The sequence below is a fragment of the Hemicordylus capensis genome, chromosome 3, assembly GCF_027244095.1.
Source record: "Hemicordylus capensis ecotype Gifberg chromosome 3, rHemCap1.1.pri, whole genome shotgun sequence".
NCBI classification, from domain to species: Eukaryota; Metazoa; Chordata; class Lepidosauria; order Squamata; family Cordylidae; genus Hemicordylus; species Hemicordylus capensis.
Window position 1 is genome coordinate 22,418,411 of NC_069659.1, and position 72,089 is coordinate 22,490,499.

A 72,089-nucleotide genomic window follows, 5' to 3' on the forward strand; every position below is an offset into this window, starting at 1 on the left:
CCAGCTCTCCCCTCCTTGTCAGTAGGCTGACTGGCTGCTCTGAGCCAGGGTATACAGTAATCACCTGAAGTGTTGATAAAAATATGCACGTCAGGCTGCATGTTCCTAGGACCCACAATGTAGGTGGGAGGCCGGAGAGCCCACCCCATGTTGCTTGATTTGTTTGATTAAAGTTGTGGCCTTTTATCTCCAACAAAAACCCAGCTTTACTCTCTCTCTTCTTCACTCACTTTACATTTCATCCCTCCTTTCTCCTCTCCACAACCATCCTTTCTTGAATGCCCCTTTTCCCCACCTTTCTAGTCTCCTTAGCAACTGCTGCCAGGAGCTCTCTCCACTCTTGACTCCTCCCTTCACAGCTTTCTGATGTATCTGCTACAGTAGCTCAGTGGTAGACCACCTGCTTTGCAAGCAGAAGAACTGAGGTTCAGTCCCTGACATTCCCAGGTAGGATTAGTGTAGGTAATACTGAGCTAGATGGACCAATGTCTGGACCCCATTAAAAGTAGTTTCACTTATAGGACAGAAATGGTATGTGAGAAAAATGCATCCAGTCCATATATCGGTGGTGGAGGTGGCTACCCTCCATCTTCTGCTAATTTCTCTTTGTGGGAAAAGTGTTTCTTCCACAGCAAAAAGATGGATGCAGGCCCTTTGTTTTTAAAATGCATTTCCAAAACATCCCCCAAAGACAAAATGAGGATGAAATGGGGCAAGTCGCATGTATCAGGAAACAAACAGCAGAAACTAATATCTGTCTTTGATAGCTGGTATCACTAGAGTGTATGCCGTTGCCTTTAAATATTAATCTACTTTCCTCTGGATATCCAAACTGGAGATCATGTTTGTATTTCACACACAGAGAGCAATAGGATCCTTCTGTCTTGTGTTTAAACTAGCATTTCACACCATTCCACCAATTGTCAAGAGAAAGCTATTGGTTTCATTGTTCCAAGTGGAGTTTCCTTTTCATCTATAATCTATATCTTCCTAGGTTTGCTTTGAAGTCATTTTTCTTGTCTTTTGCATTAGTGTCCATCACATGTCTTGTTGGCTCTGTAATGATTCTCAAATAGTAGATAGTGGGGCAGGCTTTATTAGTACCTAACTACCTGGACCCTGTTCTGGCTGTTGTTCATCAGGAACATCAATATAGGAATTACTTACATTGTTGCCTGAGGGCTGCAGAACTGAAGGGATGCACAATCAGATCTCTGCTATTGGCCAGAGCAAGGGTTCCCAAGGTTGGGTCCCCAGATGCTATTGGACCAACTCCTGTCATCTCCAGCGATAATGACCAAAGGCCATTGTGTCTGAAACTCAACCTTGGAAACCCCTATTCTACTCTGACTGACAGCAGCTTTCCAGGATCTCAGGCAAGAGATCTTTCAAAACATAAGGCTGGAGCGGGGGCCCCCATGCAGCATGTCGTCCAGGCCTCCACTCCAGACTTAGCACATTGGCCGACCTTGGACAACTAGTCTACCCACTGACCCCAATCAGTAGCCTAGCTCTCCCTGGAAAAACAGCCCTCCAAAATGGCACTCTAAACACTCGAAATGTTTCAAGTTTGTTTCATTGACAAAATGTTTAGAGCATTTTGCATTTCGTTTCATGTTCAAAACAAAATGCAAAATCTGTTTCATGTACACCCGTAGTGTGTGTGTGTTAAAAAAAAACACTTCCTATTTTCTATCTATCTATCTATCTAATTTGTATACCACCCCAAACTTTAGTCTCTGGGCAGTTTACAATAACATAAAACCAGTTAATATACAAAAACTTAAAAACAATTTAAAATGTATTTCTTCACAATACCACAGCAATATATGAAAGTGTGTTTCACTTTTGAACAAGCTGTTTGAATGAAATCTTCAGCAGCTAGTGAAGCTTCAAGGTGCATGAGTTGCATCTCAGTCCTCGCAGTTGTAGACAGATTTGACCCTTCTTGATCTGACTGGAGAAAGAAACCTTTGTAAGCACTTTCCTGCTTCTTAAGCAGAAATGGATTCTTCTTTTTTTTTTTTTAATGGCACTCTGGTTTCCAGAAGCTTTTCTGAATGGTGATTTACTCCAGCTTCCCTGTGCTTTCATATGAAGGAGGGATTCACAGGGACTACAGTACAGTGTCGTTCATACAGCCGTATTAAGCTTTTTAATATGGCATAATTAAAAGCTTTTTAAGTTCATATATATTAAGCTTTTTCTTTGACAATTTATCCTTAATGCACCATATAGGGATTCTTAAAAAGTTGCACTTTGGAGGAATGTTGAAAACACATCCCTGGAATTAGCAAATCTCTACCCCAGAGAATGAGCGATCCAGTTAATCCCAGGTGAGCCTCCTTGGAATCTTCATCTAGGAGGTACGTGAGTTGCCTTTTTGACTGCGGGATGAAGTTGCTTTTATTAGCCTCCAAATAGCTGCTGGGGTCTCCTCCTCCATCACCGGTGTTGTCCTCCCGCGCCTGCGAGCACAAGAAGCTCAAGCAGCAGAGCAGCAACATGGCACCAGCAGTGGGAGCGAATGGCAGACAGGAGCTGGAGCGAGCAGAGCAGCCAGAGGAGCAGTAGGGATGAGGAGGCAGCAGACTCCTCCTCCTCCTCCTCCTTGTGGAGCAGCCAGGATATGAGCCAATGTGAAGCTGAGTGAGCCAAGTGAGCCAACGTGCTCGGCCCCAGCTTGACTCTTCTGCTTCTTATTTATGCTAATATGTGCATTAAGGTGCTTTCTATACTCTCATCCTAACTGGTGCTTATTTAAGCCACTTCCCACTGCAGTAAAGCTTGCAGTCTGGAAAACCTCCAGCAGAATGCAGCAGCAACCATTTCCAGCTTAGATTCAGCACCCAGGTTTTACATTATAAGGCTGAAGTGAGACTCTAGTGTCTTACTTCCTATGCCTCCAGTGCTCTGTTTTTGTTGCAAGCCCAGTGGGCTCTCAGTGCTTTGAGGGCATCATCTTGGCTTCAGTACCAGCCTAATTGAGGATTCAGTCAGCTCACCCCAAGGGCCCATCCCTGTCCACCAGGTCTTATAAAGCCATAGCCTCAGAGCTTATTCTTCAGTCCCAGCAACTTATGTGTGGGGGCACTTTGTAAACTCTTGCTCCCTTTCTCTAATTGCTTCCAGATCCCGGGTGTGAACTGGTGTGATGTGTCCGGGCAGGGCAAGAAGGTAGTCAGGAATCAGAATTCTTGGTCAGGGTTCAAACCATGAGCAGGAGCTGGAGAGCTCTCAGGCTGAGTGCAGAACATACATGATTGAGAATAGGATATTGTTTCAGCAACAGCTCACCTAGACTGAGACCTTAAGTAGCTCTGGCCTAGGACTCCAGTCACAAGTTCCTCCTACCTTATAGAAGCTGCTAGGGCTTAAAGGGGAGGAGTAAAGGCTTTTATGGTGGCACAGGCTCCTATGGCAGGGTATCTCTTGACTGTAGTGGGTCAGCGCTCCAGGGAATCCTCAGAATCAAAGGGCAAGGGCAACAATGAATCCTCAGGATGTGACCAAGATGGTGGCTTCAAGGGGTCCTATAGGGAAGAATTAGAATCAGCCCCTTATTTAGCATAGAAACTGAATTTGATGAGATCAGAGCTCAAAGAGGAGATCTGGAGACAACTGCTTAAGGTCTAAAATAATTGAAGGTTTATTTTAAGAAGTTACAAACTTAGATAGAAAGTCTGCCCTGTACTAGCTACCTCATGGCGGAAGGCAGAAGAGGAAAGCAAAAAGAGAACAAAGTATAAGGGAGTGTCCTAAGAGTACCAACCAATCAGAAGAGATGTGGAGCAGAAACTGAAGGGTAAAGAGAGGGGGCAGTCCTATAGGAATTGTTGGTGAGGTGTATCTGCTGTATCTTAGTTTGAGCTGCCGGATTCTGCAGTCCAGGACTTTCAGCAGAATTATTAGAAGAACTCTCATTGTTCTGATTCTCATTAACTACAAGAAGACAGGTCTTCAGTTACAATTTAAGTAGGCAAGAGTGAAATATATATTTTATTTAGTCCTTGCCTTTGGCATGGACAAAGCCATTCTGTGTCACTGAACTCCCAAGTCTTAACGGGATGCTGTTTTGAGTCGTAAATCATTTTTATAAGGTCTCATCTTCTAGGGAATATTTGGCATACTTTTAAGTTCTCAATTGAGTTCAAAGTGTAAGAGAGAGCAATGTTCTTTCATCACCTTTTCCTGTGTTATTTTACTAGCACAGTTGTGCCAGTATAGTTAAGACGGGTCTAGAAATAGTTCGATAAAGTTGTCCCAGATTTCTGACCATTTAAGCAGTTTATTTACTTTTAGGAGGGCCCATTTTTCATGTGTCCCTAACTCAAGCAAATCATGCACCCATTCCTCACTCCTAGGAGGACAGGGAGATTTCCATTGCCATACTATTAATCTCTTGGCTACCAGTAAGCTTCTCCGTAACCATTTGTTTAGGACCCACTCTATCTTGACTTTCTTTTCCCACCTCCCGCCAGCCAGCACAGCGCACAAAGGCTGGCTAGGGGGAGGGAAGGTCGGGCTTGGGGTTCGGGGAAGGGATGGGGGGGAATGGGGAAAGATGTATGTAAAATACAAAATGTCAAAAAACATTAAATTTTAAAAAGATATGTCTTTTCAACATCCCGCCCTTATAAGCCCTGAACGTTCTATTGCTTATAAAGTCAAATGTATCCATCCAATCCCCCTGAAATAATTCACTCATCAACTGGGGGGCAAGAGACATCACTCTTCCAAATTTGCTGCAACTCCATTGCAAAATGTCTGAGATACAGCTGTTTAAGTTTTTAACTCCTAAAAAGAGGTTTCAAAGTTTTGGTGACTTTTTTTCACCACACAGTTAATGTATATTTTTAAAATTTTAATGTCTTTTTTGCATTCCCCCAAAATTCATGCCCATACAGGAATGGTGCCTTTTGCTGGTTTGAAAAACATCAATCTAGTATTTTTTAAGTAAATGTTGTTTGAAATCCTCACAACCACAGGAAAAATAACAACTAAGGGGAAGTTAGTTAAGAGCATAACTGAGTCTGCCCACTGAGAATTCTGAAGCCAAAGTTGGGAGGAGGGGCTAGTCCTGGCAATTTCTAGTGAGTGACTTCCTGTTTCTGAGCACAGGTGCCTGTTAAGGAGAGTCTTTGAGCACTCTGCCACTTTTATAGTTAAACATTCTCTCCTCCTTTTCCTTTCATGGGCATTTGTTTCCTCCCTCTGTCCCCTTTCTCTCATCCCAAACCAAAGTGTGGGGAGCAAAGTTCCTCAATAAAGCTTGGAATAAATTATTAGAAAGTAAGTCGATTGAGGAATAAATTATTAGAAAGTAAGTCCATTGATTCCACTGGAGCTTACTTCTGAGTAAATGCATATAGGAATCAAGATCAGCAGAGATCCTAGGTAAGAATGTGGATTCTCTTTTGTTTTCCTTCCTCCCAGCCCCTCAGCAAAACATAGAAGAGGGGAACCCTTCTGAGGTGAGAATCCCATTTATTTCTCTGGGGCTCACTTCTGAGTAACAATGTATAGTATTGGGACCAAGGACCTCAAGCTAGGAAGTTCCCAAGAAGGAACCTCAAGGAATTCTAAAAACCATTCCCACCCAGAAACCACCATTTTGATGTAGACCGCTCTTGAACATGGGGGTTCTGTATCAGCCAAACTGCCAATGAATATGGAAGCATCACTTGGCCACCCTTAAGAAATGAAGCCTCCATATCCATAGGTGGTTTGGCATAAATATAGAACCTCCATGTTCAAGGGTAGCCTACATCACAATAATTGTTTGTTGGGTGGGAATGGTTTGTGGATTTCTTTGCTGCCCTTCTTTGGAGCTTTCTGGAAACTGAGCATTGTGAGAAAGAAGATGCTAGGTTGGAGTACACATACCCTTTCCAGCAGCATTTTGATAACTGAACCTGCAGTTCTATAGTACATGCGCACCTAGAAGGAAGTAAACTCCGTTAAACTCAGTGGGACCTGCTTCCAAATAATGAGGGAACAGTTAATCAATCCCTGAAAAATAGTCTTGAGGGAGGGGAGAATAATGGAAAGGCCCCTTTAAAAATGAGAGTAGAAAACAATGTAAACATCTTGTGAGGTAAACCCACCAGCACCCAACCCAGTAGGGGTGTGCACGAACCAAAAAATGCAGCTCGATTTGAATTTGAACCAATTCAAACTGAACCACATTGCTCTGAACCTCATTGCTCTGAAGGGGAATCTTTAGTGGGAATCTGGTGAGGATTGCCCTTTACAAGTACAGGGGGTGGGGGACCCTTCCAAGCTCAAGGGGTGTTTGGGCAGGGGTGGCAAGAGAGTTAAAAAGCTGCTTACCTGTCTGGTGCAGCTGCCGGTACTGCCAGTTGCCCCTGTTCACCCCCCATGGCACAGCCCCAAGCGCTCCTCCCTCCTTTACCAAGCTGCTGGCTTGGTGGCGACTTGGTTCTGGCCTCCACACATGGTTCTGGCCTCTGCGCATTCAGACAGTACTGTACTAGATGGACTGAGGGTCTCGGACTCGGTACAAGAGAGCTTTCTATGTTCTTTCTATGTTCTTTCTATGTTCTAGGGAAGTAGAGCATAGCTTGGTCTCAGTTCTCCATGTTCTGTTGATGTCCTCTTTGGATTACTGCAAGAGTTCTCTAACCTTTTGATGTCCCTTAAAATAATATATAGGGCTGGTTCTCATGATCCGGCAATGTTAGTTATGCCGCTGAATGTTGCGTGACTGAGGGAGGAGGAGGGAATTGCCCACCCCATTCCCAGTCGTGTTACACTCCCTTCCTGATATGAATCACCAAAAGAGATCACAGCAGTTTAAGAAGAGTTTTTCGCAAGAAGTTGGTTTCAAGATGGATATCTCCATATGATTATGCTGTCTGGGAATGAGCCACTATGGGATGTGCAAAACTGGGATGTTCTATGGGAAGTTCAAAACTGAAAAGAAACATGTTAGACACAGTTATCTACACAGAAGATCTCTGCATTTGACTGGTGCTCTTCATTCTTCTGGCACTTAGCATAATGACAAATTTAGCCTCAGCAACAATAACACATTATTCCTTTTGTAATCTTTGTTCCATTCTGATCAAAATAATAGTGATTGACCAAACAATTACAGCAAATTTGATTGATTGTATGCTGGTGAGAAAGCAAAAACGGTAAGGCTAGTCCAGTGAAATGTAATGTGATTGGACACCAGAATTAATCAAACCAACCAGGAGTATTGATGAGAGCCAGTTCCTGGTTTGCTAATGTAGATGAGGGCAGCTGAAAAAAGATCAATATGAAAAAATGAAAAATCCAGCCATTTAAAATCATAAACATGTTCTATTTTTAGTGTTTCCCTAGGTGAAGGATTCATTTGGAGGAAAAAAATGCAACAATATTAAAACAGTTGAAGAGGGAGGAAGTGGGGCATAGAGTGGTCAACATGATGAGGAAGATTACTCAGAGTAGTCCCATTTAAATTAAAAGGACAGGTTAGGCAATGCCTAACTTCACTGGGACTACTTGGAGTAATCTGCCTCATCATGTTAGCTGCTGTTTTTAAAAGATGAACGGTATGTCATTGGGTATTTAAGAGAACGCCTTCTTCGTTATGTACCCCTCCGTCCACTGAGGTCACTTGAAGAGGTCTGTCTCCAGTTATCGCCAGCTCGTCTGGTGGCCACACGGAGACGGGCCTTCTCGATTGCTGCCCTGAGATTGTGGAATGCACTCCCTGCTGAGATGCGATTCTCCCCATCCCTGACTATTTTTAAAAAAAAAAAAATCTGAAGACCCACCTCTTCACCCAAGCCTTTTCAGCTTTTTAAATGTGTAGTTCTAATTTTATACTGTTTTAGGGCTTTTAGTTGTTTTATTGGTTTTACTGTGTTTTAATAGTTTGATTTTAATTGTTAATTTGTTTTAATTGTTTTTATCATGTTGTGAACCGCCTTGATCCATTTTGGAAGGGTGGTATATAAATCTAATAATAAATAAAACAAATAAAAAATGTCTCTAAAGGTAAAGTGTGAAGTGTGCCCTCAAGTCAGTGTAGACTCCTGGTGACCATAGAGCCCTGTGGTTGTCTTTGGTAGAATACAGGAGGGGTTGACCATTGCCTCCTCCCCCACAGCCTGCTAAAACTGTGGTAAAACTGTGTTCTACCTGGGTTTGGGAGTTGTGCATGCTCCCAATTTTCATTCATTCATTCATTCATTCATTCATTCATTCGATTTCTATACCGCCCATCCCAAAGTGGCTCAGGGTGGTTTACACAGAGAAATAAGTAAGTAAGTAAGTAAGTAAGATGGATCCCTGTCCCCAAAGGGCTCACAATCTAAAAACAAATTTTCAATTGTGTGGAAGCAAGGTAGGAGGAAGAGCTACCCAGGTGGCTCTTAATACCCTTGATATTAAGCCAGTAATATCAGTAGTTTCAACAAAGTGTACCTGTTTGCACTGCACTACCTCTATGCATCTCTGTGGGGCCAGAGAGTACACTATGGGGGAAATACTTCCATTGCAGCACAGTAGCTTTGTGGACTTTGGATTGGACTTGTTTTCAGTAGACCGACCAGCTTTTCATTTGTATATAATCCCCAGTTGAAATGTTTCCAAAGGAAGGCACTGGCTTTGTTTAATCAGCTATGGAACAGAGGAAATAAAACTGTTCGTATGGGGTATGAAGGAAAAGATTAAGTCTGTTGAGCTGCCCTGACAAAGCATGTTTTGTTCATGGTCTAAAAAGACAGATGTGTGCCACGAGGTTGTTCACCCAGCAGTCAGCCTTTGCTAGTTATTCCCTTGTTACATACTCAATGGATCAACTTAATGAGAGAAGGCAGAGTTCAGCATTTCAATAAACGCTTCCATGTGGCACATTTGAAACATGCCTTATTACCCATTTGAAATGCAATGGACTCATTTTCCCCCACACTGAACAGATTTCTTCCTCTTCCTTGGGTGTATTTTGAATGCAGTCTTAAACTGGGGACGCGGGAATTTAGAGTTTTTCAAACTGAAAAGCAGTGGAGTTCTTTCACTCTGCTGCTGGAGTTTGCAGCACTCCAGTCTTCTGCTTGGAACACAGATCAGGTAGCAGAAACAGGCCCTGCCGAGGCAGACCTAAGAACATAAGGACAGCCCTGCTGGATCAGGCCCAAGGCCCATCTAGTCCAGTATCCTGTTTTGCACAGTGGCCCACCAGATGCCGCTGGAAGCCACAGGCAGGAGTTGAGGGCATGCCCCCTCTCCTGCTGTTACTCCCCTGCAACTGGTACTCAGAGGCATCCTGCCTCTGAGGCTGGAGGTGGCCTTTAGCCCTCCGACTAGTAGCTGATGATAGACCTCTTCTCCATGAAGTTGCCTCCTGCTGCTAGCATCGTCATTGTCATCATCCTCTTCCTTATCAATCAATCAATCAATCTTTATTACAGCCATAGGCCATACAAAAGACATTAAAAGCATTAAAACAAAATATTATACATAGTGAACATAATAAAACAGTAGCTCCTATAAATTAGACCTTAAACAAGATCTTAATCTAATAGCAACATAAAAGAATTTCGCTACCACTTTAGTGGCCTCGTTATTTTGGTCCTCAAGGCAGAAGTTCAAATAAAAGGGGTCAGCTCTTCTTGGAAATTGCTCTAACAAAGGGGATATAAGTTCTTTCCTGGTATCACAGTAAATATCTTGTGGGAGGAGGCTAAGCCTGCTCTCCCCGCAGAACCGCCTCCGGCGCTTTACACTGATCGTGTGAAGCGCCTTAGAGGCTCATGGAGGTCTTTCCTTCTTCAGGCAATTATACAGAGAGTGAGGCTATACTCACGACTGGGCAGGCAGGTGGGAAGGCAGGGTGGAACATACTTTCCCCCCTTGACGATCACCGACGTCCTCTTTGGCACATGGCCGAACAGCCCTACGATCCCCACAGCGTAGATCTAAGGAGGCCGGGAATCCCACAGCGCATCATGCAGTGAGCGTGGTGCATTGAGGTAGTCCTCCAGGAGTCGTGCTCTCCTGGTGCCCAACTCTGTATGATCAGGCTGCATGGCCCTGTACCTGGGGTGAAGGGCATGCTTGCACTCTTTACCCTAGGTCTAAGCCTGGGTACAGAACCCAGACCTGCAAGGGAGGCAGCACCAGGATCGGGCTCAGTCCCGGCACTGTATACGAGCAGCCCTACCCAGGTAGAGCTTCCCTATGTGCCTAGCCTTGAAGAGTAGCAGGGAGGTCCATCAATCAGTTTACCCTCAAAGCTTTCCTGGAAGCCAGTTTCTCCATATAGCCCAAAATGAACCAAACTCAAGGTGCCAGATGGGCATCCATAAAGAGGGCTTTCCATAGCACAGCTCCCACAACTAGAAAGGACTGACCAAAATAACATTTCTGAATGAAAATGGAACAGTTTAAGGCATTGAGAGGAGAATTTCAATAGCTGACCTGGCAACAGTGATGTACTGCAAAATCATCCATCCCTCAAACATACCAAGCACCAGAGGCATAGCTGAAAAAGGGGCAGTCAAATGTCTCTGGGTCCTGTGGGGGGACAGGCACCACTGGTTGGGTGACAGCTTGCCCTTTGCCTCTCTAGAGAAGAAGGCGGGTGGGGCGGGGGGAAGCAGCAGGAGCCCATCTTTACTTTTTGTCTCAGGGACCACTACAAACTTGCAATGCCCCTGCGTAGATCAGCAGAAGTAGCAAGTTGTCTTCCAAGGAAATGTATCTACCACTCTGATCTTCTAATTTAGAAACTTGTGATAAGTTTATCCCAGGTGTTCCCAGAACAGAGTATGAAAACAAAGCTGTAGAATCTAAGGATGTACAAATCGATTCAAATTCTCATAGATTCAATTCAAATCTGGGCACCTTTTAAAAAACATTCAGCCCCCCTGATTGGTTAAAAAGGCACCCAAACAGGATCAAATTAATTCAAACTCTATTTGAATTCAATTCAGATTTTTGGGCCATATTTGAATCTGATTTGAATTTGAAATGAATTTTTGGAATTCAATTCAATTTTGAAACGAATCAAAAATTTTGTTTTGTGCACACCTCTAGTAGAATCCTTCTGGAATAATTCAGAACATTGTACATTCAATCTGTTGTTACCCAAATGATTAAAAAGCACACTTAGGCTGGATCGGATGATATGTTCTACCCAATCCTGCCCATTGCATGGAGAGCTGCTCCTCACCCTTCCAGCATGCTGCCCCCATCTTCAATGCCTCTGTATGTGCATGTAGTTTCAGAGCTGGTCTTGTGGTAGAAAGCATGAATTGTCCCCTTTGCTAAGCAAGGTCCACTTTGGTTTGTATTTGGATGGGAGACTGCATGTGAGCTCTGTAAGACATTCCCTTTAGGGGATGGGGCCGTCGTTCAATGGAAGAGCATCTGCACGCTTGCAGAAGGTGCCAGGTTCACTCCTTTGCAATTCCAGGTAGGACCTGAAATCTTGGAGAGCTGCTGCCAGTCAGTGTAGACAATACTGACCTAGATGGACCAATGGTCTGACTCAGTATATGGCAGCTTCCTATGTTCCTTTGCATGGTCATATTCAGATTACCTTTATTACGGCCTTAGACCAGAATTAACATAACAATAACAGTACCATCAGTCATCGTAAAACAAAATAAACATTCTAAAATGCTACCACTAAAAACCATAAAACTACTTCTAAGAGACTTTCCCAACACCAATACAGTCATGGAAGAGTTACCAAGGCACATCAAGCTCTTGTGGCTCTCCACATGGTGGGCCAGCTCGGAGGAAATGTATCATCTGATTCAGCCCTTGGTGATTTAAAAATGGTTTTCTGTCCATGATACAGCAGTGCCTCCATGCTGACAGATTTAATATTTAGCATCTCTTTTACTGTTCTTCAGTCAGGGACCTGATTAAGTGCAGCTCTGATCATGTGGGGAGCACATCTAAACACTGTAAATGGGCCCAACACAGTGATCATTTTCTGTACCAAACAAGGACAATTTGTCAAAGGCAGATGGTGACATGGATGTCCTTCCTCATACCACTATGAGGTCAAGGGACAAAGAACAATGGATTTTTCTGATTGTATACCATATTTGCCTAGCTCCTAAACAACAGTACAAGGCACTAGGGCTATATTTTGCCTTGAACTATGAAACAGAAATCTCTCTGGAAATCAATATGGAGTCTGCTTAAAAATCAATGGCTCCGGGCCAGGCATTAAATATCGTGGACCAGATGCACACATGGCTCAAGCTTTGAACTGGCGACACCAATTTATACTAGTGGAAAAGCTACCACTGCATTTTCCTAGTTTGCTTGTCATTTATTTAAGTGAACATTCCTCTGCTGTTGGGAGAACAGAAATAAAGGGACCCCAGAGGTGCCTTTAGACACCTGCAAACTGGTAATGTCTCAAAAGCCAGTGATACCTTTATTAGGACCAGTGTGGTGCTAATGGATCTATGTGACTACTTAACATTTTTGTTAAAATCTTGTGCAAAATAGCAATAAATAGAAAATATTTTTGTAAAGTTTTTTTTAAAAGCTTGATATGATAGAATGTGCATGGTTCTTCCATGTGTAAGTTTTTGAGTAAATATCATCTATACATATAAAACTGCTTTGGCCTCATGCACGCACTCACTCACTCACTCACTCACTCACATGAAACTCCCAGACCAAACCACAAAAGATAGAAACATGTCATTTTCACAGGTGGGTTGTAGGCCTCATCTAGATTGAAAAAAATAAAAATAAAAATAAATCTGGAAAAATTCATTACTTCTACCCCAAACCCTGGAAAAATTACTTTCCTAGAAAATCTGGAAAAACTCTTCCTTTGGAAAGCATAGAGAAAGCAGACTCATAGACTTAGGAAAAGCTTAGAGTCACAGAGGAATAAGAAGTTAATATGTTTGCAAACTGCAAGCCCTTGTGGGGGTGAGTGAGTGGGGAGTAATGGTCCTGGTAGGCACCACTAAATCCACCTCCTATTCCTTGGGGAGGAGCCCCTAGTTCTTTGGGAGTCTTGAGACCTGTGTGCTTCTGCAAGTCTCCTGCTGGTCCACTAGAGGTTCTTGCTTCTTCCTTCTTCCTTCGCAGCTCTTGTGGCAGTTATAGAATATGAAGCATCTGGCAGGGAAGCAGGTCCATTCTGGGATATCAGAATCCAGCCACCAAAAGCTCAGCATCACTTCTAGCCTGGCTATATTTATAGCTTGCTGGGCCAATCATGCTACACACTCCTCTGAGCAGTATGTTAGGATACCCTTGACCGTACATACTGTTGTGAAAGGGTGGAGCTTCATTATGAAGAGGGGTGGGGCTTTTGCAAAATTACAACAGACATTCTGGACTAGTCACAACAATGGAAGAAATGCCAGGATTGTATCCACACCAGTCTTTCTATAGATTACAACTTATTATTTTGCCAAACCATGACTGTAATAATAAATCATTTGTTCTTAGATACTGTTCCTCCTAGGGGTTTGTATGCTGCTGTATCTGCTGTGTATTGTTTTTGTGTTACTTTCCCCCCTTGTTTTACTTTCTCATTAAATCCCTTGTATGAATCGTCAGGCAGTATAGCCGAAAAGGGGACCTTCTGTGCACATTTCACACAAGTGGTGGTGACGATGATGATGATGGAGCAAGAGAAGGAAATAACTAAGGGGGTGGGGTTTGATTGCCGTCTTCAAATGTCTCATAAAAGAAGTGAAACTTGTTCTCTGTTGTTCCTGAGGACAGGACTGAAATTACAGAGGATGAATGAGGATTAAATAAATAAATCTAGGGGGACACATTGTTCCGAGTCCTCTTCAAGAAGTATACTCCCTCCCACCTTTTTTGAATGGGGAGCATCACAGTCAAAGTTATCTACTGAATCACATAATAGCATCCAAGAGATAAAAGACTTCTTTAGTCTGTCCTGTTGAATACAGGAATCACATTCACTGAATGCTTCATCTGAAAGGACTCCCCCCCCGCCCCACTTACTCCCATCTATGAATAGAAAGGAGGCTGAAATACTGAACTTGCTATGCTTCAGCTTTCTATGAAATGTTGCTGCAGTGCAGTTCTCCCCATCTCCTTTGGCTTCTCTTAAAGCATTCCCCCCTTTCTAAGGTTGCTTCAAGGTGCCACATAATAACAGCTCACAAAAGTTCCTCAGAATGTAAGATCTGAAAGCGGGATGGGGGGGGGACTTCCTGTGCATCATTAAGAAGGTAATGTTATTCCCTTTGGAAGAACCGATCATTAGCATAAAGCTCAGCCTGTCTTTGTCCCTGAGCTCTTTATCCTGCTGTCATGAAAATTTGTCTCCAAAGGTGATGCTGTGTTTGAATGTCCCTTGATGACTCCATACTTTTGGTATTCAGGCTGGGGCTCATGGAGCTGGCATCCTGACTAATGGAGCACTGGTGTACTGAGAGAAGCACCAGTGCTTCTGAAAAGTTCAATGGACTCTGCTCCATTGCTGGCTCAGTGGTAGGGGGTCAGAAGAAGTCCTGACTTGATGAGCTACTCTGAAGGGGAGGAGGAAGATGCCCTGGGGAAGAAGCCATTCCATAGCCCTGTCCTCCAGAAATTCCAGAACAGAATCGAAACCCCATTACACACTCTTTCTCAGGAGGACATGGTACCCCCCAAAGCCCCCAAACTCCAGAGACCCTGCACCACTGGATGCTTCAATTCCAGTCAATGATAGAAGCACCATCTGAGCCAGCCCCTCCCATGGATTCTGTGCCATTCCCTGGGGCTGAGGCCAGGGAAGCCTTTCTCAGGGGGCAGTCATCAGCACCTCTCGAACCCCCAGGCTCACCCCCTAGCCCCAGGAAAGGAGGCACCACTGTGCTAAGGAAGAAGCTCAGCACAGATGGTTGTGCACAACTGGCTGATCGTGGTTTACCCCCCGTCGGATCTACTCAGGAGGATCTACTCAGAATAAACCTACTCTGAAGACTCCTTGAGAGTAGGACCTGTTTGGGCTAGGCAAGAAGGCAGCTATGTAAACTGCCAGGTCAAAGTTGCACCTTGCTGGTTCAACAGCTCCGTTTTGAGAGACTTTTTGTCTGCATCCCTGCTACTTTGTCCTTTGAAACCTTGATCAGTCACACACAGACTCTGCTGCTTGGTTCCTGGTCTGCCCCCCACCCGAAACCTTTTGCCTTGCTACTACCTGCATACTAGTTGACTGCCCTGTTTGACATCTGATCAGATCCCTAGTTCCTTTGAGCTCAGCTGTAGGGGTGGCGGGCTGGCTTGATTTGAACTGTGGTTCGAATCAAACTGGCCCATTTCGGCCAGCCCGAATTCGAACTGGACCAGCCTTGGTTTTAAGAACTAGTTCGTGGGCTGATTCGGGGATACTTGTAAACAGAAATTCTTGAGGACTCCCTTTTACAAGTAAAGGGGGCATTCCTAATCCTAAAGGCCATGGGGGCGAGCAAAAGGGTCCTCCTTACCTTCTATTTTCAGGCAGTGGAGGCAGGGAGTCTCTAAAGTTGGTGCGGGGCAGCGGCGGCTCCTCCAAGACCCCCGTCAGCCTCATCCAGGCTGTCATTCAGGAGGCCAGTGGAGTGCCTGGAGGAGCTCCCACTGCTGCCCCTGCCAACTCTGATGTCTTTTGAGACTCTCTGCCACCACCACCTGAAAGTAGAAGGTAATAAAGACTGTTTTGCTCACCACCCCTTGCATCATTTAGGATTACAAGTATCCTTTACAAGTATTGCTGAACCAGCCTGTAAACCACTTAGGCCCAGTTCAATGGTTGAAGCAGACCAGACCCAGTTCAGCCGAGCCTGAAGCTGGACCAGGGTGGGTTGGTTTGAATCCAGTCCAGATTTGGACTAAACCAGCCAAACAGACAGCGCCTTGCCTGCTACCTACATGCCTGTTCTCTTCAGTTTGTTGCTGAGACCAAACCCTGCTACTTTTGGATGAGTCAACCTTGTTTCATCATCCAGTGCACAGCCAGACAGCCCCATGTTGCCTCACCTGAAGGGTGTGTGCACACTAGGGATGTGCGAGCTGGTTTGAATTCGGACTGGATTTACATTGAACAAGCCCAGTTTGAGGGCTCGATGTTGAGCTGGCCTCAAACTGAACATGCCACAGTTTGTTTTGAGATCGAGCTGGACTCCCCTGGATGGTTCAGGGATTCTAACTGTTAAACAATTTTAAAAATAACAAATGCACCATCTCTGGGGCTGTGTCATGGCTCAGACCTCTAACTCAGAAGAGTCAGAGCAGGAGGATTCGCCTGCTAGTGAGGGCTCAGAGGTACAGCAACAGGATTTGGCAGGGAGACCAGACTCTGGAGTTGAGGATTTGCAGCAGCTGCCAGACATGATTTCTGATGAGGAGGAGCCTGGGATTTCACCTGTCTTGAGAAGGCGTCTCAAGAGGCAAGCTCAGTGGGAGTCACGCAGGCGCAGGAGATCACAAGAGAGTGCTGACTCAGGGAAGCCTGATTGGTTGCTGGTTCTCTTGAGCCATATATATTTAGCAGTCTCTCAATTGCTCAAATGCTGTTTGCAACTTTCGCTGGCTGCAGACAGTGTGCTATTTGAATTCCAGACTTTTTCTGAGTTCCAGTTTGCCTTGTTTATGCTTTCCTGCTTTGTTCCGTTAATTCCTTGTTCTGGTGTCTTTCGCTCATTTCATTCCTTGCTTTGTGTTTTCTTTTCACTTATTACTCAGTTATTGTTAGAGGGGGGGTACCTAGTTCAGTTCAGGGGACTTAATTCCTTTACTCTTTTCTTTGTGAGCCTTTTCTTTTCCTTCTTGCAGTTTTGCTGCTGCTTTCTGTTATCTCACAGTAGGAGTGCTGAAGTGGGTTGTAAATCCTGTTGGGTTAGCCGAGCTAACAGATTTACGACAGGCTGCTGCTTTGGCCATAGGTGTGTGTGTGTCTCCAGAAGTCCCCCCTCCTCCTGTCAGCCTCTCCCAGTATCATAACAGCCTGGTTCTGGCAGGTTTTGGCCCATTTCGGGCCTCTGTGCAGTTGCAGCAGCCATTTTGGATGCCACTGCATATGTACAATGGATACCCACACAATGGACACCAGCACCTCCAGAGGTGGTGAGTTAGTTTACATTTTTTTAACACCCCCCCCCCCCACGAACTGGCTTGAACCCGAACTGAACAAGGGGGGATGTTCAGGGGTGTTTGGAGGTGCACAAAACCGAACATTCCCATTCCAGTGTCAGTCCGGTTCAGACTTGAACCAAACCAGGCAAACTGATTTTGTTCACACCCCTAGTCTATACTAGAATAGGACTTTGGGTTAATCTGACAACCTCCCTTTCCACAGGAAACACTCTATGCCTCTTGGGAATATGTCCTTGATGGTTGTGCAGCTTTCAGGGACATATTTTGGAGAGACACAGAGCACTTCCAGAGGACTCTCCGCCCCATGCACTAGCACTGGTGCAGCATTAGTCTGGAACTCTTCAGAAACATTACAGTGCTTCACTAGTTGGGATGTCGGCTACAATTATCATTAAAAAGGGAGACTCAGAAGATTGGGCTTTCACCCCATTTTGAATTAGTCTGACTAATGCTATCTTAAAATTAGCTGAATGTAAATAAAGACTTAAAATGCAATCCAGACTGCTTTAGATTGTTTAGCAGGATTTACATCGTCCGATGGTGTCCATAAATGCAGCCCTGGACATTTTTGGTTAAAGCTGAAGAAAATGGTTGAGTCGATGTTATAATGCCAATGAACAGTTTTCTTAAAAAAAAAAAAAAGACTACACAGGCACAGGAGTGCCTGTGTATTATGGGTGGAGAGGTAAAACAGCATTCTATCATGTTATTTCACCTGAGCCCCCACAACCATCTATGCCTTCTCAAGGCTTTCCCTTTGCACTATTTGCATGAGAAGGGGGCATTTTTACACTCAGAATCACCTGCAGAACAAGTGTGTCCATTTCCCCCCAAATCTGTGGGAAAATGGCTAAGTTACGAGGAGTTAAAGTTGAAAATGAAGACATGAAACCTCAAGACCATAGTTCAATCTTCCCCGCCCCCATCTTTATAATGGAATTTTTTTGTGTTCTACTAGGGAAACATAGACTGACTCATTTTCTTCAGGAAAAATCTCTTTTGACAGTCTGTCTTCCATACCACATGCTTTCATGGGTTAGTTGACACAAATATGGTGCATGGTGTATAAATATGGCAAGAGTGGGTGGGGAAGAGAGTAACAGTGTGGTAGGAGAAGAAGCAGCAGAAGTAAGGTGCCACTGTGGGGGCTTTGCAGGGGAACTTCGCTACAAAAATAAAGTGTGAAAGATTTCTGCGGTAGAATTTTTTTTTTAAACAAGGGGCCAATGTTCCTTTATTGAACACATGTCCCCTCTGACTGTGGCACTCTCTGTTTTAAAAAGCAAGGATATTCAATTAAAGAAAAACATTTGGTTTGCAGGAATATTATGGTTGTGGTAGCTCCAATCAAGCTCCAACAAGTTGTTCTAGTAAGAACTAATCTGCCTACTTTCCTATCATTACCCCTACAACTGGACTAAATTTGGTTCAAATCAGTTAGGTGGTCCACAAGTTAGACCTCTTGCACCTCAAACATTCATGCATTTGTCATCTTGGACTGGGGTGGATGACATCATTATAAACTACACCACTGAGGTGTCCCTGTGTGTTACTCACTACAACTGTACCAAATTGGTTTCAAATTGGATAGTTGGTCTACAAGTTAGCCGACTTGTACTTCAAACGTTCATGTGTCTGCCATCTTGAACTGGAGTGGAAGACATCATTACAAACTATGTGATTGAGGTGTCCCTACAGCTGTAGCAAATTTGGTTCAAATTGGTTAGATGGTTCACAAGTAAGCCCACTTGCACCTCAAAGGTTTACATATCCACCAACTTGAATTGGGGTGGATGACATCTTCAGTAACTATGCGATGGAGGTGTCCCTGTGTGTCACTCACTACAACTGTACCTAATTTGGTTCAAATGGGTTAGACAGTCCACAAGTTAGTCCACTTGCACCTCAAAGGTCCATGTGTCTGCCACCTTGGATTGGGGTAGATGACATCATCACAAACTATGCATTGTGGCTATGTGTCCCTACAGATGTAGCAAATATGGGTCAAATCAGTTAGGCAGATCACAAGTTAGCCCACTTGCACCTCAAAACCTTAAATGTCTGCCATCTTGAATTGGCGTGGATGACATCATCACAAACTACACCACTGAGGTGTCCGTATGTGTCCCTTCAACTGTATCTGATTTGGTTCATATTGGTCTGGGTCTTGCGAAGTTGAAGGGGGGCACACACACATGGATAGACACACACAGAGAGAATGCTGGGTGATCTCATAAGCCTACTGGAAAGTAGGCTAAAAGAGGAAATTCGATGGCACATGGTGTTCATGCCATGAGAGTATGAGAACTGATGTTCAGAAGTATTTAACTGAATATTGTAATACAGACATTCAACTGACAAAAGTTATCTTTTTTGTTGTTAACATTTTACTGTAATAAATTTCATACAAGCAATTCATGTATTATTATTGGTTTCACTTAACATATTCTTTATTTCAAACCCAGAATACCCACCCACCTGTGTATCAGATTTCTATATCAGTATAACAAGCATCCTCCCAACCACTCTAAAGCCCAAGCTGCTCTCCTTTTATCTTCTTGTTTTAAGATTATTTCACTACTTATCCACATTTATCCCTACATTTCATATGATGCTAGTAAGAGCTTGTTCAGTTCTGGAGGAAATAAATCTTGATAAAACAAAGATTCTCTTTATTTAGCAGGGGGAGAGTAACTGACCCTATCCACCCTCAGAACAGGACCTCCAGTGACTGTTGCTGATGTCTAACTTATGTTTCTTTTGGATTGTGAGCCTTTTGGGGACAGGGAGCCATCTTATTTCTTTATTATTTCTCTGTGTAAACTGCCCTGAGCAATTTTTGGAAGGGTGGTATAGAAATAAAAAATTAAATTACATTAAATTAAAAAAAAATTCACACAGCTTTCCTGTGAAACACCAAAGACTAGGCATTTATTGATGGCTTGCTAAAATAAAGTCATTTGAATTCTGCCTTATGCTCTCTGCTGACCAGAACTGACATTCAATGAGAGTACTATCTGACCCACATCCAGAAGTGGAACAGTGAGATTGCTGGAGTCATTAGGTTGTCTGACCATTTCTCCTTCCTGCTTATCTATATGAATGAGTAGCAGATGCTGTAAGGTAAGACACAAAACAGGCCAGAAAAGTGTCAGGGGTGTGTATAACACAGGAAAACCTGGTTCGGAGCAAGTTGAATTGGACTTGAACTGAGCTGCGCCCAGTCTGGGTTTGTGCATGTTGAGCCGGGCCCCAGACTGGCTCGAGTCCGAATGTTTTGGGTCCGGCTCAGGGTGTGTGTGAATTTTGTTTTTTAAAGAAGAACTTACCACTTCTGGTGGCCTTGCGGGGTTGACTGGCCATGCACATGGCTAGTGAGCATGCGTGGTGGCCTCCAAAATGGTTGTTGCCACCAGCACAGAAAGGGCTGAAAAGGCTCCAAAATGCTGCTTTTCTAAATTTTTAAGACCATGGGGAGGCCAGAGTGGGGAGGGGGAACCACTGGAGACCCACCATGGCAGCACTCCCCAAGGCCACTGGTGGTGGTAAGTTCTTAAAAAATATTCTTTTCCTCACGTAGAACCTCCAAACTGAGCTGGTCCGGGGGGCGGGGGGTTGGTTCAAGCTCGAGCAGAATCGTGCCTGGTTTGGCTCGAGAGCAAGCCCTTGAGCCAGGCCAGCTCGAACGCGAACCGGCTCGATAGTGAGCCAGTTCACATATACCTAAAGTGTGTCAAAGTTCCCTGTGGCAAGGTTTCTGCTCAACACTGCCCCTTGCAGTGACCTGCTGTACCGCAGGAGCTTTTGAGCTTCCAAGTTGGCTCGGCTTTCTGAGTCTTGGTGCTGGTTCTTCTGCCAACAGGAAGAGCATAAGAGTCTTCCTGTCTGAAGCTACCATTGACTTAGTATTAAGGTACCCTTCTTCTGGTATGGTGATTTGCCTGTCTGCATGGTTTGACCCTTAGCTTGCCTTTGGCTCCTGATTATCTGCCTGATCTTTTGGCTCTGTCCTGACTACTTACTTGGCTCGACCTTCAGCTTGTTCCTGACTCTTGGCTCTGCCTAGACCCTCTGGCTTCTGATCATCTACCTGGCTTTATTCCTGGCATGTCTCTGGTTCTCCTAGTCCTAACTTTGGACTTGCACCCCCTAGCAGGGGCGTATCGAGGCTGGAGCGGGCCCAGAGACAAAATTTTAAAATGGGCCCCTCGCTGATACACACACACTCACTTCAAATGTGACTTGCCTCTGGGGGGCCCCTCGATGGGGGGGGGGCCCAGGCAGCCATCTCCCCTTGCCTAATGGTAGTTACGCCCCTGCCCCCTAGTGATTGCTGCCCATGGCTCAGCTTCCTGACAACATATACAGTAATTATGAAGCTTTGAGACTGCCGGTGAGGAGAGAAGGCTCAAAGGTGATGCTACCCAGAACCATTCTAATTTCCTATCTAGTCCGCAAGAAATAAGTTTGGTTGGCCATAGGTTCATGGCAGGCAAAAAGTCCGTCTCCACACAACTCAGAAGAACTAACTTACAGAATTCATCCTAAGATGTGGGGATGGCAATTGAATTAGGAGGTTTTAAGATTAGACATATTCATGGAGGATATGTCTATCAACAGCTATTAGATGCAATAGCTAAACTGAACATCACTGTATGTCAATCCACAAAGTGAGCTGTGTAAAGGAGATCTTCAGAACTGAAACTGTTGGGAACAGACTGAAAAGGAAGTTAAACAGGAGTAAATGTGAATGTAGGATCTTATTATTTCAGACAGAAATCCAGAGTGGTCTGCTTTTGAGCCTCTTACATCACTCAGCCTGTCTTGCTTAGAGGTAAGCATTTGAAATGCTGCTAGTGATGAATCAGACTCTGCTTAGAAGTCTACCATGATGAAAAGAAAGAAACGTATGTTCTTCAAAAGCAAGCCCTTTTGTAAAAACCAGAATACCTGGGTTTAATGATGCAGAGATTAAGGATTGCAGTGGCAAAGAAGTCCCATTTGTCTGGGGATCGAGTTGACTTGCTGGCATTAAGGAAGCATGTTAAGAGTTGCTGAAATTAAGGTAATTGGGGAAAGCACTGTGGAAGATACTAAACTCTTTTATTTTATTCGGTGTCATCAAAACACTGCTTTAATTGGCGACCGTGCAGCTGAATTGAGCCAATAAAAAGTATCATTGATTATAACCTCTATACAGCTGTAATGGCGGCCATCTTTTTTATTGTATTGGCAGCCAAAATTGCATTTCCTCTTTGTCTCAGGTCACTTACCACCCAAATGAGCGTTTGTTAATGGAACCAGATCATTAGTGGCTGCTTTACTGGAGTTCTATGGCACCGCCTGAGTGCACTTTTGAAATGTATGCGGAATATTCAAGCTCAGCTCCTTTTGCCACCTGAGGATGAGCGTCTGTGAGTTTTGACGGATGGTTCTTTGTTCTGCAGCCTTGCAGGATGACTGAGCAGAAATTGCTGACCACTAACTAGGGCATCTAATTACCCCAAGAGAGAAGCTGATCATTATTGTTCTAGAAATGAGAAGGAAAGGCCACAGCGGGTCAAAAAGGCACCGCCTTGATGTTCATTATTTTCTGAGTCCTGTCTGATGTGTACGGATTCCTTTCTTTAGAGTCAAGGTATTGCTGCAGAAAAATAAGGAGGGGATGTATTATTCACACGGTGCGATGACCAGCTCTCTTGTAACTAAGGCTAGGTGCTGCATAGTGCCTATCTGTGTGTAAACCAAAGTTATTGCAATGACATGGGGCAAGTGTGGGATTAAAGGCTCAAACAAACAAACAAGCAGAACCCCCCCACCCCACCCCCAAGCATTCCCTGTAACAGGGATTCTCAGATGTTGATGACTACAACTCCCATAAGCCCCAGCCAAAGGCCATTGGAGATGCTGGGAGTTGTAGTCAACAACATCTGGGAATCTCTGTTACAGGGAACACTCCTCCCAGCAATCTGATGTCAGGCTGCATAACTTACGCAGGAACATAGGAAGCTGCCATATACTGAGTTAGACTACTGGTCCCTCTAGCTCAGGATGTCTGCATTGACTGGCAGTGGCTCTGCAAGGATTCAGGCAGGAGTCTCTCCTGGCCCTACCTGGAGATGCAGATAGTGAACCTGGGACCTTCATGAATGCAGCTGCTCTGCCACTGAGCTATGGTCCCATCCTAAGGGAAATATATTTCAGCAGATAGTGCTCACATGTAGTCACCCATCTAAATGTAAACCAGGGCAGACCCTGCTTAGCAAAGGGGACAATTCATGCTTGCTACCACAAGACCAGCTCTCCTCCCAGCCATGTGGAGTATTGAAGATCCAGAGAGAAGCTCTTTGGTCTTTGTGGAAGTTTCTTCTCAGGTCCCAACACATACCGATGTGTTTTAGGAGGTGGGGAGAGCTAGTCCCGTGGTCCTCCTGTGAATTGTCCCCTTTGCTAAGCAAGGTCTGCCTTGGTTTGCATTTGAATAGGTGACTAGATGTGAGTACTGTGTGCTGCAAGATTTTCCCCTTAGGGCCATAAATCTTAGGCCATAACTCAGTGGCAGAATATCTGCTTTGCATGTAGGAGGTCCTAGGTTCCATCCCTGGCATCTCCAGGTAAGGCTGGGAAATACTCCTGCCTGAAACCTTGAAGAAGCCACTGCCAGTCAGTGTAAACAATATGGAGCTAGGCTGACCAACGGTCTGATTCAGTAAAAGGCAGCTTCCTATGTTCCTAACAGATCATTGATCCAAAGGATGACTGAGCTATTTATTTTGTCACTATGACAAAAATGAACTCCCATCCACATCTCTCACTTATTAAAAATGATGTATTCATCATAACTAAGAAGAATTGTTGCTTTCCCCATACTTTCCAAGCAATCGGGGTTGCTTTGTTAGAAGCAATATCCTTTGTTGGGAAACAGGACTGAAGAGTTTCAGCATGTTTATAGAAACCTTTTCAGCAGCACATGCTGAAAAGGTGGATGGGAAGCTGCAGTCTTGTCTTCAAGAAATAATAGCAGAAAATACATGCAAATCCTTAAGTCTTACTGGCTGACATAAAGAGCAAGGAAGTACCAGTGCAGCGAGAGAGCAGCCTAACAGAACTTTCCAATTGGTACATCAGAGAACTTTCCAATTGGTACACCTTCTCTTTCTCCAGAAGCTCTCTGTTCCCCCCAATATGTCCCTGATGGTTGCACAACCCTTGGGGACACATTTTCAGGTGGCACAAAGGGCTTCCTGGGGAAGGGAAGGGAGTTTAAAAATTGCCATTTCCCTGGTGCTCCGGTGAAGTTAGTTGGGACATTCTGTTAGGCTGTTCTCACCACTGGTGTTTCCTTGCTCTGTAAGTCAGCCACTGTCCTTCTGTGTTTCCTCTCAGCTGTTTTCCAAATACAATCATTTTCAGCCAAAACTCACCTGTCTTTGAAGGCCAAGACATGTAGTTTATTAGGGCTAATTATTTTTTTATTTTATTTAACGTATTCATATACTGCCCAAAATGCAAGTCTCTGGGAGGTTTACAACAATACAATAAAAACAGCAAATAAAAAGTTTAAAACATTACAACAATTTTAAATCTAAAACAGCGTTAAAACTATTTAAAACCATCAAACTATTAAAACAGTGTCTAGTTAAAAGTATCTAATTATGCAACTGTTGTTTTCTGGCTCTTTAAGAGGCAAGCCCAAAGATGAAAAAGCCCATGTAAGAAAACTGGGGAAACAGTTTCAGTTTTGCAGCAGAAACCTCTGCAAGTGGTTAGGTCTACATGATCTTCTCTTGTGATCAGTCAGGAACAGCTTTTCCTTTCCCTCTAAAGAGTGAACTGGAAGTGAACCTGTCCTGTCCTGTCCATCAGACAGTGACCTCTAGCGATCAGTCACTCAGCACATGGTGACCGGGACATAGAGGGCCTGGTGACAGGAAGTGAAGGGGTTCTTTGTTGTCTCAGTTGAAGCCAGGCAGGAGGAGAGAGGATGGGCAGAAGGCTTAGTGCAGACAGCCATGGAGCTTTGGCTGGCTCATGATAACAAAAGTTAGCCTGAAGAGCTCTCCCATGGAAGGACATTTGCAGATCCTTGGGACGGGAGGCAGGATTGCAGGAAGCTTGAATTTTCTCATGGAATTTGGGGTGAGTTTCAAGGGGGAAGAAAGCCAGGGCTTCTGGGCTTCTGAAAGGTTTAGCCAGGGAATCGTGTGTTAGGTAGCTGGTGTCAGATTTCTTGATTTTAGTGCTTTGCAAGTCCTTACAACGTAATGTAATGTAATGTAAGAATGCTGAACCTGTGCCCTTTTTATGCATCCAGGGCACTGCAAAAGCCTCAGTAACCTTTAAAGGTGCTTTTAAAGGTTCCTGGCAACTGGAGGTGTTTTTTGAATTACCTTTGCAACTGGGTAACCATGATTTTAAAGTATACCACTCCAACTATCAACTGGAGTGCTTTTTGAAGTATTCTTGCAAGTACTGAGTGTCTCAGTTACCTGTAACCGAAGCTGCTAGAGCCTCAGACTGGAACAGTCTGAAGTCTTTTTTAAAAAATAAAGTTTTCTCTGTTTATTCTTTGTAATCTCACCTGCCTCTGAGTGGATTTTTAACTCAGGGAAAAGGGGTTTTACCCTGGTGCAGACACGCCTTAAGGTTAAGTGTTCAGCAACCTACCAAGTTTTCTCACCACACGTAGGCTGCACGTGGGAGGTTTTGTATTTTTCCATCGGTAAATGAGAAGGAAGAGAGTTCCCGGGACATTCACCCAAATCCAGGGAGGAGTTAAAGTCTATAATTAGAGTGACCAAATTTGTAGATGACACAAAACTATTTACCATAGTGAAATCCAAAACAGATTGGAGGAGCTTCAAAAGGATTTCTCCAAACTGGGGCAGTGGGAAACAAAATGGCATATGCAGTTCAAAGTTAGGAAGTTTAAAGTTATGCATATGGGGGGGGGGGACCCAGCTTCACATAAACACTGATAGGGTCTGAGCTGTCAGTGACTGACCAGGAGAGAGACCCTTGGGGTCATGGTGGACAGCTCTTTGAAAGTGTCGACACAATGTGCGGCAGCTGTGGAAAAGGCCAATTCAATGCTTGGAATAATTAGGAAGGAGATTGAAAATAAAACTGCTAATATCATGATGCCCTCATTAAAAAAAGGTACAGAAGAGGACAACTGAGGGGAGACATGACAGAGATTATAAAATTATGCATGGTGTGGAGAAAGAGAAATTTTTCTTTGTCTTGCATAATACTAGAACCAAGTGTCATTCCATGAAATTGATGGCAAAGAAATTTAGGACTGACAAAAGGAAATGCTTTTTCACACAACACATAATTAACCTATGGAATTTACTGTCACAAGATGTGGTGACAGCCATCAGCCTGGATGGCTTTAAAAGGGGCTTAGATAAATTCATGGAGGAGCAGTCTACCAATGGCTACTAGGCTAAGAGCTTACAGGCCACTTCCAGCCTCAGAGGCAAGATGCCTCTAAATACCAGTTTCAGGGGAGCAAAAGCAGGAGAGAGGTCATGCCCATCTCTTGCCTGTGGGCTTCCCAGAGGCATTTGGTGGGCCACAGTGTGAAACAGGATGCTGGATTGGATGGACCTTGGCCTGATTCAGCAGAGCTGTTCTTATGACTCACCAATCCAAGAACAAGTTGCATCCAAACCAGTGGGACAACAGGAACATAGCAGCATAGGAAGCTGCCATATACTAAGTCAGATCATTTGTCCATCTAGCTCAGTATTGTCTATACAGACTGGCAGCGGCTTCTCCAAGGTTGAAGGAAGGAGTCTCTCTCAGCCCTATCTTGAGATGCCAGAGATAGAACTTGGAACCTTCTGCATGCAAGCATGCAGGTTCTCTCCCCAGAACAGCCTCATCCCTTTAAGGGGATATCTTACAGTGCTCACATGTAGTCTCCCATTCAAATGCAACCAGGGTAGACCCTGCTTTGCAAAGGTTTGGGCACCCAGCCCAAATGAAGGCCAGAGAAACTGGCCTTCAGTTTTCCTGGACAGCTGCTTTTGCTCCTACTTTTAACTGTGCTTTTAAAATTGTTAATGCTCATAATAACACTTACCATGAGCCCCATTGCCTGCTAAGTTCATCTGGAGAGGTTCCCCTGTGGCTGCCACCAACTCATCTGGTGGCTACTTGGAAATGGGCCTTCTCCGTCGCAGCCCCTGGACTTTGGAATGCGCTCCCTGTTGAAGTAAGAGCCTCCCCATCTCTGGCAACTTTAAAAAAGGCACTGAAGACACATTTATCCACCCAGGCTTTTAATTAGATTTATTGTTTTGAATATTTTTAATACCGGGTTTTAAATGTTTTTAATTGTAAATCACCCAGAAAGGCAAGTTTGGGGCGGTATAGAAAGATTTTAAATAAATAAATAAATAAATAAATAAATAAAATATTATGTATATACAGGAAACCTATTCATTTGTGGTGATTCTGTTCTCACCTGTAGGCACAGATATGGAAACTACGAATAAAGAAGCCTTACCAGTGTTCCCTCTAAGAGGGATTCCCAGATGTAGTCGACTACAACTCCCAGCATCCCCAGCTGCAATGGCCTTTGGCTGGGGATTATGGGAGCTGTAGTCTACAACATCTGGGAATCCCTCTTAGAGGGAATACTGAGCCTTACCCCTCTTGGAATCCAGAGGTTAGATTCCTCATACCAAAAATATGTCAAAAAAGTGAAGGGGGGGGGCAGAAATAAGGAGAAAAGCATGGTACTTTGCTCTCCTGGTATCTAGCTCTCCAACAATGCCCCCTAAGCCCCCCACCCAATTCTCTGCTTTTTCATGAATTTTCGCTGAATTTTTCTTTTCTTTTTTTTGCAAAAAAAAAAAGCAAAAAAGCAAAAAAGCTGCAAAATGGTTCCACATTCCAAAATGGCAGCTGGAAATGACAACCAGAAGTCATTTCCACCCACTCAGGAACCACAGATAGGCAAAAATAGCCTCTATTTGTACTGTGAATAAAGAACCTGGGTCTTTAAGACCCATCTGCAGGTACAGGAAAGCACAATCTGTGAAACGATGGATAATGAGGGCCTCCTATACTTATAATTCTGTATTGCAATATGCCAAATGACAGATCCCAACTCTGGATTTTTCTGCTGGTGATGGAACATGGTCCTGATTGGCTGAAATGCCTTGAGGTCACAGTACGGCAGAGCAGTCAGCCAAAGAGTAGCCACCATGACTCCTGTAACACACACAATGCTCACTGTGTCAGTGTCTCATTTGGCTTATGTGAGCTCTTGATGTCTTTGCTGAGAACACAAGATGTTTGACAATGTGGGAATGGTTGTTATATGGCAAAGGAAAGGAATTTCCTAATGCCTGTTTTTGCACATGAATATTTAATTCCTACCATGATTATGTGGGTGATTCAAATAGCCACATGTATTTAAAAACTGGACTCATTGCACATTTACTATCCAAAGACATTCTTAGAAATAATAAGTCTCCTATTTCAGAAAGCAGGAGCCCTGCTAGCTATCAAAGGCTTTATATTCAACTTGGATTCATAAGACAAAACAAGGTGCTCCCCAAAACATATGTAGTAAGTGGAAGGTGGGAATATTTCCAAAAATCAGAATATGTTTTCTGAATACACGACTTGAAAATATTTGCCCCTTTTATCATTGATTTTTGCCTTTAAGGGCTACATGATCTCTAGAATTCTGGGAAATACATATCCAGAAAAAACTGCTCACTTTTAGGTCCCATTGAAATTGTTGTGATGTTAAGGTGCAGTAAAAGTGACATAAAATGGTAGGTGCATATCCCTAATATTAGTCTGATTCAGATATCATGAGGAGCCTCAGTTAAAGCTCCTTGGAGGAAGAGCAGGATATAAAATGTAAATAATAATAATAATGATAATAATCAATAAAGCCTGGCTCTGTGTGATGTCCCTGAGCCTCAGGAACGTGTGATCCCCACTCCCATGCCTGCGTGATAGTCTGATCTAGGTTAAAATAAACCAAGATCAGTGGTGGCATCTGAATAAACCGAACTCAGTTTATTCTAAGCTATTCATTTGAAATAAGCCAAGAATAAAGCCCAAGGTTTGAAGTGAGTTACTGGTCTCAGTCTATTTCAAGTAAGTGGGTTCCAGGGCTGCACAACTTTGGCCCTCCTGCAAATGTTGGACTACAACTCCTATCATCCCTGACTATTGGCCACTGTAGCTGGGGATGATGGGAGTTGTAGTTCAAAAACTACTGGAGGGCCAAAGCTCTGCAGACCTGGCAATAAACCTTGGCAGACCTGGCAAATTGATTTGGATGACATGACCAATCCTGGTTTACTTTAACCTAGACTGAAAGTAGTTGCTCATGTAGCCGTGGGGCGTGCACTTCCGAGGCTCGAGGACATTGTATGGAGCCAGGTTTCAGTTGAGGTTCTGTGTGACATTTGAACCATCCCATTAAGTATATGTACTTTTGTCAATGTATTTTTAAATGGACATACCAGTTTGTTTTGAAACAATAGCACAATTTCTTTGCCTCTGTGTGCCCACTTGACAGAGGCATTCCAGGAGAAGCACTATCCGAGTTTAGCTACATTTGAAGCAGAGATCATCACTAGAGGCTGATAGTGTCTTTGTAATCTTTTGTTTACTTACATCTATCCAAGGTGAGCATTAGGTGGAATTGAACAGCAGTGCATTTCTAAAAGTCAGCAACAGCTCCTGAGAGAGGCACTACACACCCTATGGTGCTTCCATCATCTTTTCAGCTCTGTCTCAGCTTCTGCACTCATTCAGTGTTTGTCTTGTTCAAAAAACTGCTTGCATTTGGCTGCTTCTCCCTTTTCATTCACATATCCTTGGAGATGGGAAGGGAAAGGAAGATGAGTCATCTTTGCTAGCTTCTGCCATACATGCTAATCAAATCCCAAACTCATAACAATATGAATAATTGTCTTAATTGCTCTTATGTTAAAATGATGGATAGAGTTGATTTTTTTTAATTGTATATGATTTATATACCAACAATAAATGGTGGTGGCATCCTGCCCAATGTTCTGTGTGCCTTTTAGTGAAACATGCGCAGTTGCACAAGAGCAGTCTTGCACAAGTACAATTGCACAGTGGAAGACATTATTTCCAGCGTGGCAGTCCATCATGCAACTCCATTTGATCAATTTCATGCATTTGCACAAAACAGCTCTTGCACAACTGTGTGCCCATGTTGTTAAAAGACACACAGAGCATTGTGCAGTATGTTAGCCATTATAAATGGAAAGAAATTCCACAATGGGTGGATTGGGCCCATAGTGCAGCTGAGGAATGTACAAATTAAAGTGGGTTAGAGGGTCTGTGTGGAAAAATCACTAGTTTAAATGTTCTCCCATCAGGAAATAAAAAATCTTTCTAGATTATTCCTTTCTTGACACTCTAGATTTCTGTCTCCCTTTGCATCTGGTACTCTTTCAAAATGTAGATATTTAACATTTTCATTCCTGTTCCCCGCCAGTCCACTATAATTCACTGCCCTTCTCTGTATTTATTATTATCTTTCTTTTGGAAAAGATTATACCTAAAAATAGCAAGCATCTTAAGAGATCAGTTCTGTCATGTTGCATTTAAGCAGCATCCTTTTTGAAAGAATTGCCATGGCGTAAAATGAGAAAGAGACACAAATATTGGAGAGATTGTAGGAAATCTGGGATCATTTCTCCATCAGCAGATTTACATACTGCTTTAAAATGACAGCACCTGCTGTATTAAATGATGGGAAATTTTCAACTCGGCTCTGACTTGTAGGTAATTTATTTCAAACATAAATCGTTCCATTTTTCCTTAGTAAAATGTTGCTGGAACAATAAATAGGAACATCTAGTGACACTATCAATAAAGGTTACCACAAGCAGAGATAGTCATTTTAGCCAGGCTTGCTTTATTTCCAGCTTGTCAACAGGGTTTTTCTAACAGCAGGCAACTGGGACACAAATAAGAGTTTCTTACTGATAGATCACGGAGAGAGCTGTTTGAGATTTTGTGTGTGTGTTGGGGGGTACATTTAATTCCTTTCAAAAGGTTATTAGGCTCTGTGAGTTTTTAAAAAAAGTAAAGTGTGCTATCAAGTCGATTTTGACTCTTGGTGCCCACAAAACCCTGTAGGTTTTTTTGGTACAATACAGAAGGGATTTACCTTTGCCTCCTCCCGTGCAGTGTGAGATGATGCTTTTCATCATCTTCCTATATTGCTGCTGCCCAAAATAATACCAGTGGGGATTCAAACCGGCAACTTTCTGTTTGTTAGTCAAGCATTTCCCTGCTGCACCATTAGGTGGTGGGTTTTTTTTTTAAGTCACCTTTCATAGTTTTCTGTTGAAAAACTCAATGAAACAAAATAAGCAGATCTGAAGGTTCCTACGTTTCCTTGATGGAATAACTCTAGATGCTAAGATAGTTTTCACAAGGTGGGTTCACATGATCAAAAAAAAGTCAGGTAAACATTAAATTCTAGGTCTGTGCAATTTGAGAGCTTCCAATTTCTGGTTGTGTGAACATGGCAGTTTTCAGTGATGTTGTTTGGCATCGCACCAAGCCAACATTGATTCAATGTCAGTGATATAACATTTGAACTACAGCTGTTGATTATTATTTATTTTTATTTATTTGATTTCTATGCCGCCATTCCAAAAATGGCTCAGGGCGGTTTACACAGAGAAATAACAAATAAATAAGATGGCTCCCTGTCCCCAAAGGGCTCACAATCTGAAAAGAAACACGAGATAGACAGTCGCTGGAGGTACTGTGCTGGAGGTGGATAGGGCCAGTTACTCTCCCCCTGCTAAATAAAAAGAATCACCACATTAAAAGGTGGCTCTTTGCCAAATTAGCAGGGGTAGATGTCATGTAGATTAGCAGGGGTAGATGTCATCTGTCATGTAGATCCTAACCCTTTTAGTCTCCATGGTTTAGCTCACAACAACCCTGTGAGGTAGGTTAGGCGGAGAGAGAAGTGACTGGCCCAGAGTCACCCAGTGAGCTTCGTGGCTGAGTGGGGGATTTGAACTCGGGTCTCCCTGGTCCTAGTCCAACACTCTAACCACAACACTGCACTGGCTAGAGTGACTCCCGAGTAGTACTGTTGAGTAATTTAGGCTGGATGCCAGCCTATAATCCTCTTCAGATGTGATGAGTGCAAGTGGTGCCCACAGGAAAGCAGGGAGGAAACTGCGCCTGCCGCTGTCACTGACCCCATCCTGCTGGGTACTCACTTCCTCCTTCAGACAAACGGAGCCCTAACAGAGAGTGCCTAGCAGGCAGAGTGACAGCTGCAGGGCGGGACTTCCTCCTTGCTTTCCGTGTGAGCACTCATAACATCTGAAGCGGGCTCATGTGTATTCAGGACTGAGAATGGAGAATGGGAGTGGAGGAAGGAAAGTTGCCTGATCCCTCCTGAGCCTGCCCCTGGAGCTGTTTCCCCTCAATTTGTTTAATTTCTGCATATTAGACATCTGTTAAAGACACTGGAGTCCTGCCAGGAAAAAAAAAAGATAATAACCCTAGCCATACCATGACAAAACAGCCGCTTTCCAGAGCTTTGATTTCATATTCATTGGCACCCCATAGTGACCGAGGCAATGTTTTCTCTTCTGTAATATCCGAATAACACTTTTACAGAACTTGGTCGTTGGACAGAGAGGAGGGGAGAATAAATTCAAACCCTTCAATTCCGCATATTATCTTGATCTCTGCCTTGGTTCTTAAGTTCAGTTTGCATCCTGCAACATAAATATGCATTCAAGACTGCTGCTGAAAATCTCCCCAGGGCTGATGGGAATGTGTGAAGCAGCAACATCAGCAGCAGCAGCAGAAATGAACTCTCACAGTCCAAGTTTCTGTCTCCTATGCAGTTCTGTTTGCTCTGTGCTGGAGCGCAGCCCCGTAATATGAGGTAAACATCTTAGATTTGATTTGTTAGGGTTTTCCCCCCCTAAAGCCAGTGTTGAGACATTTTTAGTTTTTAGGATATCTTGGAGGCAGAGGTGACCCAAGAAATTTTGCTGCCTGCAGAGAGGCACAATAGGCCCATTCATACTGCATGTTCAACACTCGTACAATGCGCATACAGTGTCCACAGGTATAATCATTCATATGTTATCCTGAATGCAGATACAGAAGTAAACTTCCTATCTGTACCATGCATTTGAAGGGTCTGTATCTAGGATCACTTTCAAAATGAACACTGGTACAGTCATTCACACAAATACGTGTACGAGTGTACAGACATCTGTACACTCACTTGTACAGCACAATGTCTGAATTGGACAAATATGTCACTCCCCCACTCATCTGTGGGTAGGTGCTTAGTATTTTCAGGCCATGCTGTCACTGCACCAGTGGTGACCTGTGAGCATGCTCAGACTATGCCACCAAGCTAGGTGTAGGGAGTTTAAGGGAGATGTACAAATGTCTCCCTGAAGACTTTTATTGTAATTAGGGATTGTGTGTGGACCAGATTTCAACTTTCTCCATTCTGGAGTACAACTGATTTTGGGGAGGGAAGTGTTCAGACCCAGGGTATCTGAGAGGATACACTTACCTGTATATAGCCCCCCCGCTCCCCCAGAGGAATGCAAGTACCTGTAGGTTAGGAGTGCAATCCTGCTTTGCCCTTTGCATGCATGCATCCTTCCCATATAATGTTCTCTGAAAAGGACTCTGGACTCTATAGCCTGATACAGACCATTATGCTGTACGAGTTTACAAATGTCTGTACACTTGTACACATGTTTATGTGAATGACTGTACCAGTTTTCATTTTAAAAGTGAACCTGGATACAGGCCCTTCAAATGCATTGTACAGATTTTCTCCTAGTTCAGACGTAGCACGGAATTGCGGGTCCAAAGTATCCACACCACCTCCCCACACTTTGCTGTCCACATTCAGTCTATATGGATTGCCAATTTTTAGAACCAGCTTTTGTATTTGTGGCTTTAATAGCAGTTGGCTCTCCAGGAATTAGTAGGTGATAAGGCTTATCCCTATGCAGAGAGGCAGGGGAGCTGGCTGTGTGGGCTTCCTTCTTGACAATAGGATAGCCTGCACAGCCAATCAGGCTGGAGTGAGGGAGGAGCTTCCTCCCTCAACTCTGGCTCCGTAGGTCTCTAATGGTGGTGCCAGCATTTGGATGTAACGCTGGCACCACAAAACCGGAGTTAAGGGTGGTGAAACTCCACTCTGACCAACGATTCAGAGTGGAGTTTGGTGAGGGAAACCACAGGTCCCTTTTTGCCCTCAGAGTTTATTTTCTGAGTTCAGACACCCAGTTTCAGAAACCTCCAGGGACCTCCAGTTTCCCATGTTGCCTGACCTCAGCCAGGAAGTGTACTTCTGCACCTGTGTTCACCGTAACATGCAGATGACTGTACCTGTGTATAGATTTGTACCTGTGTACACTGTACATTCGTTGTAAAAGTGCTCAACGTAACATGTGAATGGGCCTTATGTGTGGTAAATTTCTAGTCCATGAGGAAGGGCCTTTGCCATTCTGATACCCCGTCAATGAGCCAGTAAGGCTTGTCTTTCTTTATATTTAGGATATTTTTAAAGAATAAACAAGACACTGAGCCATAGGTTTTCTTTTCATTTCAAAATATATTAAGATTGGGCTTTTTGTCACTGCTGGGGGCACCCCCCCTTGAGTCAGCTTAATCAAAAAGTTATTATTGTGTCAGGTCCAAAAGACACAGAATGACTTACAACTACCGTTTGCTTCACCGTAGGTGCCACTGCACATGAATAGAATATGTTCCAGCAGTTAATGACTGTGTAGAAATTGACAGCTTCCCTTAAAGGTATTTTAGGTCTGTCTCTTGACAACAAAAAATTGTTTTAATACATGCCTGCCTTTTTGAAACCCCTTTTTTTTCAGGGTTTGCATAAAAATGCTTTACTTTAAGATGCAGACGCTTATGCATGTCTGTCTATCAATCTGCCTATTTATCTTGCCTTTCAAAAAGAGATTTGTGAGGGAACCGAGAAGATCAGTTCTTCTGTGAGGGCTGAGCTGCATTCCAGAATATATTTTCTGTGAGTGGGGAAATAGGTGATAACTCAAAGGGAAGGAGAAACATGATAAAAACCAGAACTGTGCACCCAGCCTGATGCAAACATAATAATGGGTTTGTTTGCGTATCGTTGCAGTGCTACAGCCCTTGTCTGGCGGGTGTTGGACTCCTCCCCACTCAGAGGCAGAGCTGCAGAATTTCTGGCCCCACTGAGCCAAGTCCAAGAGTAAGTAGCCTGACCAGTGTTCAAAGTAGGACCCAGGGCTGTCCTTAGGCCAGGGCAAGTAGGTCAACTGCTCAGGGCCCGGCACACTTGTCACTGTTAAAACTAGCGAGAAGGGGGTCCCTGCACTAGCTGATTTGTCCCGGGCCCCACATCCTGCCAGGGCCCTCTAAGGATGACCCCATTAGATGTTACTTCAAATGCATCTTTTAATCCCACACTTCAGATGTGGACTGGGAGAGCTAGGGGGCACCACAGGCAGGACTGTGCAAGCAAATGTTGTGACCTGGCCAGTCATCCTGATCTGGGAATGGGATGCTGATGTGTACAGGGAGTTCACAAGGGTAAAGGAGAGGGAAGAAGCTCCAAGCTGGGCTGTGCTAGAAGAAAATGCTAGCTGGCTGTATGTCGGTGCTCAGCTCCAACAATGCCCCCTGTGTCGGCATGCTGACACAGCTGGAAGGGACATGGCTGATGTGGGGCAGCATGCCTCGCAGTAGTGGGGAACAGGTGCAACGCCCACCCTCCCATCCTGTCCCCAGGGAAAAGCTTAACCGCCTCCTCCTCTTGCTGCTTTCCCACTCTGAGCTGCTTCCTTCCAAAGCTGCTTTTCTCAAAAAGGGGGAAAAACAAGAAGTTGAGGGAAGGCCATTTGGTTTTTGCTGCATTTATGCATAACAATTGGTTAGGCCCTCCCAAGGCTGAAAAACTTGTTTAAAAGCCTCCGAGGTTATTTTATTTTTTTGCATCTGCAAATGTTCTCCTGACTGAAAAAAAGGAGCAACCCCTTACTGTTTTAATAGAGTCCTATAATTCATACTGCTTTATTCATTTCCTGTGATTAAGAAAAAAAATGGCCCTCTCCCATGCCAGCTGTGTGTGTACTTGTGGGCAAAAGATGTCCTGCCGTTTTTAATAGGATGCTTAATTTCTGTACAGTTGCTGTATCAATTCCTTGAAGAATAATTAAAGTAACTCACGGTTAATCTGCTGGAATCATTTGGGGTCTTTGTTATCCGTATAATTATTTTACCCTTTGAGTGGTCTAATTGCTGTTGGTCACCTGGCTAACTCAAAGGTCACTGGAGTATAGCAGAGAAGGTCAGGGTGCATCTAGAGGGGAACTGCCCACACTCCCACATACTGCTCTAAGAATGGCAGAGGCAACTTTGCTCCTATGTCTTGCTATATAAACAGGTGTACTACTTCACTTTTAATATTATATCAACAGGGATCCTTCTGGACACCTGAAATTTCTTCGCTCAGAAATACAAATGGTGGGGCAGGGGGATGCATAATTTCTCATTCTGAACATTTAATTAGATTTAATCGACCCACTTCCCCCATGCCTGCGTAACGTGTGGATCCAGAGAGCCAGAACAGCAATGGAATTTGCAAGAGAGCATTAAAGGCAAAACAAGTGATAAGTATATTTATGCAAATATGCATTAACAGAAAAATTTAGCCTAACAGTTCTGACACATGTCTTTCCCACTCCCCGCTTCTGTCTTTAAAAGGTCCAGTGTTCAACTGATCAGGGGCACTTTCCAGATTACATGCTACAACAGTGTCACTACGTGTCCGTTATGTGTGCTTCGGTACTGCCTGTGTTTTGACATTGCGGAGACGAGTCATCTTTGCTAGCTTCTGCCATACACGCTAATCAAATCCCAAGCTCATAACAATATGAACAATTGTTTTAATTGTTCTTTTGTTAAAATGATGGATAGAGCTGTATTTTTCTGTTGTAGGAGGGTTTGATCATTTTCAAAATGATCCTGCCAATCCGAAGCATTTCACTGCTGAACACTGTGTAATCTCGAAAGCACCCAGTATCCTTTGGAAAGAAGGAAAGTAAAACAACTGTCCAATTTGAACTCCTGGCTTGATCCAGCTCTTCTCTTTTCAAGCACTTTGCTTGGAGTTTTCCATGAAGGCCCACAAGACAAACTAAGCAAGGGGTTAGGGTATGGTTCAACTTCTGTCTTATGCTTCAGACATCCATCCATTATCTCCCTCTGGGGCTACTCATGGCAGAATAGCTACTTGACCACATTCACCAGCCTGAACCCAATACTACACCCTATGGCGTTATACTTGCCTTCTGCCTCTGCCTCTGCCTCCCAACTTTCCTTACATTTGCTGCGTCTGTGGCTGCAGGGAAATGGAGGAAGGGAAGGAGATCTCTTCTTCCACTCTTCTGATGCCTGGCACATTGCTAGAGCACCCTGCGAGGCATCGTTTAGGGGAGAGAGGAGAAGGAGGCCTCTCTCCTTTTATCCATTTCCTTGTTGCTGCTCTTAATGTTGCCAGTGCAGATAAATTGATAGGGAAGAATGTAGGAAGGTGGCCTGGTATGTAGTACATGGGAAGTGTGAGGGGACTTTGTAGGCTGACTGGGAGGAAGGGATTGGACCTTTAATGCCCCTGATTATGTCATCAGGGCATGGCAAATCTGAATTGGACTAGGACTAAATCAAGCTATTTCCCCAATTTTTTCTGATCACTATGGTCTGAGGTCAGCTCTTCCAAATGTGCTTGGGCAGGTTTTCATTGTGGTGGTGAATGAATAGGTAAGATCTGCTTGTGGGAAAGACTAATTGGCTGGCGCCTGTGAATCATGAGTCTGCCTTCCCCACCAATCCCCAGAGCAGTTTTGAGAGTTTGTTTTAATGTTTCCATGTTTTAAATAAGATAGTGAGGTCATTCATACAGTCAGAAACTGTGTTCTACCCAGGTTTGGGAGCTACTACTACAACAACTACAATGAATATTTATATACTACTGTGTGTGCTCTAGGGATGTGCGAATCAATTCAGGTTGAATCTGGCTGATTCAGGTGATTTGTAGACAAAACAAATGCCCCCTGTGCTCAGTTGCCCAGATTAGGGCCTGAAAAATCCAGAGATTCAGACCTCCATTTTCTGGACAAAGTGGGTTGGGTGGTAGTGCCCAATGGGTGGAAGTGACCACCCAAATTTCAAAGAAATTGGGTAAAGGAATGGGTTGTGGTGAATGGTAGTGCCCAATAGGTGCAAGGAAGCTACAACCCAGATTTTTTAAAAAATGGGCAAAGGGGTGATTTAAAAAAATGAAATTCACGCATCTTTAAGCTTTTTCCCATAGGGAATAATGGGGATTTCACCAGCCCTAGTTATAACTCCTGGGTGGGGGCACCAGGGTAGCACAGAGCAGATTGTGGTGGGTGGTAGTGCCCAATGGGTGCAAGGAAGCTACCACCTAGATTTCATAGAAATTGGGCAAATGAGTTTTTTTAAAAAAAGTTTTGAACTTGGTATGTCTTTGTGGCAGATTCAGAACAGAAAAGGGGTTTGGGGGACAGAAGAGTGGGTTAGGTGGTAGTGCCCCAATGGGTGCCTGCTACCACCCAGCTTTCAAATAAATTGGTGAAAGGGGTGATTTTTAATTTTTTTCTGACGTTTGTGCATCTTTAAGCTTTTCCCCCATAGGGAATAATGGGAAATCTCAGCAGCCCCATAACTCCACTTGGAGGGCACCAGGGTGGCCCAGAGCAGGTGGCCCAGGGTGTAGTGCACATAGGGTGCCAACCACCATGAAAATGACAAGCCCATGGGGCACTGGGTTTTGTTGTTTTCAGTGTCTGAGGTGTTCTTCTGAGAGCTGATTCTCTGGTAGGAAATGAGATTCTCTTTAAAATCCACTCTTTAAAAATCACCCCTTTGTCCAATTTCTTCAAATTGTGGGTGGCAGCTTCCACCCATTGGGCACTAACACCAATCCCACTCTTTTGCCCACAGAACCCCTTTTTTGCCCTGAATCTATTCAGATTTGGAAAATTCTGGTACAAATCGAATCTGGGGTGATTGGAGGGGGCAGATTCGGACCCCAAACAAATCGAGGGTGATTCAATTCAGGTACAAAGTGAATTAAAAAAAATCGATTCATGCACATCGCTAGTGTGCTCCCAATTTTCAGTTGTGTGGAAGCAAGGTAATTGGAAAACCTGAGTAGAAGTGATTGTGTGGAAGCAGGTAGGAGGGAAACCTGGGTAACCTTTCCTCCTACCTTGCTCACACAGCTCCCAAACCTGGGTAGTACACAGTTTTTGATTATGATGTACAGGTGTCAAAAATATGGTTGGTCTTTCTCACAAGCAGATCTTCCCTACTCATGCACCACCACAATGAAAACCTGCCTAACCATATTTTTAAGAGTTCAGCTCAGATCATAGTGATCAGAAAAAATTGGAAAGTATCCTGATTTTGTCCTAGTTCAGTTCAGATAGTTGAACAGCTAATTTAAAGTGTCGACTCATTGCACAGCAGCTGTGCAAAAGGCAAATTCTATGCTAGGGATCATTAGGAAGGTGATTGAAAATAAAAAATGATAGTGTTGTAATTGTTGGAAGTTAAAGGACTTTGCGCTGTCTCTTGTCTCAGACAGTGGAGGACAGACTAGTAAGTCAGAGGGCTAGAGGGTCAAGACATTGGTCACCCCTTCTCCACTGCTCTGACACTATCCCTTTGAAATGTAGATTGGTACTCTTAGGGATTAACTTCCTTCCTCTCTCTCTTCCCTACCTGCCCTTCTACCTTGCAACATGGCAAGCTCCTCTCCCTGCACCATGTGTGCAGAGAAGATGCAGAATCCATCTGCATCCAGCTAGATAGATAGATTAGAGATCCCGACTCCTCACTTTCCTATCTAGAATGGAGTTCCTTAATAAATGCCTTATATATTGATTTGAAACTATGAACTGGCTCCAAGTTACTTTATTCTCAGCATACACGCATGCCTAACTAAATCCGCTGTGTTGTGCCTCTGTGCACTCTGCTATAATGAGAAAGGGATTTTCTCACCACAGATAATTTCCAGCAGTAATGACCTTATACAAATCTATGGTGCAGCCACATTTGGAGTAGTGTGTTCAGTTCTCATCACCATATCTTAAGAACGACATTGTAGAACTGGGAAAGGTGCAGAAGAGGGCAAGCAAGATGATCAGAGGCCTGAAGCACCTTTTGAGGCAAGGCTACAGCATCTGGGGCTCTTTAGTTTGGAAAAGAGGCAATGACCACGGGGAGACATGATAGAGGTGTATAAAATTATGCATGGAGTAGAAAGAGAACAACAACAGAGAAGGCCTGTCCCTGAGTAGCCACCAAGCAAGCCGGTGGCAACTGCAGACAGACCTCCCCCTGGATGATCTCAAAATGTGGTGGGACTCATAACAGACATGAAGTTCTGGTAAGAACTAACCTGCCTGATTTCCTTTCTTCACTTTAGCCCACTTGTGCCTCAAACACTCACACATCCACCATCTTGAATTGGGGTGGATGACATCATCACAAACTATACTGATGAAGTGTCCCTATGTGTCCCTACAACTGTTCCAAATTTGGTTCAAATGGGGCTGTTCACAAGTAAGCCCACTTGCCCCTCAAATGTTCACACATCCACCTATCATCTTGAACTGAGGTGATTGACATCTTCACAAACTACGACGACGACTACTACTACTACAGTATTTATAAACCGCTTATATAGTTACATATTATTATTATTATTATTATTATTATTATTATTATTATTATTATTATTTATTAATTAATTCAATTTATATACCGCCCTTACAAAAATGGCTCAGGGCGGTTTACAAAGAGAGATAACAAACAAATAAGATGGCTCCCTGTCCCCAAAGGGCTCACATTCTAAAAAGAAACATAAGACACACACCAGCATCAGTCACTGGAAGTACTGTGCTGGGGGTGGATAGGGCCAGTTACTCTCCCCCTGCTAAATAAAGAGAATCACCACGGTAAAAGGTAATCTTTGCCCAGTTAGCAGGGGTAGAAAAATAAATAATACATCAAGAAGATGGTCTCCTGTCCCCAAAGGGCTCACAATCTAAAAAGAAACATAAGGCAGGTACCAGCAGCAGCCACTGGAGGGATGCTGTACTGGGGTTGGATAGGGCCAGTTGTTCTCCCCCTGCTAAATATAAAGAGAATCACCACTTTGAAAGATGCCTCTTACTACACTGCTGAGGTGTCCTGTGTGACCCTATAGCTGTTCCAAATTTGGTTCAAATAGGTTAGGCAGTTCTCAAGTTAGCCCACTTGTACCTCAAATGTTCACAAGTCCACTGCCACCTTGAACAGGGGTGGGTGACATCATCACAAACTATGCCATTGAGGTGCCCCTAAATTTGGTTCAAATTGGTCCAGACATTGCAAAGTTGATAGTGGGAAACAGAGAGCGAGCAAGAGCGCGCGCGCGCTGGGTGCTCTCATAAGCTTACTTTCCTGAAGGAAAGTAGGCTTAAAAGGTCTTCTCTTAAATATCCTGGGCCTAAGCTGTTTAGGGCTTTATAGGTTATAACCACACTTTGTATTTTGCTGGGAGACATATTTGGTTGGACTTTGTGAACCATTAGCCTGACCCAACATGGCTACTATTGTGCTCTGATGACTATGTTGAAATTACCGCCTCACAGAAGGATCACCTATGAACCAATACATTCTTTACACTGTGAAAACAGTGATTATTAAAAACATTAAGTCAGGAAGTGGCACTCAAGTGTCCTATATTTACGTAAGAAAAATCTAAAGCTGTATGTCGCTTTGGCAGCATATATTTTCCAGGCATATTTTTGGATCCTGAGCGCTCCTCGGCTCTATGATTGGCAGCTCTCTAGGATGCCTTTCCTACTCTGCAGTCACATTACGAAGGGCACCCTTTGTTCTCCCACTCACACTGGCAGTCTTTCCCCTCCTTACTGAGAGAACTAGACTGCAAAACAGTAAATTATAGCACAAGGAAGGGTTTTTTGGCAATCAACAAGACACTAGCTTTGTGGAACAGGAGATTATTTCATCTTTAAGAGTACCTTTTATCAAATTAAAGGCTGTCTGATTAGTTGGCTGTGCATTCATCATCTGTCAACTGCTCCACACTTTCAGGTGACAGCAGGATCCTTTCATATAGCAGTGATGTGAACTTTCTAAACATTTTGACAAGATATTAACAGGAGTGGTCATAACCATTGTCATAAGTAAGCCACAAGTATCCTTAACCTGTAACCCCACCCCCCCCACTAAAAATCACGAATTTGCACGTCATCCTTGTGCAGGGACCATGCTAATCTTCTCTGTATCTTTCTGATTTTAGTATATGTGCTGTCGAAGTGAACACTAACCTGTAAAACCTGTAGTGTGAGGGGAACCTGCAGTGTGAGAGGTAAACAAATTCAAATTTTTGAAACCAAAGCCAATCATGCTCTTTGATTCCAGGATAGATAATATCACTTCTTCATCTCCCTAATAATCTATGATATTCCTGTTTTACAAAAGGAATAATGAGGTTGAAGGATAGCAGGCTGTGAAAAACAATCCAGCACATCTTGAACTTGAGGCTGACAGTGGCTGACATAGTGTGCAAGGTTATGCATGTGGTGGAACACAACTTTTGTGCAGTTGGTCAAGAGTGCTGTTGCAAAAACTGTGAAAATGGAGTTGTGCAGCCATTACATATAGCGTTTTGTGCTTTTTTGTGCAACAGTGCTCTCGTGCAACTTCACAAATGTTACATTCCACCACACCCCCACACCATATGCGTAATGTTGCACAGTATGCCAGCCAGTCTTCCATCAATACATGAATTAATGCAGACATACTACAGTTTATGTGTAAACTGGTCATCTGAATTGTCTTGTCAGATGTTGAGGAGAATTTTATCACACATCCATATACCTGGCCATAAATTTGGAGAAACAGGGACAAAAATAAAATCCTCTTAAAGGATAATACATTGCCTTAGGCAATACTGTTACAGACAATACACAGTTATAGATATGCTGTTATAGACAATATGCCGATATGCCATTATAGACGATACGTTATAGACGATACGATGTGCCATTATAGACTATACTTTTTAAATGAGCATATGTGCAGTCACACTGGGAGTGTTTGAACAGGTATTCAGGGTTAAGAATGAGTAGAGGGGTGATTCAGAAGAACTTTTCACACGATAAAGGGACATGTCACAGCAGGTGTTCTTGGCGCAGTCCATTCCTTATTGCATGTGCTGGCAGCCATCTTTTGCATGTTATGCTCAACACACATACAGTAGTAAATTTTCCATCTGTACCTTGCAGTTGAGGGAGGACTGTACCCAGATTCACTTTTTAAATGAGCATATGTGTAGTCATTCACACAAAAACATGTACATATGAATAGGCAGGTGTGCACATGAACAACATAATTATATCATCATCATCATCATCATCATCATCATCATCATCATCATCATCATCGTCATCCCCCAGTGAGGCACTACCTTGGCGTGGTTGTGGGGCTTGTGTGCTCTGAGGAAGGTGAGAGCTATGCTAGAGGTTCAACCATACTGGACAGGTCTCAACAGAGGAGCCAGACAAAGAGTGCCTCTCCCATCAACAATATGGTGAGATGTAACTTTAATAAATCTATACCGGATCGGTCATCGCCCGGGTCAACAAGGACCGTGCCAGGTGCTATAGTCCCTGGACATCTGGTGGCAAGTGGGCAACAGGACTCAGGATCTTCAGTTGAGCAACCAGGGCTGGAGAATGCAGGGTTTACTGGCAGAAACGTCGCTTAACCGAAAAATATATATATGAAAAATGCCAACAAGGAAATAATGATCTGCTATTACAAGTCTAGTCCAACTAGAAGAGGTTATTTTAAAAGAATGTACCAAATTTGGAAAGAGAAGCATCCAGATACAGAAATAACAGAACAAAGGCTAGCAGACCAGAGAAGATTCATAATAAGAAATAAAGTATTCACAGGAGTTGAGCTGGAAGAACTGCAAAGAGCAACACAGGCTCAAGATATGGAAGAAGAATTACCACCAATTGAAGAAGTTGCTCAGGTGCAGGTGGAGGAGGTGTTGGAAATAGAGGATGCCACTGTTGCTGAACTGTTTCAAAATCAAAACCAGGCAACCGCCCCTTTGCCTTCACCTCAAAAACCTGAATGCTGTTTAACAGAAAAGCAACAAGAACTAAAGCAAAAAATAACTGAGCACATGAACCAAACAATGACCAGGGTTCGACTCCCAGCTCTAAAAACAGTTGCCAAAAAACAACTTGCTCAGGCATTAAAAGATGTCAATGCTGCACTTGCAGAAATAACAACCAATAATTTGCAAGAAACAAACCAACTAATGTACAGTGCAGCAACAATAACAACACAAGAGCTCGGATATAAGATCAGTGGACCTGTAAAAAAAGAAAGCAGTACATCACCTAAATGGAAGATTAGATTAGAAAATAAAATCAGATGCTAGTAAATTGAAAGATATGAAAGACAAGAAGCTGAAGAATGAAAACACCAAACAGTATCTGATCCAAAAATACCACCTAGATTCAAGGAAAATTAGAGAAGTCCTGGAATAATAAAGTAGCAAATAACAGCAGTGTCAAAGAAGATTAGCAGATATGAAGCCAGAATTACACAACACAGGCAGAATCTCCAATTCCAGTCGAATCAGAGACGTTTCTACCAAAGCATAGAAGGAGAAACTGCAAGAAACCTAGAAACACCAAATAAAGAAGAAACAGTGCAATTCTGGGGGAAATTATGGGACAATCCAATAGATTATAATAAAAAAGCAGGCTGGATGAAAGAGGTCAAAAAATGTAACCAACAAATGCAAGATCTACTAATAACACCAGAATTAATAAGTGAAAAAAGCAGGCTGGATGAAAGAAGTCAAAAAATGTAACCAACAAATGCAAGATCTAATAATAACACCAGAATTAATAAGTGAAAGAGCAAAGAAAATTAAAAATTGGACTGCGCCAGGCGACGATGAAATGCATGGCTTTTGGCTTAAACACCTAACAAGCCTTCATAAACAACTATCAAAACAGTTCAATCACATTTTGCAAGGCAAGTGATATTGAACAATGGCTAACAACTGGGATAACTCATCTCATCATGAAAGACCCAGCAAAAGGTGCAGTTCCAAGTAATTATAGACCGATAACCTGCCTGCCAACCATGTTCAAATTATTAACTGGAATATTAGCAGATGAAGTGATGCCACACTTATTAACTAACAAACAGCTTTCAGTTGAACAGAAGGGAAATTGTCTGAACACCAGAGGCACAAAAGACCAGCTGCTGATTGACAAAATGATTTTAGAAAACTGCAAGAGAAGAAAAACCAATCTAAGTGTTGCATGGATTGACTACAAGAAAGCCTTCGATTCATTGCCTCACACATGGATACTAAAATGTTTAGAAACTACTGGTGTCAGCAAAAACATTCAGATATTTATAAAAAGAGCAATGAGCATGTGGAGTACACAGTTAACAATCAATGGCGAGACACTTGGACAGGTTAGCATTAGAAGAGGCATTTTCCAAGGGGACTCACTATCCCCTCTGTTGTTTGTAATCGCCATGACCCCACTTTCACAAATACTAAACAAAATAGGCCTTGGATACCAAACATCTAAAACATCCAGTAAAATCAACCATCTGCTGTACATGGACGATCTGAAGTTGTATGGAAAGTCCCAGTCAGAAATTGAATCACTGCTAAACACTGTCCGTATATTCAGTAGCGATATAGCAATGGAGTTTGGACTAGACAAGTGTGCTGCATTAATCATGAACAGAGGAAAAACAAGAAAAACAGAAGGAATAGAACTGCCCAATGGAAGCAAGATCAAGAAGCTGGAAGAGAAAGAACCTTACAAATACTTGGGCATTCTCCAGGCGGATAACATCACACACACTAAAGTTAAAAGAAAAATTGGAAGTGAATAAATCAGGAGAGTTAGAAAAATCCTCAAGTCCAAACTCAATGGCGGGAACACCATACAAGCCATAAATACCTGGGCTATACCTGTTATCAGATACACTGCAGGAATAATAGACTGGACCCAGGCAGAGCTAGAGACGCTGGATCGTAAGACCAGGAAAATCATGACCATCAATCATGCTCTGCACCCCCGCAGTGATATGGATAGGCTATACCTCCCTCGCAGCTCAGGTGGAAGAGGAATGCTGCAAGTCCATCAAACAGTAGAGGAGGAGAAAAGAGGCCTTGAAGAATAGATCAAGGACAGTGAAGAAAATGCACTTCAAATGGTCAATAACGCGAAACTATTCAACACCAATGAAAGAAAGCAGGCCTACAAGAAAGAACAAGTCAAGAACCGAGCAGAAAAATGGAAAAAGAAGCCCCTGCATGGTCAATATTTGCACAATATAAGTGGAAAATCAGACATCACCAAGACCTGGCAATGGCTTAAGAATGGCAACTTGAGGAAAGAAACAGAGGGTTTAATACTGGCTGCACAAGAACAGGCACTAAGAATAAACGCAATAAGAGCAAAAGTCGAAAAATCCACCACAAACAGCAAGTGCCGCCTTTGTAAAGAAGCAGATGAAACCGTGGACCACCTAATCAGCTGTTGTAAACGATCGCACAGACTGTAGTCGAGAAGAAAGAAAAACAAATCAAAATAATCGACATAGCAATACCAGGGGATAGCAGAATAGAAGAAAATGAAATTTTTTTTAAAAATCACAAAATACAAAGATCTACAAATGGAAATTGAAAGGCTGTGGCAGAAAAAGACCCAAATAATCCCAGTGGTAATTGGCACCCTGGGTGCAGTTCCAAAAGACCTTGAAGAGCACCTCAACACCATAGGGGCCACAGAAATCACCATCAGCCAATTACAAAAAGCAGCTTTACTGGGAACAGCCTATATTCTGCGACGATATCTAGAACAACAGCAACAAAATTGACAATAAAATTCTGGCATCCCAGGTCCTTGGGAAGGACTCGATGTCTGGATAAAACAAACCAGTCAATAACACCTGTCTGACTTTGTAAAATAATAATAATAATATAATATAATATTCGATTTCTATACCGCCCATTCAAAAAATGGCCCAACTCGGTTTACACACAGAAATAATAAATAAATAAGATGGATCCCTGTCCCCAAAGGGCTCACAATCTAAAAGAAACATAAGATAGGCACCAGCAACAGTCACTGGAGATACTGTGCTGGGGGTGGATAGGGCCAGTTATTCTCCCCCTGCTAAATGAAGAGAATCACCATGTTAAAAGGTGCCTCTTTGCCAAGTTACCAAGGGTTAATGTCTGAAGAGGGTTCAAGTGGTTTCGTTTTTAGTTACATTATAACCCTATCCCTACTCCAAGGTGCTCAGGGTTGCAAGAATCACTCCTCCCTTTTAAAAGCTCAACAACCCAATGAGGTAGCTTAGGCTGAAAATGAATGAATCGCTCAAGGTAAGTTAGGTTGAGAGGAGTGACAGAGTGGGAATTTGAACCTGGATGTTTCTGAGCCTATTCTGATATACAAATCAATCCAGAAGGCACAAATGAGGCACAAATTACTTGAGGCACAAATGTCCGGGCTCAAACTATTATACTTTGGACACATTATGCGAAAACCCAGCTCCCTCAAGAAGTCCATAATGCTGGGAAAAGCAGAAAGAAAGAGAAGAGGACGTCCAGCAGCAAGGTGGATGGACCCGATTACGACAGCAATGAATGCCCCACTGAGTGACCTTAAAGGCCAAGTTGAAGACAGATCATCCTGGAGAAAATCTATCTATGTGGTCGCTAAGGGTCGACACTGACTTGATGGCACTTAATCAATATTTTTTAAAAAAATCACCACTCCATAGTGGTTCTGTACATACTAAGTTGTACTCAGAAAATGGCCATCTGTATTCACCACATAAGTCAATGGGATTTGGCCGAAAATTAGGGATTGAGACAAATTCAGTGAGAAACCTAGTTCCAGCCCATTCCTGAAACAGCACGAGAGTAGAGGCCTAGTGGCCTGGTGAGGATTGCCAGAACAGCCTTGGAGGCCACTGAAATGAATGCAGATTTTGTCATGGTAACGGCATAGTATGAAACAACAAAAACAAAACTATTACTTCTAAAAGATGGGACAGGTTTGTCAGGAGCTGATAGTTTTTAAGAAATCAAAATGCTCAGCTTGGTTACACCTATTTTCTTCAATGGTTTGCTTAATGCACGCAAGTACAGAATCTCCTGGCGTCTCTATGGTACTAAAGTGAAAAATATGACAGATCATGAGGAGCGTTGACATTAGATGCGGAAGGCCCTAAATCATTTCAATGCCTTTTCTCTAATCTAGAAGACAGATGTTGAGAACCAAATCCTGCCACCAAGACTCTGACGTGGTAACAAATGGCAGCATGCTTGGGCATGTTGCGAGGAGCTGGAAATAAATTTGGGAGTTATTACTGAGAAATTCCCCATGGCCTTCAATTCAGTGCATGCCTGTATTGAAAAAGGCAAACTGAGCTGCCAGAGAAGCACAATATAAATCAGAGAAGATAGTATTATTGTATATAAAAGAGTTAGACTGTACCTAGAGTGCTATAAACCACCGTGAACATCACACCTTCAAAATGATGCAAGTGCCCATGAGGGTGTGATATGGAGGAGACAGATTTTGGCCCCTGAGGAGTTTGAATGAAGAATCTGGGGATTATCCCACCCACCCCCACCCCCCGGCATAAAGGAAACTTTTTGAAGGCTTGTTTGCTTGTTTAAAACTTATGTGCCGTAGTACCAGTTCTCTTTGGTTATCTGTTCGTGCCCAGAATCTGGATGAACTGAAATCAGAGAAGGACTGTTGCTCTGTGGCAGAGCACCTGCTTTGCCTGGGTGCTTTCCAGACTAGCTGCTCAACAGCAGCAAAATGCCTCTGTTCAGGCAAGTCTCATTCAAAACATAAACAGCAGGGGGAGCAGTCTTGCAGAAACGAACAACCCCCCCAAACAGCAACTTCCTTTCGCCGGATATATGACATCCTGGCTCTATATAGCAGCCATTAAATCTGAAACAAGGCATTGGAAATGTGAACGGCACCCTGCTGTCCGCGTAGGGACTGCAGTGTCACAATGCAGGAAGTGTGGAAGCACACTTCTGAGATACGACATGACCCCGTTGCAGGGTCTAATCTAGAAAGCGCCCTGCAGAAGGTCTCCAGTCCAATTCCTGGCATCGCCATGTAAGGCTGAGTGTTGTCAGAATAGCGATACCACTTTGCTCCAAATCCCTGAATGACATAGGAAGGTGCCTTCTATCAAGTCAGACCATTGGTCCATCTAGCTCAGTATTGTCTACACTGACTTGCAGCGGCTTCTCCAAGGTTACAGGCAGGAGTCTCTCCCAGCCCTACTTGGAGATGCCAGGGAGCGAACCTGGAACCTGCGAGCATGCAGATGTTCTTCCACTGAGTTATGACCTTGTCCCCTTAAGGGGATTATTTTACAGTGCTCACATGCAGTCTTCCACCCACATGCAAAGCAGACCTTGCTTAGCAAAGGGGACACTTCATGTTACCACGTTGTCAGTTCTCTTCCCTTCAGTGCTTTCATGTAGAATATTTCATGTAGATATTTCATGTCTCCAGCATGGGAGACAGAATAGAACCTTTTGGATCCCTACCTGTGTTTTTGAGTGGTCATAAGACCATAAGAACATAAGAACAGCCCTGCTGGATCAGGCCCAAGGCCCATCTAGTCCAGCATCCTGTTTCACACAGTGGCCCATTAGCTGCCGCTGGAAGCCACAGGTCAAAATGCTTTGTATATATTAAAGGGTGGGCCAAGATATTTTGCTGGCTGAGGTGACGGGCAATAAGATGCCCACCGCTGTCAATGAACAATGAGCCCTAGAAGGGTGAGGAAGAATGGTGGCAATGGATAGAGCGGTTGCACTGGACATGGTGAGGGTCCAGCAATTGCTTCCTTCTGTACCCTTTCCTACACCTGCACCTGAAGTGACTGCTGCACCCTGCCTCATGGAAGGGCCGCCATGCAGTTGCAAAGTCAGAAGTGCAGGCGCTTTCCTTGATAACCCCCATGGCCATGCCCACCCTGAATGCCAGAGAAGCCAAGAAGTACCAGTGCTCCCTTCCTGTGTGTTCCCCCTCCACGACACCCCTGGCCACCCCTGCATGTATCATTCCAGCTTGACTAGGAAATAGAACCCAGGATAGGAGGACTATGGAGTTGAGGTGAATTTGTGGAGTTTTGTAGATAGCAATAGCACTTACATTTATATACCGCTCTATAGCCGGAGCTCTCTAAGCGGTTTACAGTGATGTAGCATATTGCCCCCAACACTCTGGGTACTCGTTTTACCGACCTCGGAAGGATGGAAGGCTGAGTCAACCTTGAGCCCCTGGTCAGGATCGAACTTCTAACCTTCTGGTTACAGGGCGGCAGTTTTACCACTGCGCCACCAGGGGTAGATAGTTATAGGTTTCATTATCACTGGCTCCCTTTGGGATCTATGACATGAAGTTATCAGGCTGCAATCTGCTGTATCCTCGGGAGAAGGGCAACCTAAGAAATTGAGCTTCTTTGTCTGGAAACAAGGATCGTCAGTTTCTTTATGAACTGTCAATTTCTTGCTTCCTATTGTCTATTCATAAAGGTTTCAGAATTGGGAGTGTACCAATGTTTACTTTTGATGTGCTTAATATTTGCTTTTAAAGTTTGAGGAAAGAAATTAATGAAAGTGGTACACAGCAGGGAGAACCCAAGAGCCAGGAAGAACACACGAGGTGGGTCTAAGCTAACGAACACTGTAATTAGATCTTGCCGTGCCTTGTTTATTTGGGAATACGAATATATTAATATCGAAGATTAGATGTAATCACTGATACCTAGTGGCTTGTACCTGCATGTGCCTGACTAAGGAGAGATTAAAATGCACAGTGTAACTTCTGCAGCCTAGACTCTTGAATTCCATGGTGGGTTGGCTGGGAAAGAGAATGGTACAGATTTACAATATTTGCTGTGTTTTCCTAAGCATTTTTACTCAAACGTAAGTCCTACTGTGCAGTGGGACTCATTTTCTTTTTTTTAAGCAATCCCGTTTCTATGCCTTCACCAAGCCAGACTCTTGGTGTTGCAACCTGCCAAATTATCAGGGTCCATCCAGACACTGAGTCCAGGGAATCCAATTTAGAGGAAGAGGGCGTGGGTCCCCACCCTGGCCTGGGTCCTCTCACCAGCAATAACCCCTCAAAAGCATCAGAACTGGAGCCAGTCATGCCCTCAGAGGAGTCCTGAAGTACAGAGGACCTGGTGCCCTCTGATACAGTTTTAGTCTCTACCCTAAAGCCATCTCCATTGCCTATCAATCCTCAGGATCAGAGGCAACATCAGGTTAGGGTTGAGCTCCAGTTCTGAAGGTAGACTGCAAACATGACTGCTTCGGGCCTCCCTCCCTATGGTCATCTCAGGGGAAGGGGGAAACCATCTTGGGCTTCCCTAAAAATCCAGGAAGGGATGAAGCTCTTGCAATCCTTTAAGGCCCTAAGTTTGCTCTGTCTCTTTGCTGGTTCAACAGCTCCCCTTTAGAGCATGTCCCTCAAGTCTCCTGTGTGTGACGAGGCTCAGATGCAACCTTAAACCATTTGCAGAGGTGCTCACAACAATGCTGCCCTGATGTCAGTAAGGTAAAGGTAAAGTGTGCCATCGAGTCGGTGTCGACTCCTGGCAACCACAGAGCCGTCTGGTTGTCTTTGGTAGACTACAAGTATGTATATTTTTCTAGTGATGCCTTCAAAGTTTGTGTTTGTCTAGTTCTGAATAAGAATGTGTCCTGTTCATAAGGCTTGACTGCATTACAAGGTGAGTTGTTAGTTCCTGTAGAATTCCTCCTCCAGCTTCGAATGTAAAATGAAGTTCTACATATGTGTGCTCACCTTTTCCAGTAGACCAGGCTAATTTGGCTTCATGGGCCAAAGTCTTCAGTGCTAACTCCTTACTCTGGATGAGTCTTGTTAATTATTATGAAACTACTAGTGATTTTAGGCCCGTTAAATAACGGGCGCTAGTGCAGTTGTGAGCCCCGGGCCCCCGCCACCATTCCCCCTCCTGCCGCTGTCTCACACCTCCATGCCGCGGCCGGTCTCCCCGGCCGGGCAAGGGCCCCAAAGTTTCCCCCCTGCTTGGGTTTGGCGCCGCCGCCAGGCCTTGGCGACAGCTCTGCCGCCACCTCGGCTGGCTTCCCCCGCCACCTCTTCCTCCCACCCGGCTTTGGCGGCACGGCCAGGCCTTGGCCATGGCTCCGCCGCCTCCTCGGCTGCGCCGTGTCCTCTGGCCAAGGTGGCGGCTCTGCCGCCGCCTTGGCCAGTTTTCCCCGCCGCCTCTTCCCTGGCTTTGTGGGGCTTCCCCAGCTTTTTTGCGGTGGCCGCTTCTGGCCGTCCATCATGGCCGCCTGGTGCTGGCGGTCGTGTCTCCCTCGGCGCGTTCTGGGCATGCACTCCGCGCATGCCCAGAACGGCCGCGGGAGGCACGGACACACGCCTGGGTGTCCACGGACGGACACTACCCTTTTATTATAGAGGATAGCCCTATCCATACACACCTCTCCAAACATGCACTCTACAGGTCTACTCCTTCTTCTGTGTGGAAGTCCTTCAAATTAATCCCTCCCCCCATCAGTCACTCTTTTCCTCCTACAACCGTCTGCAGCTCCTTTTCCCAGGATGTGGCACACAAGCATTTAGAACCCCTGCTAAAGAAGGGTCTTTCAGGGGGAAAGTGGCAGGCGAGGAAGGGTTAAGCATTGCCCTCCTGCCTGCTGCACATCGCGTCTTCCTCACACCACTGTGCGTATACTGGGCCCTGGAAATCACGGGGTTTGGGGTGACGTGGAGGTGTTGTTTCATCTGGGGTGGCTCATTGTTCTGCTCTATTTTGTGCTGGTCAGACCTCACTTGGACTAGTGTGTCCAGCTCGAGGCACCACATTTTAAGGAGGACATTGATCCACTGGAAGAGCTTCAGAGGAGGGCAAGGAAGATGGCGAGGGGTCTGGAAGCCCATTCCTATGAGAAATGGTTGAAGGAGCTGGGTCTGTTCAGCCTGGGCGCTTTCCAGATTAAACCCTACAACAGTGTCACTATGGATTTGCTAAGTGTGCTTCTGTACTTCCTGTGTTGTGACACCACAGCCCCTGTACTGACAGCAAGGTGCCGTTCACATTTCTGATGCCTTCTTTCAAATTTTATCTTAGCGACATAGTGCGACAACATTGTATGTGCATCTCAAAAAAGTAGCTGTATTTTCCCACTGTAGGAGTTGGCGATTCTGGGGATGATTTTCAATATGCCAAGCCAAAGCATTTTACCCCTGTTGTAGCGTGTAATCTGGAAAGCTCCCTAGAAAAGAGAATACTGATGGAAGCTATGATAGCCATCTTCCAGTATCTGAAAAGCTATCACACAGAAGGAGGAGTGGACTTGTTTTCTGTTGCTCCGGAGGCCAGGACTAGAACCAATGGGTTGAAATTACAAGGAATCAGATTTAGGCTAGACATTATGAAGAATTTGCAATCACAAGAGCTGTTTGAGAGTGGAACAGTCTGCTTTGTGTAGCATGGGCTCTCCTTCTGTAAAGGTTTTCAGACAGACTGGACAGCCATCGGTCAAAGATGCTGTAGCAGTTTCCTGCAGTGAGCAAGGGGTTGGTCTAGGAGAGTTCTATGACCTCTTCAAACACTACAACGCTATGATTGTAGAGAGGAAGGAGTGGGGGTTGCATGGCTGGCTCTGCCCCCAAACATCCAGGCGCCTGATAGCCAGTGTTGTCTCTAATTTTTTCAACCTGTGTGCAGAATGAGTTTTGTTCTGGGTGGCAGTGTGCATGCACGTGCATTCAAAGTGGGGCCTTCTTGAGTCAACCTGAGCGGGATCTAAAATTAACTGAGCGGACATCAAAAATAGTGTGAGCGCAAGCACATGCGCACGCCATAGAGGGAACGCTGCTGATAGCCCTTTCCCCAACTTTCATGCATTCAGCTAAGTGTCTGAAAAGGGACACGTACACATGTGCAGCCATACCTGTATAAGGACTTGATATAACTGGGAACTCTGCATAACTGGAGTGCACAAATATGTGAAGCACACACATACGTGCCCCTTTCAGACCTTCAGCTGACTGTGCAACCATTGGGGATGGGGCCAGAGCCAGCGTGGTGTAGTGGTTAGAGTGCTGAACTAGGACCAGAGAGACCCAAGTTAAAATCTCCATTCAGCCATAATACCTGCTGGGTGACTCTGGGCCAGTCACTTCTCTCTCAGTCTAACCGACTTCACAGGGTTGTTGTGAGGAGAAACTTAACTGTGTACACTGCTCTGGGCTCCTTGGAGGAAGAGTGGGATATAAATGTAATAATGATGATGATGATGGTGATGATGATGATGATGTTGATGTTGTGGTTGGGGCTTGTGGGTGCTGTCCTGTTCTCCCCTCTGTGTGTTGAGTAGCTCTTTGGAGGGTTTAGTACAAATAGGGCTTATGTGGACAAAAAAGCCTGCAGCTTTGGAGACAGATGCACAAAGTTCTACCATTAATGTTTTCCTCTTACCGTTAATGAACCACTCATAGATGAATGTGAAACTACAGCCCTAGCATTATGCCTGCTGCATACAATGCACCAATGATGGAGGAGAACAAGAGCACACCAGCTAGCAATGTCCCTGCACTGACATGTTCCCAGACCATACAGCCCAGGTGTCCTCATGTTCAGTGCTTGTCTGCAAACGAAAGCACTCAAAGGGGGACACCTAGAGCACTTGGCAGCAGTATGGCTGATTTGCAGATTCCCATTTTTGTTCACCATCGGTACACCGTACACAAGCGGCATAACTCTCATGTAGGGATTATCTAACCAGGTTAAGTGACCCAACGGTATCTTGTTTAAGAAATACCTTAGCCTCCTTCAGATGTCTGAAAGCTTACCGTACCTGTGAGCAGCAGGGTAAAGGGGAAGGAAGTCCAGCCCATACCGTGACGTCACTCATTCACATTCCTCATCATTCACAGGCCTGGTGGGGCTAGTCTGAAGAGGGAAAAGCTCTCTTTGCATGTGGCACGGTGTGTGTAGGGGGATGATGCTTAATTTGGGTGTGGAGGCTCCAAAGGCCTTTAGGTCCAGGCTCCAAAATTACCAAGGTGCACCTTGAAGCCACCTGCTTTGCTTTCTCTTCCTTGATCCCACCCAGGTGTTTTTCCTAGACAAAAAATGGCAAATAAACGAAAGCTGCTCTCAGCACTTTGGTTTCAGAGTTCTGTGTTGAGCTCAGGTAACCCCCTTCATTTTTCAGTTCCTGTCTCACATTTATGGTATGTAATGTATAGAAGCTTGTACCACAAGATTGGCCCAGATCCCATTGGACATTTCCCATTGTGCTCTCTCTCCATAAGGGCTGCTGACTGGGGTATGTAAAGTACCCATATTGAGTGGCAGCTGAGAGTGGCATCTAGGACATTCTTGGTTCAAATTTCATTTCAGGGCCTAACTAACATTATGTAGAAATGTGTCATGGGGACAAATTCAGATTGGATAAGTCTGGAAACTCAACTCCCCGGCCTGGAAACCCCACTGCCAATATGCAACCTGATTTGTACTGAATTTACCATTAGCCATTCCTTTCTGCCAATCCCCCATTGCTAAGCATTGTTACCATGGCAATTGAAGGGACTGATGGTTGATACAGACAGGAGGGCCTTGTAACCTTCATCCTTAAGACTTGGATGCTCTTGAGAATGCTCAGTAATGTCATTTCCTACCTGAGTGCCTGGGAGTTATAATTTCCTATGTCTCCCAACTGAGTCAGCTGGGCCAAATTTCCTGCATTGTGGCAAGAAATCATGCTTCTGAGCATGCTCAAGGGCAACCAGGCCTGAAAGAGGAGACCTGTAAGACCTCTCTCATCCCAAGGATAAGAACATTGGGCTAATTTTAATTAGTAAGGGCAAGTTTTAATTAGTGAGGTTGAGACATAATGTCTGTGAAAGAAAGATGAGAACTTACAATTTAATAAACAAAAGCTACCATGTTGTTAGAAGGAAAGGGCATGTTTAATAATGACTTTTTCATTCCTAATTACAGAAATAGCCCAGAAGAAAAACATCCTCCAAAAACCAAACATGTGTGCCATAACTTGCTCCTTGCCAATTAAAATGTGCCCTTGCTAATTAAAATTGGCCTGCACAGATTAATCAAGTGGAGCTTTAATTGATCAATATACTATTTTAGAGCTTGTAACCCTAGTTATGAGGACTGCATGGTTATTCAAAAGAGGAAGACCACCACACTTAAATTAAAAGGGGAGGGGCAGAGAACAGAGGCATACTGTAAATTTATATATTCATTGCCCATAGTCATCAACACTACCCCAAAATGAAAAACCTGTCTCTGTGCCCAGGGAATATATAAAGTTGATGCAGAGAGATCTCTGCCATGCTTGATGATTTAAAGTGTCATTTGTACAGGAGCAGCCAACAGAGCCGTCGGATACAGGATGTTTCAGACTAATACAGAGCAGTAAACTCTGCTTTATAGGAAAGGGACTTGTATTCCCAGTTTGCTTTGATTTATATACAAATAACTAGAATTTTATGCAAAAAAACTGCTGATGAGAGAGGAGGAGGAAGCCATGGGAAGAACTTAACCTGCACACATGGCTAGGCTTCTGTGTTTATGATACAACATGTCATTGCTGTGACTTCACTATGATTACTAATTTACACCAAGCAAAGGTTTGCAAATCACAAATGATATGAGTAACTCAGGCGGAAGGCACCAGGCAGGATCAAGGAACCTGAAGGTGGAGGTGCCAAGAAGCAAGACCTGCAGTTGCATGCGGGAGTTTTGATTTAGGGGGGATTGCAAATGAAATGATGGGCCAGACCAGCAACACAAGGGAAGAAACACAAGAACATAAGAACAGCCCTGCTGGATCAGGCCCAAGACCCATCTAGTCCAGCATCCTGTTTCGCACAGTCGCCCACCAGATGCCGCTGGAAGCCACAGACAGGAGTTGAGGGCGTGCCCTCTCTCCTGCCATTACTCCCCTGCAACTGGTACTCAGAGGCATCCTGCCTTTGAGGCTGGAGGTGGCCCACAGCCCTCCGACTAGTAGCCATTGATAGACCTCTTCTCCATGAAGTCATCCAAACCCCTCTTAAAGCCATCCAGGTTGTTGGCTGTCACCACATCCTGTGGCAGAGAGTTCCACAAGTGGATCACGCATTGTGTGAAAAAGTACTTCCATTTGTTGGTCCTAGACCTCCTGGCAATCAATTTCATGGAGTGACCCCTGGTTTTAGTAACAGCGAGTCAGCTTTCCATAAGAAATGCCACACTGGATCCCAGCTTCTTTCAAATTCGGCAATTCTTCCATGGGAAAACAACTCAGACACATCCAAAGACAGTTCCTAGTTTGGTTTGGTGATGTAACATTTGGGAACATAGGAAGCTGCCATATGCCGAGTCAGATCATAGATCCATCTAGCTCAGTATTGTCTACATACACTGGCAAAAGCTTCTCCAAGGTTACAGACAGGAGTCTCTCTCAGCCCTGTCTTGGAGTTGCCAGGGAGAGAACTTGGAACCTTCTGCATGCAAGCATGCAGGTGCTCTTTCCAGAGTGGCTCCCTCCCCTAAGGGGAATATTTTACCCATATTAATATATTCATATGCAACTGGGGCAGACCCTGCTTAGCAAAGGGGACAACTAATATTTGCACAAGACCATCTCTCCTTCTAAATGTCCACTCCTAAATGAACGAGAAACCAAAGAAAAATGCTGGCTGCTGACATCCTAACGCTGCACACGTCACTAAAAAAGGAAATTATGCAGCATCAGTGGTCTTTGCTAGTGGGACCTACTTCTGGGCCACACAGAATGCTTATGGGCAGAGAGGGAATTGCTGAAAATTGCCACCTCCTGCATGAGCACCTGCATTTCACAAGTGGAGTTGCTAGTGTTGGAGATGCAGCTTCTGAAGGCATAAACACCAGCAAACCTATTGACCTCTAGGAGCACTAGGGATAGAGATATAGTGAGCAAAGGAATCCCCTCTCTGACTATGCTTTCTCTACTTTACTTCTCCCTTTTTAGACTGATAGATTCAGGTTTCATTCTCTCACCTGAGAGACCAACTTCCTCCTCCTCTCTCCTCCCCTTCCTGATGTAGCAAACCGCCAGGCATGTAGGCCTTTCCTATCTCCCTGATGTATTTCCTAAATAAACTACTTTACTTAGAACTTGAACTCCAGGTCTCCAGACAATATTAATTAGCAGTGCTCTCCTTCCTTGTGCACTTCCACTGTGGGTAGGGTAGAGAAATGATCTCCTCTCCAAATCTCTAACGGTTAGTATTGCACATGTGCATTTTTAGCTGCACACATGCAGCATTAGTTAGGATGTCAGCCAACGTCTTTAACCCCTTTCAGGGGTTCATGAATTCACAGAATGCATGGAAGAGGGAACGGGGCCATGCTTGCTGACCCCACCCTAGTGTCAATGAGCTCGCCAGCTTGGTCCTGGACCTCTGTGTATTCATGTGCATGTGTAGTACCCAGAATGTTGGGGGCAATATGCTAAATCATTGTAAACCGCTTAGAGAGCTCCGGCTATAGAGCGGTATATAAATGTAAGTGCTATTGCTATTGCTAGGCTCTTCACCCAGTCAAGAGGAACCCTGCACAATTAGGGATCCTGACTGAATGGTGAGTCTATGCATTGTCAGTTGTATTGTGGAAGCACCCTTTTCAGATGCCACACCAAATATGCTGACATTGCAGGTGGGGCTGGGGGTGAAATTTAGGATCAGTGGGTACAACCCTGATTACACCCCACATATTTGGTGTATAAGTGGAAGGGTTTGTTGGAAATCTCCTTTTATATTTGTCCAGTGCATGTCTATTAGGCCAGTGCATGTGAAAATTGTCAGATCTGACACAATCCAATCTAGCATGAGAATTGTTGGAATTGGAATGAGAACCTTTTACAGTGGTCAGTAGTCAGATCATACCAGATTTCAGTCATAATATTGCTATGGCAACATTATTTGGCCCTAAAATAGCTCTTTTTAATTCCAACAATTGTGACATAAATCCGACAGAATAGAAAATGCTTTCTGAGTGTTCCAATACATTAGAAACCTTTGGGAGTTGTGTTGAAATTAATAGGATATTTTCTGATATAGGATCCAACATTTCTCTCAGATCCAGCCATGGGCATTGGTGGGGGTGGGGGAAGGGGGCAGTTGCCCCCACTAGGATTGAGCCAATTCCCATTGAATTCAGTGGGGCATACTCCCAGGAAAGGGGGGGGGGTGGTATTGATTGCTGGCTTTGCCCTGCCCCTGGCAAAAGTCTGGCGGATGCCCATGGATCTAACATAATATGCACAGCCCTGATGCCTGTACAGCCACCTTAGGTAGCGCAGTGGGGAAATGCTTGACTAAAAAGCAGAAGGTTGCTGGTTCGAATCCCCTCTGCTACTATATTGGGTATCATCTCATACTGTGTGGGAGGAGGCAATGGTAAACCCCTCCTGTATTCTACCAAAGAAAACCACAGGGCCCTGTGGGCACCAGGAGTCAAAATCGACTCGACGGCACACTTTACCTTTAATGCCTGTACAGCTTGTGATCGAGCCAGCTTATCATTAAATCAGTTTTTCATCTGCAGCTTTACCCTGAGTGAAGACACGAGTTCTAGTTGGCTAGGAGTCTGTCCAACACACAAAGAGACCATTCTGTCTTCCTTTCCTGAGTGGCTAGACAGAACATTTTAGCAACTGTGTTCTATAAGGACTTTCTTCTGAGTTAAGTATGCTTAGGATCATAGAGGTAGCCTTAAATACCTTTCTTAAAACTGAGAACTCTAGGATAGCCTCTCTGTGAGAAGAGCTTTTGGTATTTGAGATGCAGGAAAAAGAAAAGCGGGGAGAAGAGCATAACAATAACATGAAAGATGCAAAAGGCAAGGCTGATAAGATGCCGTTATTATTTTAGAAGTAATTCCCCATGTGTTTTACTTGTCTTCATCAGGGGAATTTATGCAGCAGTTAGCTAGACACAAATTTCATCTCCTAATAAAACATGGAGAGAGAAGCTGTGTCTCCAGATATGACTGTGATCAGGTCACAAATTACTTACTAAATGATAACTGTACCTTATTGGCCTCCCCTCTTGCATTTTGATTGATATTTAAGATGTACCTTCGGCATACAGCTGTGGATGGTCCAAATCAAGGAAGGGGAAATTGTATGGACAAAAATTGGTAACAATAATTGAAACAGAAGGTGCTTAACAAATCAAGTGTGACGACAGAGATGTGGGTTTTCTGGGGGGAAAATTGAATTGGAAAGTTTCGCAGGGAAATTTCCCATGTAAATTTTCTCTCATTTGCATAAAATTTGCATTATTCTTTCTAAGTAAACATTTTCCTGAAGCCCTAAATAGATTACAATCTGATCTGGCATTTTATTTGACCTAATTATACTGTAAATAAAATCATCACCATATTAATTTCCCACACTGTATCACAAAAGATTTTTAATCATTTAAAAAAAATTGTAATCATTTAAAAAACATTTTAATCATTTAAAAACTGGCTGTCGATAGATTTCTGGGCAAAATACAAGGTGCTAGTTATCCTCTCTAATAAAACGCTTGGTGTCCGTCCGTGGACGGGCACCAAGCGTGTGTTCGTGCCTCCCTGCCCTGTTCTGCGCCTGCGCGAAGCGCAGGCCCAGAACAGGGCAAGGGAGACACGACCGCCAGCACCCGGTGGACATCTTGGACGGCCACAAGCGGCCGCCGAGAAGAAGCCGGTTGTGGGCGGAGGGGAGCTCTAAGCCGGGTGAAGAGGCGGCAGGGGAGATTGGCTGAGGCCGCCTCGCCGGATACCGGAACAGGGAGGCAGAGGGCGGCGGCGGCGGTTCCAGGGAGGATGACGGCAGCTCCTGCGGCTGCGGGGAGGGCAGAAGCAGCTGCCGCCAACTCAGGGAGGGCAGAGGCGGCAGCGGCGGGACCGGCCCTGCCACCGAAAGCGACAGAGGTGGCGGCGGTGGGATCAGAACGAAAGCAGCCCAAGACAACAACGAGATGGCCAGAGGTGGCCGCCCCGAATACGCCGGGAGCAATGGCGGCGGGAGAAAATTCAAAAGGAGGACGGGAAAACCGGTCAAAACAAAAAGGAGAACGGGGAAGCCGGGCGAGAAGGCGGCAAGGCCGCCAACGAGGCCTGCCGCACCAAACAAAACAATAGTGCCCGCTCACCCGTCCTCCAAGGTGCCAAAATCCACCTTCCCCACTCCCCCCCCAAATTAATAACTGCACCGCCCCCACCTATCGCCCACCCGCCCAACCAGCTGCCCAAACCTAACTTCCCCACTGCACCCCGTGGCAATCGGCCAAAAAAACCCAAACAAACAAAAAAACCAAACCTCCAAGAAGAAGTGAGGAGCTTACAGAAAAAGCTCCTCTCTGTGGCAAGCCTCTGCCCAGACTGCCGGTATGGAAGCGAAGGAGCCTATTGTATCATTTGCATCCATTGTAACAGTCTGAGCAGCAGCAGAGCATCGAGAAGAGCTCTTTTCGCGAACTCCGCACTTCACAGCTGATAAAACGGACAAACAAACAAACAAACAAAAAAAAACCAGGGGCAAAAAGGAGAGAAAACAGGGATAAGGGAGAGGAAAGGGGAGGGGGGGAGGTGCAGGGGAAAAAAGACCAAGAAACAGTGAGCAAAAACCAGAGAGAGAGAGAGAGAAAGAGAGAAGGGGGGAAAAACCAAAAACCCAAGGGACACAAAAAAACCCACAAAAAACAAAACAAAAAAAAGGGGGGGGGGAGGGAAGGCTAGCGCCCGTTATTATAACGGGCTTAAAAATACTAGTTACCTATAAAGACCTAAACAGCTTGGGCCCTGGGTATTTAAGAGAACCTCTTCTTCGCCCTGAGCCCCACCGCCTGCTGAGATCATCTGGAGAGGTTTGCCTGCAGCTGCCGCCAACTCATCTGATGTCTACTCGGGAACGGGCCTCCTCTGTTGCTGCCGCTTGACTTTGGAATGCACTCCCTGTTGAAATAAGAGCCTCCCCATCTCTGGCAACTTTTAAAAAGTCACTGAAGACACATTTATTCACCCAGGCTTTTAATTAGATTTATAGTTTAAAATATTTAATACTGTGTTATAAATATTTTAAATGTTTTTTTAATGTTTTAAATGATTTTATTTGTTAATTGCTTTGATATTTTAAATGAATTTCATTGTAAACCACCCAGAGATGCAAGTTTTGGGCAGTATAGAAAATATGATTGATTGATTGATTGATTGATTGATTAATAAATAAATAAATAAATAAATAAATAAATAAATAAAAGCTCCAGAAATAAGCACCTATAATTTGGGTGCACAGAAGTCTTTAATTGAGCGGACCTTTGATTAAATTCTTTAGAGATAGAGGTGCAAGTTTTGGGTGGTATAGAAATATTCTAGATAGATAGATAGATAGATAGATAGATATAGGAAAAAATATAGATGACCTGAAAGATTAGAAATAAATGTTATTTTATAATATTTTCATGTTACATTATAAGTTATTAATAATTGAATTTTACATTTAATGCTTTTAAATTTGTTTTCAAATTTGAGATGTTTGTATTAAGGTTTTTCTGTCATAGAAGAAATTTTACATTATGTAAATAGGTGTTAAATTGTATTATCTATTCTATTTTTATGTGTTTTGTGTTTTGTTTGAAAATCTTTATATATAATTCACTAAAGCATACCCCTGGCTAATCCCATGCATGGCAGCTCTTGCGAGAGTTTGGGGAGCTGCCGGATAGGATAGCGATGGGGACAGGCAGGGGGAAGAAAATGGTGGCTGGCCCAGGAGTTAATGGCAGTGGCGGCCGGCTGAAAACACCGGTGCCGCGGCTGGGTGGCGAAGGTAGTGAAATCCAAAACAGATTGTGAGGATATCCAAAAGGATCTCTCCAAACTGGGGGAGTGGGCGACAAAGTGGCAAATGTGGTTCAATGTTGGCAAGTGTAAAGTGATGCACATTGGGACAAAAAACCCCAACTTCAAGTATATGATGATGGGATCTGAGCTGTCGGTGACTGAACAGGAGAGGGATCTTGGGGTCGTGGTGGACAGCATGTTGAAAGTGTCGACTCAATGTGCAGCAGCTGTAAAAAAGGCCAATTCCATGCTAGGGATCATTAGGAAGGTGGTTGAAAATAAAACGGCGAATATTATAATGCCCTTATACAAAACTATGGTGCGGCCACACCTGGAGTACTGAGTACAATTCTGGTCACCACATCTAAAAAAGGACATTGTTGAACTGGAAAAGGTACAGAAGAGGGCAACCAAGATGATCAGGGGCCTAGAGCACCTTTCTTATGAGGCAAGACTACAACACCTGGGGCTTTTTAGTTTAGAAAAAAGATGACTGCAGGGAGACATGATAGAGGTCTATAAAATCATCCATGGTGTGGAGAAAGTGGAGAGAGAGAAATTCTTCTCCCACTCCCATAACACTAGAACCAGGGGTCATCCCATGAAACTGATTGCTAGGAAATCTAGGACCAACAAATGGAAGTACTTTTTCACACAATGCATAATCAACTTGTGGAATTCTCTGCCATGAGATGTGGTGACATCCAATAACCTGGATGGCTTTAAGAGGGGTTTGGATAAATTTATGGAGTAGAGGTCTATCATCAGCTACTAGTTGGAGGGCTAAAGGCTAGGGGTGTGCATTTTGGAATTTTCTTGTTTCGATTTGTATCTGAATTGAAACATCCCTGTTTTGTTTTGTACCCAAATTTTCTGAATCCGAATCAGCCCTGTTTTGTTTTGTAGCCAAAATTTCCGAATCCGAATCGATTTGGATTTTTAAAAAGGGTCCCAGGACAAAAAGAGTGGGTGGTGGTGGTAGTGTCCAATGGGTGGAAGCTACCACCCAAATTTCAAAGGAATTAGGCAAAGGGCTGATTTTTTGTGTGTGATTTTTTTTTTTTAAGTTTACACATCTTTAATAATTTTCCCATCGGGAATAATGGGGATTCCAGCAAATGTATCACTTCAAATCAAGGGGAAAGCGATGACCCAGCTCTGGTGTGGTGGGTGGTAGTGCCCAATGGGGGCAAAGAAACTTCCAGAATTATTTCAAAGGAATTGGGCAAAGGGCTGATCTTTTGTGATTTGTTGAAGTTTATGTGTCTTTAAGATTTCTCCCATAGGGAATAATGGAGGTTTCAGCAGCCCCATAATTCCACTGGGGGGGGCAAGGGTTGTGTAGTGCACATAGGGTGCCAACCACCCCCATACCCACAAGCCTGTGTGGTACTGGGTTTTGTTGTTTCTGAGGTGTTCATTGTAAATTCTCTGTAGCATATGAGATTTTCAGTGAAAAACAAGAATCCACTCTCATATGCTACCAGAGAATCTACACTCAGAACACCACAGAAACAGCAGAACCCAGCACCCCATGGGTTAGCAACCCTTCCCCTGGCCAATGTGGGGTCAGTAAAGAGTGGGAAGAAGCAAAAGAGCCAATGGGGAACAAGGAGGGAATTGTCAGCAGGTCAGCCCATGATTTAGGTCACTGATCAGAAGGCTGGAAGGGTGGGAAATTCAAAGAGATGTCAAACACAAAATGGAGACTGACTCAGAGATCACCACAAAATGGAGGTCCGAAACAACAAAACATTTTGTAGCCGAAACAGGGGCGTTTTGTTTTGTATACAAAACTTTTGGATCTGGAGAATGGGTGTTTTGTCTTGTCTGCAAAACACCTGAAACAGGCTGTTTTGGGTACAAAACGTTTTGTATCCGAAACGTTTTGCACATCCCTACTAAAGGCCATCTCCAGCCTCAAGGACAGGATGCTTCTGAGTACCAGTTGCAGGGGAATAACAGCAAGAGAAAGGGCACGCCCTCAACTCCTGCCTGTAGGCTTCCAGCGGCATCTGGTGGGCCACTGTGCGAAACAGGATGGTGGACTAGATGGACCTTGGGCCTGATCCAGCAGGGCTGTCCTTATGTACTTCTGTTCTTAACATATTCTTGAATTTGCGGTTTTTTTGTCTCAATGTGCATCACTTTACACTTGCCAACATTGAACCGCATTTGCCACTTTGTCGCCCACTCCCCCAGTCTGGAGTGATCCTTTTGGAGCTCCTCACAATCTGTTTTGGATTTCACTCCCTGAAAGAGTTTGGTATCATCTGCAAAGTTGGCCACCTCGCTGCTTACTCCTGCTTCTAGATCACTTATGACTAAATTAAAAAGCACCAGACCCAGTACAGATCCCGGGGGGGGGACCCCACTTCTTACTTCCCTCCATTGTGAAAACTCTCCATTTATACCTACCCTCTGTTTTCTGTCTTTCAACCAGTTAGCAATCCACACTTGTGCTTGTCCTCTTATCTCATGACCGCTAAGTTTCCGCAGGAGTCTTTGATGAGGAACTTTGTTGAAAGTTTTTTGGAAGTCCAAGTATACTATGTCAACTGGATCACCCTTATCCACACACTTGTTGACACTCTCAAAGAACTCCAAAAGGTTTGTGAGGTGAGATTTATCTTTGTAGAAGCCATGCTGGTTCTCTCCCAGCAGAGCCTGTTCTTCTATGTCATTTTCAATTTTATCCTTGAGGATGCTTTCCATCAATTTGCCTGGAATGGGCGTTAAGCTAACCAGCCTGATGTTACATTTGCTACTTTCCAGTCCTCTGGTACAGAGCCTGATTTCAGGGATAAGTTATATATTTTAGCAAGGAGGTCTTCAATTTAATATTTGAGTTCTTTGAGGTCTCTTGGATGGATGCCATCCGGTCCTGGCGATTTGCTAGTTTTTAGTTTTTCCAGACAGTTTAGAACATCATCTCTTGTCACTTCTATCTGACTCAGTTCCTTAGCTTCCATCTGAAAAGCCTGTTTCAGGAACAAATATATGCTCAGCATCCTCTGCCGTGAAGACAGACGCAAAGAACTCATTGAGCTTCTCTGCAACCTCCATATCCTCCTTAATAACGCCTTTCACTCCCTCATTATCCAAATTGTCCAACCGCCTCTCTGGCAGGTTTCTTGCATCTGATGTATTTAAAGAAGTGTTTGTTATTCCCCTTGATACTCTTAGCTAAATGTTCCTCAAACTCTCTTTTTGCTTCCCTTATTGTCACCTTGCATTTCTTTTGCCAGAGTTTGTGTTCCTTTCTGTTCTCCTCATTTGGGCAGGCCTTCCAATTTTGGAAGGAAGTCTTTTTCCCTTTTATGGCTTCCTTGACATTACCATGCTGGTATCCTCCTGGACTTAGTGGTACCTTTCTTCCTTTTGGGTTTACAATCTAACTGGGCTTCTAGTATTGTGGTTTTGAGTAAACTCCATGCACTCTGGAGTGAAGTAGCTCTCCTGATTTTCCCTTTCTGTTTTCTTTTCACCACACTCCTCATTTTGGAGAAGTTTCCTCTTCTGAAATTAAAAGTGTCTGCGTTCGACTTCTTTGTTGATTCTCTCCCCACATGTATGCTGACTTTGATTGCACTATGGTCACTGTTCCCTAAAGGGTATATGACACCGACATCGTGCACCAGGTCCTCGGTGCCACTCACGATTAAGTCCAAGGTCGCCTTCTCTCTTGTTGGTTCCTAAGACCAACTGTTCTAGGGCACAGTCATTCAACGTATCTAGAAATTTGACCTCTTTGTCATTATCTGACTGTGAATTTACCCAGTCTATGTGTGGGTTATTGAAGTCACCCATTATTACTGCCCTGCCTTTCCTCGAAGCCTCCCTGATTTCCTCCTGCAACTCCCAGTCACTGTCAGCATTTTGAGTGTGATGTACAGGCATATGTGAACAACTCTTAGGCATGGGTACCTTGATTGTAATGGATTTTCAAAGATTTGCTTATATTGACAATCTATTATATTGACAATCTTTTGCTATGGGACAAAGGGTAAGTGTGTTCCTTTTCGTGTTTTTCTAGAAGGCTTTTCAGCAAGGGAGAAATTGAGGAAATAAATAACGAAAATATTCAAACTGCTGACACATGTACAGAGTAAACAAAATCAAGCTATTTCCCCCCCTTCCCCATGGTGATCTCTTAGACGTTACTTGCAATTCTCATAGAAATAGCTTTTTCAGATTAAAAAAAAAAGATTTTAAAGTTTGTTATGTCTCTTCACACAGAAAGGGGCAGGTATTGGAATACTGCCTTTCCAGTATTTGTTTCAAAATATGAAATGTTAAATGACAGTTTGAAAGATACTTTTACTTGTACATAATTTACTCTCCTTGAGGGAGATTATATGGACAGCATAATAAAGGCACTGTTTTAGTCAAACGCCCCATTTTAAGTATGCTTGGCAGCTACTAAGCAATAATAAAATATTGCAATATATTTTATATGACAGCACTAATAACTTTTAGAGTTGCTGGCAGAGTTCTAGAACTTAGGCACAGAGCGAAACCTTTCATTCTCTCCATCAAGATGTCTATGTTCACCATCTTGGATGAGAAATAGGTGCAAAGGCAAAAAGAAGAGGCCATCTTAGGCTCAGTTCACACACGTTCAACAGAGGGCTAATTGCAGGTTGCAGCAAGGGCTGGTTACTTATTTCTAGTAGTGACCATGAGGTAATCAATCTCTACTCAGAAGCAATTTCAAGGCAAACGCATGTCTTAAATGTGACAAAAGGCAATGAACAACATGCAGACCAAGGAAGACCTAGTGTACCCAAGAAAGTACTGGTGCCTCATGGCTGCTGCTGCATTCCCTGCTTTGGAGGAATGAGGCCTAGACCTCTAGGGTTTCTGAAAATAAACTCCTGCATTCAGGGGCGTAGCTACAATGGAGCTGATGGGTTCAAGGAACCTGGGCCCCCAAACCCCAGAGGGCCACCCACCTCCACCCCTCCCTATTTTCTTCATTATCTGCCTCACTGAGGGGCCACCGGGGAGAGGGGTGAACATGGGCTCCCTCTCCCCTAGCTACGCCCCTGCCTGTGTTGTATAGTGTATTAATATTTCCAAACCTCTTCTTTTTGTAAATGTCCCTTTTATTATGAATGAATTATAAATTATATTATATTCCCAAAACTTCCTTATGGTAAATAGGATTCTGTGGTTACAAATCCCTGTGCATGGCGGGTCAAAAGTTCAAACTTGTTTTTCTATAGTTTGACAGTTGATCTTTTTTTTGGGGGGGGGAGATTTTGAAAAATGGAGGGATTTTTTTGTTTGTTCTAATTGGATGGCTTAAAAAAACTGATGGGCAAGAGAAATGGTATATATTGGGAGAGTTTTGACAGGGATGTGCATGAACCGGTTTGGCGGTCCTTTTCAGGACTGCCAAACCAGTTCGTAGGTCCAGTGTTTGGCCGGTTCAGCAGCAGGTGTGTGTGTGTTTTACCTGTGTTTTACCTTAAGAAGCAGGGAGAGTGCCCTTACCTCACTGCCGGCGCTGTCCCCTGCCGGCGCTGTCCCCTGCCGGCGCTGTCGCTAGAATTGCTGGCGTGGGGTGGCAGTGTACCTCCTTGCCTCCGTGGTCAGTGTTGTGCTGGAAGTGGCCATTTCTATTTGGATGGAGAAAGAAGTCTGTAATGCTATTCACACAGGCAGCCTAGCCCAGGCTAGGGCAGCCTAGCCCGGCCTAGGCTGCTTGTGTGCAGCATCAGAAGTGACTCCCTCAGCTGCCCTCCCTCCAAACCCTGCTTTTTACCCCAGCCTTTAGCCGAGGTTAAGGGCTCAAGCGCTGGGTGTGTGTGTGAACGCTCGGGTTCCATATGAACACTTGGGCTGCTTGCAGCCCGGTTGGACACAGAGGTACGTGCCTAGAACACCCATTTCCCAGGGGACTCCTCGAATGCACCTTGCTCATTGTGTGTTGCATTATGGGATTCCTGGAGGCTGGGACATGTCCACGCTCCCACCAACATTCAATGATAATCTGGGGGGAAGGTAAGTTTTGTGCAGCCTTCCCCCTACTCCTTGGCTGTGAATACCATTTGTGTCTGTGAGTCTTTGAGGCGAGTTTCATGATCAGTGAGGCTCGCTGAAATGAGGTCTCTGGCTTAGCCCACTTTCCCTGCAGACAATTTCCTGCGGAGCCCTGGGTGGCCAAATGGGCCACCCACACGACTGCCAGCTCTGTCACGGAGCCGGTGGGGGCTGCGGGGATCGGGGCCGTGCGGCCCCCGGAAGTTACAGGATGCAGGGCATGCTGGAGAGACCCCCAAGCCCGGGAGGCTACTTGCAGCCTCCTGGCCGGGGGTCTCTCCATGTGTTGCCACGGCTCGGAGCCGCGCAGCAGCAGCACACGATTGGAAAACCCGGGTTAGCGGAGCGCTTGCTCTATTATCTTTCTATACTTCTCTGTGTCTCTAGGTGGTACGAGATGATATCTGTCTTCAAATATCTGGAGGACTGTCACATAGAAGAAGGAGCAGAGTTGTTTTCTTTTGCTCCTGAGGGCAAGACTAGAACCAGTGGGTTGAAATTGGAAGGAAGCAGATTCAGGCCACATATAATGGAGAATTTCCTCTTTGTAAGAGCTATTTGACAGTGAAATGGTCTGCCTTGTGCAGTGGTGTGAATAGAGCCTGGATAGTTATATGTCACAGTTGCAGTAGCAGTTTCTTACACTGAGCAGGAGAGGGGGTTGGACTAGAAGATGCCCAAGGTCCCTTCTAACTCAAACATTCTATGATTCTATGATTCCCATATGAACCGGGATATCTTCAAGGGGTAGCGAGAGATAACAGGTGCCCCCCCCCCCCCCAATGTTTCCTGCTTTTGCTCTCCCATCCACCAGATTGGAATTTTACAGTGAAGTGTCAGAGAATACAGTCATAGTATATGATGGTCCTATAGAACAAATCTGTCCAGAATCTCCACTCGAGGCGCATATGACCAGGCTCAAACTATCATACTTTGGACACATTATTTGAAAACCCAGTTCCCTTGAGAAGTCCATAATGCTGGGAAAAGTGGAAGGAAAGAGAAGAAGAGGATGACCAGCAGCAAGGTGGATGGACTAAATTACGAAAGCAATGAATGCACCACTGCGAGACCTTAAAGGCCAAGCTGAAGACGGATAATCCTGGAGAGAATCTATCTATGTGGTCGCTAAGAGTCGATACCGACTTGATGGCACTTAGTCAATCAATCAATCAATAGTTTGAATAAATTATTTTAAAAGGTCTCCATTTTTGAAGCCCCAGTAGACACAGAGACAAGTGCCTAGAGCAGCTGTCTCCTGGGGGAATCCCCCAATGCATTGCACATGTAGCATGGTGAATTGTGGGTTTCATGGAGGCCGGGACAATGAGTCTGTTGTCAATCCACTCAGATCAATCCACCCTGCTCTGCGCTGCACATGTGGGAGCACACTCTGCACTCCCACTGAGGAATGAACAATTGTCCGGGGGGAAGGCAAGATTTGGGAAGCCTTCCCTCTGCCCGCCCACCCACACGATAGGTCATGTGAATGGCCCCCATGCATGCAGGTGGGTGCAGGATCCTTTCCACTGCAGATTTTGGCTGGTTGGTACTGATCTCTCTCCCCACCCCAGTCTTTCCTGCCAGATGATTTTGGACAGGAAGAGAAAATTAGCTTGGGACTTTTATGCACAGCAGCTTTTACCACAAGTTTACATGGAGGCTTTACTGTGAACTCGAAGCTGTCCCAAAAAACTGCCACAAATGGTGGATTTTTCTAACCCCGGATATATATCGGGCTACATGCTAACGTGCAGTGCAAAAACCCAAATTGTGTGTGAACTGCTTCCTGATAACTTGCAGGGACTTCAGGGTAAATCTAGCCAATATGTGAACGCACCCTCTCCATTCTGGAGGAGATGCGAATTAAAGTATTTCAAAAGCCCCATGTAAAAAGCTTCCTGGAAAGCACACTAGGAGGTCTGGCCTAATCCAAAAAGATAGTATTTTCTTAGAAATACGAAGACAGTATTTCCTATTTCTTGTCCATTTTCTGAATAAGTTTGAAAATATTGAGCAAGCTTCCTTAATAAGGTAAATTAACCTTAATTTGTATTTAAAAAAACCCTTGCTGCTCCACTATTATTCTTTGCCATCCCTTTGATTCCCTAACCTAGTTGCTCTAGAGTCGCTCTTGCATGTGAAACTGAGGGAGTACCTCATGAGGATTTTATGACCTCCAATAGCAGGCATAAAACCAGGCACTCTTTTGTTTGGCATCCTTTTGCGTCTTTTAAGCAGTTGAAAGATTTCCTTCTGGGCAGAATGGCAAGCATTCTGCTCCTTGCTGTCTCCCCCCCTCCCCGTTCTTATATTTCCCTTTCTTTTGCAGCATCTGTAGTTAAACAGCACATCAAATTGTATTGCGAAGACAAGGCTGTGAACTGGGAGGCGACCAACGGATAGCAAAAAGCTGCGTAATTTGAAGGATACAAATGTTGTTGTTCTTCTAATCTCTGGGACAAAATAGATGCCCACAACCTTGAGGGAATGATTAGAGCTAACAATATCCATCACCGCTTTGAAGGGAGCATCCAAGAAACCAAGGTCAAGACAATGAGGGAAGCATCCTTGCCCAGCAAGCCTCTTACTTGATAGATTGCTTAATTATCTTGGTCCCAGGACGAATGAAAACAGTAAGCATTCCCAAGAGCTGCTGCTCAGACGCCAGGCTCCCAAATGGCTTACTCACTGCTACTAAAGATCTGATTGGAGCGAGGGCTTTAAAAATAGTGGAGAAGCCATCTCTATTTCCTCCTCTATTGACAGGCTGTTAGTGCCGTAACAAGATAGAGAGGCCACTGTGAGCTGGCCCC

General features: G+C 44.2%; 1 pseudogene; it reads right to left on the bottom strand.

The window, feature by feature from the left end:
• Nucleotides 1-42,454: 42,454 nt before the first annotated feature.
• LOC128352657 (uncharacterized) lies at nt 42,455-42,550 on the bottom strand (annotated as a pseudogene).
• Nucleotides 42,551-72,089: the final 29,539 nt, after the last annotated feature.